This window comes from Arachis ipaensis, chromosome B3 (genome assembly GCF_059453495.1).
Source record: "Arachis ipaensis isolate K30076 ecotype BB chromosome B3, ASM5945349v1, whole genome shotgun sequence".
In the NCBI taxonomy this organism is placed as follows: domain Eukaryota; kingdom Viridiplantae; phylum Streptophyta; class Magnoliopsida; order Fabales; family Fabaceae; genus Arachis; species Arachis ipaensis.
The window spans coordinates 3,557,089-3,627,916 of NC_142438.1; the positions used below are offsets into that span (position 1 = coordinate 3,557,089).

Consider the following 70,828-nt stretch of genomic DNA (forward strand, 5'->3'; position numbering starts at 1 on the left):
TTTAAAATAAAAATAATTGCTCATTTTTTTATTCATTTAAGATTTTATCGTACCAATATGTATTAATTAACCATTATACTGAAATAAGCATCATCTTTATAACTTTATTATAATTTTATTTATTTATTTACCAATGTCACACATGAATACAAAAATACTCGTATATCTCACAACCTAACCTAATGATTATTTTATAAGAAAAAAATACAACATGTATAAAACAAAAGCCAACAAAATTGTTTATTTATTTAATTATTTTACGATAATAGAACTGACCACTCACTTTGGATCTCCTTCCATATTTTGGGGGGAAAAGTAATAAGAAAATTTATTCTCTTTTTAATCATAAATAAACAAGCCCACGTGTTGTTCACATGTGTAACTTCACCCACTTTAAGAAAAAAGTATGCTTAGCATCTAACTAAACTAATTATAAATGGGAAGAAATTAAAGATGCAAAGGTGATATAGATAGATTGAGTATTTTATATATGATAGTTAAATATAAAAAATTCTCCATAATATTCTATAAAATGAAATTCTATATTATTGTACACATTTATAATAATAAATAAAAAATAAATTAATATAACATGTCACATTTAGTAAGTACACGTAACACAAGAGAATAAATCAAAGCAGCAGGAGAATGAGAAAAGGTGAAAGAATCCAATACGTTTTATCTTTTTCTTTATTCCCATGAAGAGCCATGTGATTTGTGAATGTGCCAAAGTGAAATTAAAGTGTATATATATATATATATATATTTGATTGGGGGTAATAAAAATGCCAAGCAACACTCCAATGTGCCACTTGTCGAACTCACAAGAATTTAAACTTTTAAGAAAAAAAAAAAACACTACTATAGTGTAATTAAGAAAAATAAGTTATATAACGCTGTGGATTGTAACAGTCCAGACCACCCGCTAGCACGATATTGTCCACTTTGACACACAAGACTTCACGGTTTTATCTTTGACGATAGGGATGATAGCCGAAGCGGACAATATCGTGCTAGCGGGTGGTCTGGGCTGTTACAGATGGTATCAGAGCCAGAACTCGGATTGATGTGCCAGCGAGGGCGCTGGACTCCCTTAGGGGTGGATTGTAAGGCCTTCATCGGTTGGAGAGGGGAACGAAGCATGTCTTATAAGGGTGTGGATACCTCTCCCTAGCATGACGTGTTTTGACGAGTGAGTGTGGGGGTTTCGGCTATCATCTCTATCGTCAAAGGCAACGTAAAAAATTTAAAAAACACAAAACAAATGCGTAAAAAAATCAACTATATAAGATAGAAAAATTTTAAGTGTATCTGAAACACCGATATTCTAGTTATTTTAACTATTGATTTTATTTAATATATATTATATATATTTTTTATAATTTAAATCAATAATTGAAACAATTAGAATACTGGTGTTTTAAATATACTAAAAACTCTTCCTATAGTATTTAACTGCAAAATCACAAACTATAGAAGATAAAATAAAAACATCGAGATATAAAACTTTGATATTTATGTTTATTAGGTGCGAGTAAAGATGTTTTTTTTTGAACATGTAAAAAAAACTAATTTAATAGTTTTATCAATTCATTCGTCTGTTCAAATAAAATAATATGTAAAAAAAATTGATAAAATATCTATTTAAAAAATAAATAAAATAAAATAATAAACAAGAAAGTACATAAAAATTTAAAAATATTTAAAAAAATTATATTTAAAGCGATCAAATAAAATTTATACGTAGATAATAATCTTATTATAAATATAATATACAATAAGATTCAATAATTTTGTCTCAGTTGTCTGATTTATATAATTGATCCAACTTAATAATATAGTAAGACTTTGTTGTTGTTTTATTGTATGTCTCTCATTCAATATACAACTCTAAATTTTATCCATTTACTCTAAATTTTAGTACTTAGTAGGTTAAGTAATGTATAAACATAAAGTTTGTGTTCTTACAATTGCTGCTGTTTAACACTTATCCAACGTCTTGTTAGTACACACAATATATATGAAAGACGATTGACAATATATATATATATATATATATATATATATATATATATATTCAAGTACAATTATTTTATATGAAATTGATAATTAAAAATTATTAAATGATAATTTAGTCAAATTTATCAAATTATTTAACGATTTTTAACTATTAACTTTACATAAAATTAACTATATCTAAATTTTTTTTGGTTGCCCACGGTATCTCCCAACCCGATAGGTCAAGAACTAATTGACTAATTCGTCGCAAATCTGAACTCCATTTAAGGGTTTGCCGCTGGCCAATGGGTTGCTACATGTATAAGGCGGGATTCGAACCACCGACACTTACTTAAGCGGACGAGTAAGCTGACCACTCGACCAACCCAAGTTGGTTTTTTAAGAGTTTATATTATATATACACAGAGAGAAGAATTTAACAATTTCCATAAATAACATCTACTATACTAGGTGGTTTAGTACAATAGCATTTGTTTGACACAATAATATCATTATCATAGGTCTAGTACTCCCATGTGCCTACAAAATGCACCTCTCATTACTCACCAGGTACGGTCATATATAATCACATCTAACTTTTAATTAATAAAAAAGTTTTTAAATATATTCAAAATATAGTGTTAATAATTTTAATAGTTGATTTTAATTAATATATATTAGATATATTTTTTATAATTAAAATTAATAATTAAAATGATTAAAATATCGATATATTCAATATATTTAAAATTCTTCCTAATTAATAAACCATTCACTATTTATAAATAATAATATATAGAATAAAACACTTTAATAAAATATTTTATTTCTAACATTACATATTTGTCTTGAATTGAATTGAATTATATATATATATATATATATATATATATATATATATATATATATATATATATATATTTGTAAGTGACAACAAATTTTTTTTTTACCCACAATATTTAGTAATGAACGTGCATATTATATAAATGTACATGTTTATTACTAAATCATTGTAGATAGAAACGATTTATTACAATACTAAATCCTTATAACATAAGGATTTCTATAAAATATATATAATCGAATTCAATTAAGAACAAACATGTAATATTAAAAATAAAATATTTTGTTTAGATGTTTTATCCTAAATTATATGTTTAGGTCCTCTAAATTGTCGTCAACATCAAATGTTGTCCTTCTATATAAGAAGTGTGAAAAAAAAATTATTGAAATACATGCATGATTAATTAAAAAAATATTTAAAAATCATTGAAATTTATTATTTTTTACTATTTGATAAAATTAATGGACTAATTTAATTAGAAAATTATACTGTAAATAGAAGTATGATGTAATAATGTAGGATAAATATAATATAATAGAAACTTTACTTTCTCTCTTTGACCTTAATTTTAAAATTTTTTTATTATTTTTTTTATTATCTCTAATTTTCTCTATTTTTATACAAATTTATATCATTATCACTTTTAGTCATTAATTTAAATTTTTTAATTTAGTAATCTAATAATATACTTTTTAATTCATACTTTTAAATATTAATAATTAATTTTTAATAAAAAATAATAAATTCTACTATTCCTCTAACATGTCTTGTTAATTAATGTGTTTATTGCCATATTCTATAAATGGTCACCATTTCACTTATGAAAATATTTGGTCTCATTTTCTTTTGGTAACGTCATCACTCAGATCTAGAGCTACTAGATTCTTTCATTATTTTATTTTAAGGGTTAGAAACTAGAAAAAAAAAAAAAAAAAAAAAAAGAGCATGTGATTCAATCAAGCTTTATTCATTAGGGTGATATTTGGAAGGGGGGAGTGGTGGTGATTCATTCTTTCTTATAATTTCATTTTGTGTGTCAGAAAATCCAAGTGGCTTTTATTCATATTTCAGAGTTTGATGGCTGACACAGGCCATGCCTATTTTATGTTACTAATATATCATGTTCTTCAAAAATCACACCATCTCTTATAATGTGGTCCCTTCTTTTATTTTTCTGTACTTCACCCCCTTCTCACTATATATATATATATATGAAAATTTTCGAGTGTACCGTCGTATCGGTGTATCAGTGATTTTTAACCGTTGATCTTAATTATATATTATATATATTTTTTATAATTAAGATCAACGGTTAAAAATCACTGAAATACCGGTATGACAGTACACTTGAAAATTGTTCATATATAGTAAAAGTTTTTAAATGTACCAAAACACCTATATTTCAATAATTTTAATCATTAATTTTAATTAATATATATATTTTATAATTAGAATTAACAATTAAAATTATTAAAATATTAGTATATTTGATATATTTAAATTTTTTTCCATACATATTATCTTCATTATTGAAATATTATTTTTTTGTTGCTCACTATTGTATATGGTAAATAATAATTACATACATTCTGTAAAAAAAAAAAAAGTAATAATAGTTACATACATGATACATGCAATGCAACAATAACAAATAATAAATAGTGAACCCACCAGTCAAAGTTAACCACCCATACCCATAAATAAATTAAATCAACAACACTTGATATTCAGAATGAAAACTTCTTTGGTAAAAAAAAAATGTTACATTACACACGAATTTTTTTTATATATTATAAAAAAAAAATATTTACTCTTTATTAAAAAAGGCTCTTCATTATAACATAACTCCTACTGAATATTTGTATCTGTTCTTTTTACATTGATTGAAAGAGTATGGAAATTAAATTGCAACTATTCATGTAAGAAGGTTTTTTGGCACAAAATAAAACTCATTTTTTGGTATGCAAACCACATTGTTGTTGTAATTGTTTGCTTTACTTATATATAACTTCTCCAAATATTTTTATTTTTCCATTTCTATTTCTCCAAAATCTTGAAAAGAATGAAAGGAAGGAAGCTCCTTATTTTGCCAATGCACGTTTCCTTGCTTTTTTTTTTTTCTATTAACAACAAACTTTACTTTGAAAGCAATTTTCTTTGCCTTTTCCACAAATGGTGCAAGATCATGATGCTTGCACACCCTGGCACTGCATCAACCAAGAGTGATATACACTTGGATAATTTTCTCTATTAATTTAGGTAACCCTATTTGACCGAAAGTCGCAAGAATTGTCGCCGATATCCAAATTTTTTTGGTTTTCACGGTATCCCCCCAACCCGGCAAGACAAGGACTAATCCGCCGCGGTACTGAACTCCATTTGCCGATATCTAAATTTTATCATCAAGAATTTGCAACTTTTTGTTCCTATTTGTAGAGTTCAAACTCGAGACTTGTTGAAAAATTTACGAGTTTGTCGACCACTCGACAAATTCGGTGTTAGTAATTTTGAGAACAGAAATATGAAAACATTGGTTAGGTGGGGTGATGAATGATGATGATAGCACAACAAAAGTGTGCCACTGATTTGTCTCTTTTGGTGGATGAAGTAAACAAGGTAGGGGATAAGGCACATGCAATAAAGGACCAATGCAAGTATTTGGGGTCATGCTTCTTTCTTCCTGTTATTTTGTGAATAACAAACTTCACAGATCTATAAGAGATAACTTCATTGGCCCTACATAACCTTTTCAATAATAATAATAATACCAACAATTTAGATTACTTGATACAATGTTACTTACAATTTATCAAACTTCTTTTAAAATTTCTCCTGATATAACTAGCAAGCCAATGACTAATCTTAACTTCATTTAAGATTTGTTACTAGTCAATTAAGTGTCGTATACATACGCTAAAATTCAAACTCTCGACACTTGCTTAAACGAACGAACGAACTAAGTCAGCTAACCACTTGACCAACCAAGTTGGCTTACAATTTATCAAACTGAGTAGAGATAGATTCTAGATGTAATATAAAGATATAACATATGTATACTTACATTCATTAAACAAGTAAAAAAATTCATGATCACAACAATATCAGACTAATAAAACTAGTCAATCATTAGTAAAATATAAAGTAAAATATTCATCTTTCTGCAATCTGCTAAACTTCAGTAAAATATGTGTGGATTGCTATTTGCTAATAGAGAATATATGTGATTAAATAGTAAAATAAAATCCATAGCATTACTAATCATTCCACTCCAATACAAAATCATCAATCTACAAAGACCCATTAAATTCCTTGGGCTCCAGTTCACCACAACCCTATAACTTGTGAATTTTGATGATCAAGACCTGTGAAAAGGATGAATCTTTAAACCAAAATGCATAGAATACACATGAACATTGCCTAGAAACTTGGAACTCAAAAACTCAAACATTGTAAAGAGCCGGATACAAGATCTCATTCTCTCCTCTCCTAAGTCCCTAGACACCAAATTCTTCCACACAAAAACACAAACCAACATTCTCTTCCTTCCTTCCGTGCTTACCATCGCATCGCCTTTCTTAAATTCCAAGACAAAGATTCCTTCAAGACTACCCTGCTAAAATCATAACATGCCAGAAAAAGAGTTAAAAGGCGATTAATTCCTGGGCTATTTATGCTATACATAAACCAAACCCAAAAACCTAAGAATATTTAGTCAGTAGTATTGTTTTCGTTGCTTTCTTGACCAAAGCGCTTCCTTCTGCACCAACATAGGTACTCAGGAATTGGCCCATCATCTCCAACGACCCAGCTATGTGCCGCAACATCACTCAGAGTCATCCTAAGTTTCGGGTCTGCAGAATACAAGTTTTAATTGAGAACCACATATAATTGTGTTGGTTTACGAGGAAAACCAAAATGCTTAGTTCATATACCTTTCAAAAGTAGTCCTTGTATTAGGTTCTTTACATGTGGGTTCAGATCATTTGGGAGTATTATTGGATTATTGACTATCTGGGATCACAGAAAATGGAATAGTAACATTCATTACGCATGCTGAACAGATGTAGCATGATGTAGCCCGGGGAATAAGAAGGGGGGGGGGGGGTGATCATATATATTATATATTGCTTACTCTGTCATATGTATCTTGAAGTGTGTCCCCAAGGAAGGGGTATTCACCCAATATCATACAGTATAAAGTAACTCCTACTGCCCATGTGTCAGCTGCTTTGCCATGATAGGTAAGACCTAGAACATAGAACATATCAACAGACACAAAACAGTGGTGGGATACAGAGCTTTTCATTGCTGGAAGGGGCAAGAGAAATAAGATTGTAAAGAAAACCGACCTAGAATACATTCTGGTGCTGTAAAAACGGGAGTGCCAGGTGAACGGCGAAGCTCATCATTATCATCCTACAAAATGAGACCAATTACGGGATACCACATTAGTTACAAGGACATATCCTAATGCGCACACAATTTCACCAACATCTCTATCAAGAGGTGTGCATAGATCTTGTCAATGTACCACACACAGAAAGGAACAAGTTCCAAAGGTAATAATATATTCTTGACAACTACTTGCTTCCTTTTCTAAGGAAATAAAGAGATGCCAGAATCATATAATTAGAAATAAGACAGAACAGGAGACGAGATGGCAGGAACTCCGATTGCAAACAATCAAAGCTTTGTGTGGTACAGTAACCTAAAAAGACCCCCCCCCCCCCCAAAAACAAAAAAAAAAGAAAAAAGAAAAAAGAAAGTCTCTCTCTACCCTTAGGTCACTGAAGCAATGACCAATCACATGATCCCATGTTAACTATTTCCAGTTCAGGATAAAAGACCAAGGTATATTACAGACAATTAACACTCAAGTTATATTTGATATTTCAAGTACTTACGAAGTATATTAATCAACTTCTAATCTTTTCGGTGGTCACATTTAAGCACATTCCAAATACACTAGTCTCCCTATGTAAACTCATCAGCTTTCATAAGTTCCTAGTAATCAAATTTACATTTGAGCTAAGTAATTTACTGTACCTCAACAGCCTGGCTGACACTGAAATCCCCTATTTTTACTGTTCCATGCCGTGTAATCAGCAGATTATCAGGTTTAATATCCCCGTGTACTATGTTCTGCATTTCGAAAAACCAAAAGTAACCTTCAAATAATTGTTATAAAAAATGAAACAAACCAACCCAACACCCCCCCCCCCCAAAAAAAAAAAAAAACAGGTTGCCCAAAAACCAACAATTAGTAAGAAAAAAGTGTGGAGAGAGAGAGAGAGAGAGAAGAGGGGTGTTTTTTGGTTTTTTTTTTTTTTTTGGGGGGGGGGGGGGGGGGGGGGATCTTTAATCAACATTAACTTCAAAAAGAATGGTTGAGAATCATTACATGAGCATGGAGATATGACAATCCAGAAACTATATCTCGCAAGTATCTCCTAGCAGTCTCATCACCTAAGGCACAAGCACGGCCTGTACCCTCACAAACCCACTTGCCTTCCACATATTCAAGTACTGTATAAGAAACAAAATCCGCAATCAAGCAAAGGATTTCAAAAAAGGTTCATTAACTTAAGGCTGTCATACAAAACTTTCAGGAATCTGATTATTGGCATTCAATCGTCAAATAGCAAAAGCAAAAAGAAGCATCTAATCATAAATACCCATGTAGAAGTGATCTGACTCAGGATCATCAATCACCTCAATAAGATTGACTATATTAGGATGCCCTAGCATTTTCATAATTTGTACCTGAAATAAAAAATGTCTGCCTTTTAGCCTACCGCAGAGACGGTGGAACAACAGCTAAAACAATAAAGGAAGGAAATGTAATCCTAATGCTATGTGTGTGTGTGTGTGTATATACATAAAGGCATCAACTAGGAAGAAAAATAAGATGCAAATACTATATGTGCAGCACTGTATAAACAGGATCATAGGTGAAAAAAGATGACATAAGACATGTATGGATAAAAAAATTGAAACGTGCACATTTTACTAATCCTCCGGCAGAGTCAAAGATATACAACAGAAGAATACCTCACGTAGAACATCAGACATGGCTGTCTCAGAGGGTGCAACTCGAAGCTTCAGTAGATGAGACTTGTGAAAGGACTGCAGTCAAAGATTTTTAGCTCAATAACTGATCAACTGCACCCTATTTGCCGTGATGAAGTAGTCTTCCTACTCATACCAGAAACTATCCTTACCTTAATTGCATAATGCTTTCCATCAATGGAGTTTCGATAAAGCGCCTGCCATATATGTAAAGAAAGAAGCTCAGGAAATCCACATTCATTGGGAGACAGTATAGTACAATGAAACCCTAAGCTTACCACTTTCCCATAGCTACCAGAACCGATCTTATATTCACGAACATACTGATTAATCATCTTGGTCCCATTGTCATCCTAAGAAAAACAAAAGTTCGATAAAGCTTACGATAGAAAAGATATGCGATACAATTTTTATCCTGAATATAAATAACCATTCAGAAAGGAGCAGATACATTGATGGTACATTAGTTATAGAAAAGGCACATGGTTACAATCCTGGCAATTTATGGTTAAAATAGCTGAGAAAATATTAAAACAAACCAATTTATTTAGAAAAAAAAATCAATACCTAGCCACAACTTCACATCAAATCAGTAAAAAAGAGTATATGTCGGAAATAAAACAAACACTTCCAACTACATCTAGACTTCATTCAAGTAGAAGTTCCATTATACCGATATATAAATAGCTTAATAAATATGTATATGTATATCATGAAGGGGAAAAGGATCTCAAAGCCATCGATGATTCAAAACACAAGGGGGACAGCTAAAAGCCTAAAACCACTGCAGTACTCAAGAACATTCACAAACACTATATACCACTAATCAGCCTGGTCTTGGTTTTTCGCTATACATCAGAATTTCCCTTACAGCAAAACATACAAAGCTGGTCCTACCAAACAATTACCTCTGATCGAATAACTTTGTGAGTCTCCTTAACAGGAAACTTCCTACAAACCAAGTCATTCTCTGCTCTGAAGTTCAAAATATCCTCGGATCGCTTGGGGCGAATTTGCCCATCACTATCATCTCCACTACTGGAGTTAGCAACATTGTCACCATACATCAGCTCATCATCGTCATCCATGTCATCCATGTCATCATCCAACAACCGCTCCTGGGAGGGATTACGGTTAACATGGCGGGGCTTAGCTCTCTGTCGGCTTTGACTCCTTATGAAGCCGAAGCAATTACAGCAGCCCATTGCAGTGGCAAAAGAAAGAGTCTTACTTAGCATTTGGAGCTAGCACCTTGAAGGTAGTTGGTGTATCTCTCAACCAAAAATTGAAAACCTGAAGGAAAAAAAAAAAATCTTGGTATGCCCCAATTCAAAAGAAACATCTTAGATCTCCAATTCAACATCTGGATAGGACACTTGAATTGCAATTGTTCTTACCTGATTTGAGATTAAGGGGAGAAAAGAGGGCTTCAGGCCCCACTAAGCTTTGCTATTCCAATGGATGCCATTCAGCTAGATGGAGAAAACGGCAAGATATACTAAACCCACTACGATTCAAACCCAGCATTGTGATAACTCCAGCTTATATCCAATCTTGCAGGCTCAGCCCACAACTCCCACACGAACAACTCGTTGACCTTCCACATAAAAAAGATGAAATTTTAAACAATTATTACATAAACAATTATGAAAATAAAAATGCCCATCAATAAAAAATTTTAAATTGGTTAATGTAAGGAACAATAAAGATGAAAACTATGCATGGAACAATCACAATCCGCCATCTCAATATACGAAAACGACATATTCATTCAAATGGGCAACTTTTAACAAAATATTAAATTATAAGAAAAAAAGTGTTGAAAAAGTTACCTCCTTTTATGGGCGAGAACGACAAACTGGGAGTGCCCTATTCCCCCAGTTTCGAAAAACCTAAAAATTCCAGGACGAAATCGAGGGGCTTTTGGAAGCGGGAGAGGCTCAGAAACCCTAATTTGAGAAATTGAATTCCGCAGGAGATGAAATGAGAACGCGATAGAAAAAGCCCTAGATGGAGGAAACGATCGATTGAATGAAGCAAAGGGAAGGAATTGAGAACGGTGAGTGATGAAAAGCGGCGATTCAGTGAAATTGAAGAGAGATGATATTAAAAAAAATAGGAAAATGAATTGGATCCGCGTCCAAGGAAGTTGTGATTACCCGATTGGGAACGGGATCCCTATTTTCTGAAGAAAAGAATATGATTTTGTTCGAATAGGGTTTGTGATGGTGACAACAAGGCTAGGAGCATTAGGCCGTGTTTGGCAATCATGAAAAAAACAGTTTCTGAAATTTTGATAAAAATATGAAATTAAAAAAAAACTTTATGATTACTAAACTTTTTTTTTTAGTTAAAGGTAGGGAGACTTAAACTCCCGTATTATGACATTTGATATATAACTCATTGATTTATGATTATTAAAGTTGAAAAATGTTCTAAGGTTATCTAAAACGGAGTGGTCGATCTCGTGTGAGACCTTTTAGTCTGGTTATAACTGTTATGTTCGACTTGTAGCCACGGAGTTGCTATTACCAGTGAGTGATGATATCTGCAAGAAATTCCGATACTTAAGATTTTTTGTAGAATTGGAATGTGTGTTATACCTGGGTGCTCCAGTATATTTATAGTAGTGCTTGATGACCTTCTTTTAAAATAAATTTGTCATCTTATCTTATCTTAGCGGATAGTGGTTCCTTTTACTTTAGACCTTTTTGGGTCTCTGTGATGATTTTTCTGAGCTCTTTATGAAGAGGTCTGTATCGGACCAACCTTAAAAAAGTCGATCGATCTATTTTAATCCAACTCGAGTCTTAGAACTCGGTTCAGGATATGAACAAAAAGATTAAAAAAAAAAACGATTCACAGCCCAAAATAATATATGTTTGAACTTTTATTCATTTAATAATCACATAAATAAATTTAATTAAGATTCTTAATCATTAATCTTGTTATTTTATTATTAGTCATGTTATTGTTAAAATTATTTTCACTTAAAATATTTAAACACAAACTAATTCTCATATTCGATTATATAAAGATATAATTATTGAAAATATGCTTATATACAGGTTTGCCAAACACATTCGAGTGAGATGTCCTTTTTTTTTTTCAAAATAAAAACTAAAAGATAAATATTAGAGAAAATAATTATTATAAAAAAATATTCTAATTACGATTTTTTTAAACTGGAATTAAGCCTCAATTTAATTTTTTAAATTAAATTATAATTTTAAAATAATCCCTCAAATGTATAGTACTTATTATAATTTAGTTAAATGTATTTGTATTTTTTTCCTACTTTCTTATATATGTACTCATTATCAAAACCTCAAAGGTTCAGAACTTCAGATTGTGTTCTTCATTTTCGTTCGTTCATTTTTTTTATTTTAAAAATAAGAGGTAATGAGACAAGGATGGGTGGCTTGAGTAGCATCAACATTGGAGTTGACTTACATAAAAATATTGATAGATGGAGCTGTTCCATGTAATATAAAATGATTAAAATATCAATGCCATCAATTTAAGTTTCTTCATATCAACTATACACACGTAAAAACCATGTGCCTACAGCTAATTTAATTGCCAATGCTGTCTACTTTGAAAGGTTTTAATTCAAATAAGTTAGGTTAATTCGTAAATTAAAAATACTATTCGTACACTAAAATTAGCTACTAAAATTAACTACTAATATATTAGTGTATAAATGTATATATAATTTAATTTATTTTTAATATATATTTATATTTTAATATATTTTATATTAATAATTAATTTTAGTAGTTAATTTTTGTGTACACATAACGTAGTCGTTCACAAACTATATAGCTACTCCATTTAGGTGAACCAAAAGTTGATAAGTAGCTTCAAATTGAAGCTTAAAAATAAAAAGATAGCTACATTCCATACAACTAGATTTAAGATTCTATAATCTTCAATTTCAAGTTATCTTTCATTTCAATAGGGAAAAAAAAAAGCTATTTCTTTACATACTAAGTGTAAAATATTGCATGGCAACTTATATATCATTTACTATTAAATGAGGTATAAATCTCATTTAAAATAAGTTTTCATCCTTTTAATATTAGATAACAGTGAGTTATTATAATATCATCTTTTAGATTGAGTTTCACATAGAGAGAGAAAAACAAAAATATATTTAAATTTTTGAAATTTGAGACTAAAATTGATAAAAAAAAATAGAAAAACGTAAAATATATTTTAAGTTAGAGATTCATATGGAATTTATAGAAAAAAGTTATATTTTTTTTTATAAATAATCAATAAATACTTTTCTTTTTCTATTTTCTTAATTTTTATTCATCTACTACTTTATTGACAGATTATTGGTCAAAGAAAAATTAGTTCTCTAACAAAATTAGAAATAATATTTTTAGAAAAGAAAAGGACTTATTGCTCTTTTAGAAAGAATTTAATTTTGATGCATAAAGTAGTTTTATACGTGTATCTAATTACGTAATGTCACATCAGCAAAAATAACTATCTTTCATATTGACCGCATGAATGGTTATCCAAAAAACAGTTGTGATGGTTCATCAAAATTTTAAAAAATAGATATTAAAAGATACAAATTATCTATTTCTCTATCTCTATATTTATGTTTCAACACTCATAATACAAAATTTAATAATTAAATTAAGAATTTAATTTTGATACACTGTTAGTATAAAGTAGTTTTATTTGTGCATCTAATTACGTAACCCTATATCAATAAAAATAACTATTTTTCACATTGACCGCGTAAATGGTTATTTAAAAGAACGGATGTGATTGTACAACTGTATAAAATGTAGTGCATCAAAATTAAACTCTTAAATTAAATGTAACATTCCCTTTGAGTATGGGGGGAACAATGTTTGAGCATTAAGTTAGTGTTGTGTGTTAATAACTTGGTCAACAAATCACTTTGGAATCTTTCATTCTTGAAAAAAAAAACTAAGCAATCACAAGCTTTTTCTAAATCTTAGGGAAAGGGTTAACAAAGCTTAAGCCGAACTTCAAGTCAATTATGCAAAACCAAAGTTCTATATATATATATGCTTTCTTTGATGCTTGTTATGCTCATCCAAACACCTCTCAATACATTGAAGCATTTGAAAAACAAACCAAAAGGGGTGGAAAGAAAGCAGAAAAAGGCTCAAACTTGCATCAGCATATCCACCAAGATGGCAAGTAGAAAGTGGACCATCTTGGTGGCATTCTTCATATTGCTTATAGCCATGGAAGCTGCCATTGTGAATGCTCAAGGGAAAGGTAATGGCAATGGCAATGGTGACTATGGCAAAGGGAATAATGACAAAGGGAATGGTAAGGATAATGGAAAGCAAGATGATAAGGGCAAGAACAAGGACAAGAGCAAGGACAAGAACAAGGACAAGGGGAAGGGGGAAGAGAAGCCTCCAAAGAAGAAGTATGATGAATCTTCAGACTATGAGAAGCTTTCACCTCTGCCAACCGGACAAGAGCGAGGTTTCTGTAAGGCGAAAACTGCTTGCCAGTTCAAGACACTCGTGTGTCCGGCCGAGTGTAACCAAAGGAAGCCAAAGAAGAACAAGCAGCAGAAGGGTTGTTTCTTGGATTGTAGCAGCAAATGTGAAGCCACTTGCAAGTGTAAGTTTTCTAATTCATAGGAAGAATCTGTTATTTAGTTTAATTTTGATTATAATGAAATTTAACTTTACTAAGAAGTTTAATTTTGATTAGATAGATGTAAGCATTAATTATCACCTGGTAACTTGATCAAGAAGTAACATATGTATGTAGTTAGAACAAGAAGTGTGTTGAATTCATGTTGAGTTTGATTGTTTCTTTGGCAGATAGAAAAGCTAACTGTGATGGATATGGCTCTCTTTGTTATGATCCTCGCTTCGTTGGAGGTGATGGTGTTATGTTCTACTTCCATGGTGCCAAGGGAGGAAACTTTGCCATAGTATCCGATCATGACTTCCAAATCAATGCTCACTTCATTGGAACTCGGCCACAAGGAAGGACTCGCGACTACACATGGGTGCAGGCTCTTGCTGTGATGTTTGACTCACACACTCTTGACATTGCAGCTAGGAGAGTATCTCAATGGGATGACAAAGTTGACACTCTCATAGTGAAGTGGGATGGTAAATTAGTTAGCATTCCAACCGATGGAGAAGCCGAATGGAGGGCTAATGGTGATGACAGGGAAGTGATCATTGAGAGAACTGATGATACAAACAGTTTGAGAGTGAAAGTTTCTGGTTTGGTTGAAATGGACATAAGGGCAAGGCCAATTGGAGAAAAAGAGAACAAGGTTCACAACTATCAATTGCCATCAGATGATGCTTTTGCTCATCTTGAGACACAATTCAGGTTCAAGAACCTTTCAGATTCTGTTGAAGGTATTTTGGGACAGACTTATAGGCCAAACTATGTTAGCACTGTCAAGAAAGGGGTTGCTATGCCCATGATGGGTGGAGAGGACAAGTATGAGACTAGGACTCTCTATTCGACTACCTGCAAACTCTGCCGGTTTGAGAGGCCAACTGAGATTGCTTCAAGTGAAGGATTGATTGCTCAGTACTGATATCATATAATCAATCATGAAGACAAAAATAACATGATCTAATTGCTGTCATACTTGTTTTGTTTTGGTTTGTGCTTGTATTTTTCTATAGACAAATAAGGGCCTAAGAACAATGTTGCCCATGATCATTATTTTCATAAATTCTATGTATGCTAAAAATATGAAGAACCATTTTTCTTTTAGTTCTCTCCTTTTCATTTCAAGTTACAATATAATGTTTTAATTTGTCATTCTTTACTCTTGTTTACTACTGAGAAAACTGACATCAATATGGATTTGTTTATAAAATATTAATAACAATTTACTTCTAGTTAATCAGAATCATTTTCTTCTAAGATTCTTGGGCTATGCTCTTCAGCAAGTCCAAGTTATGAAGTAGCAAGAATCTTGAAGCATCATGTCTACATACAAGAAGCTTCAACAGCAAGACTTTTAGTCACTCCTTTACATGGATCTCCGAATGTATTAACCGATACATTGATGTTACAACTGCTTGATCCAATGCAAGCCTGTTAGAAAAAAGCTCGGCCGAGTCAGTTAAATCGAAAGAAAAACATTATGAGCTGATGCAGTGTCTTATACAATGTGAGTACACATAACTCAAACTGAAAAGAAGCTAGATGGTACCTTTTGCACAATGTATAGAGCACTATTGCTGCTGCAGCTTCCATGGTTGAAGTTTCCACAAGTTCCATAAGGTGTTCCGAAACTCGCGAATTTAATGGAAGAGATCACCTGATTAGGATAAGGGCAGTCCAGTGACAACACTGGCCCTGCTTTTCTCCCTGATTCTGTGTCTGAATTCCACAAGTCTAATGGTGGAGGGTGAGATTCAGATATATATGAACACACACTTCCTATCTGCTTTGTAGCAAAAGATATTTTTGTAGGATCACCTCCACTTTCCTCAAACAATACAAGAGTGTTGTTGTCTGATTTTAACCATGATCTTGGTACATGGTATCTGCAAGATCATTGAATCAATCAATATCTAACACTAATACTAATAGGATTACTTTCAAATCATCTTGAACTTACAATGTCTGTGATGGTTTTCCACAGTTCCTGAGACATTTGGATTGATAATAGTACCCTCTATAGTCACATGAGTTGGTACAACCAGAATTTGGAGAGACATATGTAGGCCAGTATCTTCCAATGCTCTGTCCATTCACCCAAGCCTCTCCTTTCCCCATCCCGGTGAAGTCGATTGCAACCGGATCATTGCCAGAGGGAGCAACAAAGTTTGTCTAATACCAACATGTATATGATCATTAAGTTAGAAACAGTTAGAGATACAACTATTCGTGTGCCTCCTCTTATCAGTTTAAACTTTTGGAAGAAATGGTTTCTTGACAGAAACATATCAGTATTATTATTTTGTCCAATAGTAGTTTTCCCTTTATTTTCATTGCAGCAAGGAATTGAGATATGAAGATATACATAAATATACAACAAGTTGCAGATTATTCTGATAAATTACTCTTATATTGTCAAGTGTGGACATTTAATCTTCTAAGAGATTACCTTGTACCATGTTAGTGATTGATTCTTAGGTAAGGTAGATTGTGAATTCCACTTTCCAGCATTTCCACTAGACAGACCTAAGTCTTCACCAAGAAGGCCTACCTGAATTCAGTAAAATACAGAATCTTAATATCTTAATAATTTAATATGCGTATTATATGGTTTTAGATTAGAAAATTAAAACAAAAAGGAAACCAGAAGAAGAACAATAATAGGCTTTAAGAAAAAAGGTGAGAATAACCTGATAAGTCCATTGTTGGGAGGAGAGATCAATAGTACTTCCATTCTTCAATCCTTTCAATGTTACTGGTCCAGTGATTCCAGCACCCCATGTGTCAAAAAATGCTCCAAAGTTCTTATATATATATATATATGTACAAGGTTCACATTAGATTACTATATATAGTATAGAAATGACTTCTTAACAAAGCCAATGCAAAATGCAAATCAAAATTTCATTTTTGTTTAAAATGTTGTACCTGAAGTCCTACAGTTAAACTCAAGAGGTCAATTGTGTTCTTTCCAGTTACAAGTGTGACAGGAATGTCGACGTTGACAGTGGCGTTGGTGTTGTTGCCAGTTCCACCCCCTGAAAAGTTCTCAGTAGTGTAATAGACAAGAATAGTTAGATAATCTATGAAATATTTAATTAAGAGAAGAAAAAATTGAACTGAACATTCTAGGAAGGAACAACCATGAAAAGTGGTCTAATTTTATTTCAGATCAACCTTGATTGTTGGAACTTTGCAACATTATCATTTTCTTATAACAATTTTAAAGCATTTCAAAAGAGGTTTGAGGTATACATAATGGCGAAAAATCGAAACTTATTATATATAACTTTACCTGCAAGCTTCCCATTTATGAAAGCATAAAGGGCATGACCAAGGGATTCAATGTGAAGAACAGTTTGAGAACCAGAATCATCATCATCTTCAAGATTAATGCTTCAAAAACAAAAAATATCATGAAAATATGTCATCATGGTGTAAAGCATTGAAGGTCAGAAGAAAGCTTTCTCCTATGTACCTTAATGAGTACCAAAAATAGTCACTTCTATCAGCAGTGGTGTTTATTTGCTCTAGCAATCCAAACTTTGAGAATGAATCATTCTTTGAAATTCCAATTGGTTCACTAATCCAACTCCATCCCAAGCTATCATTTTCCAAAGAACCAACCTCTTGTTTTAAAGACTCAGTTCTGAATATTGACACTGTGGATGCAGAATTAATCTGTCACAACAAAAATATCTTTAGTCTATGATAATAATTTCTTAGGATTTAAAACAGGACAAAGTATATAGACCTTAGTACACATTTTAAATATTGATTATTAACTCTGATCAATTGATGATCTAAATAATTTAAGTACACCCCATTTTAACTCTCGGCTGACAAAATAGTCCCTCAACATTGTTTAATTTTATTGAAATGTTGTATGAGGCAAACCTTTGCAGTATTAAACACAACATTCTTGCAGTCTGGTAAGATGCTCACTGACCATGCCGGCAACCGATACGAGTTGCTGCTAAAATTCACAGTCACATCAATTGTAGTATTGATGTTAGCAAGGAAAGCAGCACACACATTATCTGTTTTGTAAACTGCAACCTGAGAGCTCAAAGAGCAGAAACCATAAAGCATATAAAAATGATAAGCTTGAAGAAATTTAAGAAAATATGATATAAGTTTTAAAAAGTGCTACTCATATATACCTCTATATTTGGATCAAGAGATGTAACTGCTGGATCAGTAGCAATCAATGCTTCTTCACAAAGCTTTATGGAATCATGCAAATCTTTAAGGTGTCCCCACTTAGGCTGTCTAATGATTCCTGCATAAGATATATTGATTAAATTTGAGATTCTCTTTAGAACCAAAATAAGATAAATAAATAAATATCATACCATACTCATCAAGTGGTGCATCATAGTCATAACTAGTAGCAACAAAAGGTCCACCTGTGGTTCTACCAAAATTGGTTCCTCCATGATACTGTTTCACATCAAAACTTTGTGCTATCAATTCAATTCCTTTCTCATATACATATAATAACAAACTTAAAAGATATCATAGGTTTCAATACCATATAGTAGTTCATAAAAGTTCCACCAAGTTGATAAAATCTTGCCACAGCAAATGCAAGATCTTCCACAGGTCTGTAAGGTACAGCTCCACCATAATAAAGAAACCTGCCATTGCAAATCAAAGAATTCAAAGTCACTTAGACCCTTTATTTCGGTCTTTATCCGCACTCTATTATCAAGAATCTAAGTAACTTAGCTCGAGTAACTAACCATCCGTTATAGCCCTCGGTCCAAATCTTCGGCTTAGCATTAGAGTTTGGTGTGAACTGATCGCAGTAAAATCCATTGCATGTGTCAATCTAGCAATTAACATGTATAATAATTAAGATTAGTGAAGATAGATTTAAATTAAGGATGCTTAATAATTACATACAATTGGATTAGGAGCATCTGCTTGCATGCACATAACCCAGGGGACACCAGTATCAAGAGAAGTAGCCATTGATGCTGCCCATTTTATGTAAGGTTTTGCTGCAGGACCATAGGCCCAATCAACATCTCCATACTCATTTTCAATCTGTGATAAGATAATAGGTCCTCCTTGTGAGGCATAGAGGCTCTCTTGCTTCATCATATTGACAATCTTGGCAGTGAATCTCTTCATCTCTGCCTGAAGGAACAAATTTTTGAATTATTATTACTTATCACATGAATTAAGTATATATATATATGTAAGGACTAACCTTAAATGGTTCATTATCGGTTCGAAACTTAATCCCTGGAATAAAATGCAGCCAAATAGGGAAACCCCTGTCACAAGTAAAACAAAATTTGCATCAAACTTGCTTAGCTTATAAAAGATTATGGAAATTAGTTAAAGGATGCAACAATTTGTACCCGTAGTTCCATTCAGCACAGACATATGGACCGATTCGCAGATGAACATATAGACCTGCTGCTGCCACTTCCTTTACAAATTTGACTAAATCACCCCTTCCTTCAAAATTATACTGCAAAAAAGTTGCATACAAATTCTTAGATCATAAGAAGCAATATCAAAATAGTAACTAAGTTGGTAACAAAATAAACTGCACCTGGCCTCTAATCGGTTCGTGTAGGTTCCAGAAAACATAGGTCTCAATCACATCAACTCCTCCATCTTTGGATCTCTGGATAAGGTCTGGCCACATCTGCAACCAACACAAGCACATAAATTCCTACATATACAACACTGTTCTTGATGTTCATAGTTTCATTTCATAGACATTCAAGTGTTTGTTTAAGATATATATGATATTTGTGATTGACTATTCTTTCTTGTATCCTAAGCTAACACACACTACTTAGTTACTAATTAGATAGATTTCACTTACTCTAAGTTCATACTCCATACCTTATACTACTCACTAATTAACGAGTTGTCGACTCATATCTTATCTATTACTGAATAGGATTTAGTTTAAGATTTATTTAAATTTTCTCTACGTCTTATCCAGTAATGAATAAGGTATGAGTCGGCATAATTCGATACCTCAGGAGTGCTACGAGGATAATGAATGGAACCAGAAATCAACACCCTGCGGTTGCCATCAATGATCAATGCTCTGTGATCATATGTCACATTGGCACAAAATGTAGCTGCTGGTGCATAAATGGCAAGGAACCAAAGAAAAATGAACTGATCAACCTTCTTTACACTCATTGCTGCTACCATTTTAGTATTGTTTCCAGTAACTGAAAGAACACACCAATCCCAACAATAATGGACTACTGCTATATGCTTAGCTTATTGGTATATAAATAAACATAAAGAAAAAGATGCATACAAATATAAAAAGTTGAAGAAAATGACAAAATTGGCTTCAAGAGTGAAAATCTCAGCTTTTCTTGTTATCTTATCTTTGAATTTTCAATTAGCACATATATAAAACAAGCTTTTAAATGCTTGCTATGATTTATTCTATGGCATTGCACTTTTGTCACGTGTGTTTAGAACCTTAAAATGTCGTTGCATGCATGGTTCTTACTTCATGAAAAACAAAAGATAAGACATAACCGATGCTATTTATAAATATAATCTAATAATAATATAAACTTTAAGATAAGGTATGAACTAATGGAATTACATTCAATATACTATTTTATTTAGACTATTTCATTCACCATTTTACATTTGGCTAATCAATCATCAGTAATCATGATCTTTCAACTAAGAATCTAAGATCCTTCATGTCCAAGCTATGAAGAAGGGTAGGTACTTCATGAAGCAACAATGTCTATGTACAAGAAGCTTCAACAGCAAGACTTTTAGTTACTCTTCTACACGGATCTCCAAATGTATCAATTGATACACTAATTTTACAGCTGCTTGATCCAATGCAGGCCTGTGTATATAATCAAAGAAAACTATGAGTTGATTCGGCGTACGATACAATACAAAGTGAAATGAAAAATAACTAACAAAGGTAGCTAAGAAAATGTTATTTAAAGAAGCTGTGTGTGTATCACCTTCTTAACAATGGATAGAGCCTTGTTGCTGCTGCATCTACCATGGTTGAAGCTTCCACAAGTCCCACTAGGTGTTCCGAAACTGGCGAATTTAATGGAAGAGATGATCTGCTTAGGATTAGGACACTCTAGTGACAGAACTGGCCCTGATCTTCTTCCTGATTCTGAATCTGAATTCCACATGTCTATTGGTGGAGGGTGAGACTCATACATGTGAGCACAAGCTTCCTATCTGCTTTGTAGCAAAAGAGATTTGTGTAGGGTCACCTCCACTTTCCTCAAACAACACAAGAGTGTTGCTATCTGTTTGCAACCATGATCTTGGGACATGGTATCTGCAGGAACAATATAAGTGAGTCAATCATTATCTACTCGATTACTTTACTCCGAAGATTCGTCTAATATCACTCAATATCTCAATTAGGTCCTTAACAGCTAAACATTTCAATTGATCACGAACCATATCTATAGTTCTCTTAACATAAAAAATGTAGTACTTACAATGTTTGTGATGGCTTTCCACAGTTCTTGAGGCATTTGGATGAACTATAAGATCCTCTATAATTGCATGAAGTTGCACAACCAGAATTTGGAGAGACATATGTAGGCCAGAATCTTCCAATGCTCTGTCCATTCACCCAAGCTTCTCCTTTCCCCATTCCAGTGAAGTCGATTGCAACCGGATCATTGCCAGAGGGAGCAACAAAGTTTGTCTAATTTATACAACATTAGTTAGAACCAAATTCATATGCATTTTTCTAACAGATTATGCATTCATTGATTACCTTGTACCAAGTCAAGGGTTGATTCTTAGGTAAGTTTGATTGTGAGTTCCACTGTCCAACACTTCCACTAGATAGACCTAAGTCTTCACCTTGAAGACCAATCTGCATTCACAAAGACATAAATTTTGTAATGGAATCTAATGTTCCTTTTTATCTATTGCTGTCATTTCTTAGCTTATATCCTTCTAACAATGTATCTGGCTAGCTAGATACAACCAAGAATCAACAGTGACAGACAAAAGCGAACGGAGTGTAACCTGATATGTCCATTGCTGGGAGGAGAGGTCAATAGTAGTGCCATTCTTCAATCCCTTCAATGTCACTGGTCCAGTGATCCCAGCACCCCATGTGTCAAAGAAAGATCCATAGTTCTGATTTGTATAAGAATCAAATCAGCTTATATATATAGCATGGAAATATTATGACTTCTAGTTTCTAAATCACATAGGGAGAAAAGATAACAAGGCCAATGCTTAAAAGAAACAAAATTTCATCTATTAAAGATGCTTATATAGTATATAGTATATATATTCAAAAAAGAAGAAGAGAAAGAGGAATTACTTGAAGTCCCACAGTTAAACTCAAGAGATCAATTGTGTTCTTCCCAGCTACAAGTGTGATGGGGATATCCACATTGACTTTAGCATTGCCACTGTTTCCTTTTCCACTCCCTGAAAATATATTTTCACTAATATTATTTGAAAGAAAGGAAGCCTTGGAGAAACGGTTGAGTTGTCTCCACGTGATCAGGTTCAAGCCGTGAAATCAGTCACTGATGCAATTTACCTGCAAGCTTCCCATTTATGAAAGCATGAAGGGCATGTCCAAGGGATTCAATGTGAAGAACAGTTTGAGCACTAACATCATCTTCAAAATCAATGCTTCAAATATAAAAAAATAAAGGGTCATGCATAGATTTCAAATCAGATAGAACTCAAGAAAGCTTTTTCAACCATTGAGAGGCCTATATACCTTAGTGAGTACCACAAATAGTCACTCTTATCAGCAGTGGTATTTATTTGCTCTACTAATCCAAATTTTGAGAATGAATCATTCTTTGAAATTCCAATTGGTTCACTTATCCAACTCCATTCACTGCTAGAATCTTCTAAAGCACCACCACCATCCTCCTTCAGTTTCAAAGATTGAGTTATGAAGCTTGAAGTTGTAGATGCAGAATTAATCTACCAAACAAAACAAAAGTACTAATTACTTTAGTTTAATCACACAACCAATAATAATTTGCACTTCTGGTTTTGAAATATATATATTTATACCTTTGCAGTGTTAAGCACAACATTCTTGCAATCTGGTAAGATGCTCACAGACCATGCTGGCAACTGATATGAATTTCCATTGAAATTTGCTGTTGAATCTGATGTGCCAATGTTTGCAAGAAAAGCAGCACACACAGTTCCTGATTTGTATACTGCAGCCTAGTTTTGAATAGTGCAAAAAACAAGGCTTATATTATGTACAACTTAAGAGACTAATCCCTCATAAAACATAGTATATAGAATAAGTATTAATGCAGAACAAGTTATAATTCTAAAATTCTATACTTAATAGTGCAGTTTTTTGTACCTCTAGATTTGAACCAAGAGATGTAATTGTTGGATCAGTAGCTATAAGTGCTTCTTCACAAAGCTTAATGGCCTTGTGCAAATCTCTAAGGTGGCCCCATTTTGGTTGTCTAATAATACCTACATTATTCAGATAATATACTTGGACAAAATTACACATAAATAGTATAATATTTTTCATGTAATGAAGAGAAGTTTTCATGTGTTCATAGAGTATTAATAAAATGGTTTTCAAGATATGATTCACGAATTTAATTTTGATGCACTATCAATGTAAAAGAGTTTTCCGTGTTCATTCAATAACACAATAACACGTCAGCAAAAATAACTATTTTTTACATTAACCGCGCATGAATAGTCATCCAAAAGAACAGATGTGATTAGACAACTGTGTAAAACATTTTTAAGCTAGTGCAAAAGAATGGAAAATAATGGAAAAGAATGCATACCATACTCATCAATGGGTGCATCATAATCATAACTAGTGGAAATGAAAGGTCCACCACTAGTCCTGCCAAAGTTGGTTCCTCCATGGTACTGTTTCAAGATCAATCAACCAAAAGAGTCATTTCTGTAAGGCTGATTTCTAATTTAAGAAATCATATAATAATAAGTTTAAATTATTATTATCATCATTATTATTTATTTATTACCATATAGTAATTTTGAAAAGTTCCACCTCTTTGGTAAAAACGTGCCACAGCAAATGCAATATCTTCCACAGGTCTATAAGGCATAGCACCTCCAAATGAAAGAAACCTACCATAATTGCAAAGAACTCAAAAAGCTTCAATGAAAGTTGACACAAACGACAAATAGATTTCTAACTTTTTATCTCGAAGATAAGTAAGTCCTTGGCTAACTAAAAATACAAAAACATTCCTCATTTTCTAAAATGTGAGACATCTAAGTCTCTCCAAAAGACCTATTTGTTCTTATATATTTTAGACGGAGGGACTAAAGTCTCGCATTTTAAAAAGTGAGGGACGTTTTTGTATTTTTGAATTGAGTCACTTACCATCCACTCCAATTCTCAGTCCACATCTTTGGCTTTGCATTTGAATTTGGTGTGAATTGATCACAGTAAAATCCATTACATGTGTTAATCTATCATCATACAGTGGAAAAAACATCATATTAAGATCTTCATATTCAACTAAGCAAATCCGATAATAATGTGTTTCCATCAAGACTTTCGCTACGGTAAATTCGACAGTAATAAACGTTTTTATAATAGTGTAAGAAAGAAATAAAACAAAAAATTAACATGTTTTATTTTAGGTGAAAATTCAGGTGAAGTCGACTTCATATGAAGTTGATACTCAATATCTATGTTAAAATAAAGGTGAAAACTCAGGTACAGTTAAGTGCTTCATGTGAAGTCGACTGCACCTGAATTTTCACCTTCTGTCTTAAGATACTTGATGACGTGGACGTGGACTAAACAACGAAAAGTCAAAAACATACCATAGGATCAGGAGCATCTGGTTGCTGGCACATGACCCAAGGTACCCCTGTATTAAGGGATGTAGCCATTGATGCTGCCCATTTTATGTAGGATTTTCCAGCAGCACCATAGGGTTTATCAATGTTTCCATACTCATTCTCAATCTGCCATCAATCCATCATCATCACAGCAAGTTGTTATAATTTTATACTAAAAATACAACAAAAATTTGCAAGTTTGTGAAATCCTACAAAAATATTATTGTTTTGTAAAATTTGTAGATTGTAATAAGAGATTAAGAATAAATGATAATTTTAAGTTGGAAAAATGCTTTATATGGAGAAGATAATTATTTAAAAATTAACAAACTATTTTGATTTCACCTAATTGATCCAAGTATAAAATATTAAATAGTTATTTTAAACCACCTTTTTTAAGTAATTATTTCATAATACAAAATTAAATTTATTTTATTTTTCATTATCCAAACAAAATAATCAGTTACATAACAAAGGCCCGTTTGGATAAGTTCATAAGTGACTTTTTTTAACTTTTAACTTATGAAAAGGTGTAGTATTAATGTTAGGGAGACAAAAAATATAGTCATAACTTGCCTTATTTAGCATTCATTAATCGTCGCAACAATTAATAAATGCTAAATAAGGCAAGTTGTGGCAGTTTTTTGTTAATTTTATTTGGTTACTAAATATTTCCGAAACAAAATTATAACTTTCTAAAAAACTATTTTGGTGCTTAAGGAGAAGTTAAAAAAATAGCTTCTTTCAGGCTTAGGATTCCGTGGTCCAAGTAGAAAACATGTTTTTGGAGTTTTTTTATCAATTGCTACGTAGTCCTTGAACTAATTTTAATTACAAATCAACCCCATATATTTTATTTAATTATAAAAATAGTTTTTTTTTATAAATTATTATTTTATCAATTATCTATTATATTTATTAACAATCAAATACAAAAATAACAACCAATTATATCCTCCATTCATCCTAATAATTCCAATTGATTAAAAAATTAACTTTGATCTCATTACGTTGGTCCATGGCTTCCAAATCGTGTTTCCTTGAAATTCAATCGATTGGTTTTTCAAAACAATCGATTGAATGAATGATAACTCAATCGATTGGTTTACACTATATCACAAAATAATCGATTGAAAGTTGTAAGGTAGAATGGTAAAAAGCTTAAACCAATCGATTGTTTATACTTTCCAATCGATTAGAAAGTGATGACATTGAAGTTTTAGCCAAATTCAATCGATTGGTAATGTAATCCAATCGATTGGAAGGTGATGAATCAATTGGTAATGTTCTCATTTTTCAGAATTCTGTAGGATTTTGCACCATTTATTCTATTCTACTTTCATAGATCACAAATAGGTTGTACAAATCTTCATTAATCCATTTTTTTTTCAATCACCATGATCAGGATCTTATTATCTTCTTGCACCAATATCAATGTATTAACATAAGAACAATTTTTATCACTTAACTTAAATCATTGATCCTGTAGTTTGGTCTAGTTTGGACGAAGGAAATGTATTTCTACTAGTATTAATTAAATCCGTGATACACTGATACTACATGACGAAATTAAAGCCATGGACGACGAGATCAAAGTTAATTTTTTAATCAATTGAAATTATTAGGATGAATGGAGGATATAATTGGTTGTTATTTTTGTATTTGATTGTTAATAAATATAATAGATAATTGATAAAATAATAATTTATAAAATAAAAAATTATTTTTATAATTAAATAAAATATATGGAGTTAATTTGTAATTAAAATTAGTTCAAAGACTATGTAATAATTAATAAAAAAAACTCCAAAAACATGTTTTCTACTTGGACCACTAAGTGGTCCAAAGGTTCTGGACCACCGAATCCTATGCTTTTTACCACTTTTCTTTTAAAATAAGTACTTTTAGAAGTAAAAAACCAAACACAAAATAACTTATTTATAAACTACTTTTAATATAGTCACAAAAAAAAAACTACTTTTAATATAAACATTTATTATTTAAGTTATTTCTTCAAAAGTAACTTAAGTAAGTTGTTTACCAAACTGAGCGAAAATATAGAACTAGATAATCATTGAAATAAATTCAATATTTTAACTTTCCTAAATAATAATAACATTGATGCCATGAATGGCATGATGATGATGTTAATAAAAATTTATAAGACCGTAATGCTAGAAAAATAAAAATAAAAACAACTAAAATTTATTTTATTTAATATTTATTAATTATTATAATAATTAATAAATATTAAATAAGATAAATTTTTATTGTTTTTGGCTAATTTATTTTGCTTACTAAATATTGTCGTTTATACTTCATAAGATAAAAAGAACCTGAGATAAAATAATAGGTCCTCCCTGTGAAGCATAGAGATTTTCTTGCTTCATCATATCCACAATCTTAGCAGTGAATCTCTGCATTTCTGCCTAAAATAATAAAATAAAATCAGATAATATATTTTGAATTAGGTGCAATAAAATACTAAATGAGAAGACATAGGAAAATGGTTACCTTAAAAGGTTCATTATCAGTACGGAATTTAATTCCTGGAATAAAATGCAGCCATAGAGGGAAACCTCTGCTCCAATAAAATTTACATATATGTGAATATTAATTAATAATATTAAAGGAATAATTAATAATAATTGTTACATACCCATAGTTCCATTCAGCACAAGCATAAGGTCCAATACGTAGATGTACATATAATCCTGCTGCTGCTACTAACTTTACAAAATTTACCAAATCACCCCTTCCTTCAAAATAATACTGTCAATTACCCAAATTCAACTATTATATATATTTATACATATGAATATGGAAAATTAATTAAAACAAGAAATTAAAGTAGCACCTGCCCTCTAACTGGTTCATGAAAGTTCCAAAAAACATAAGTCTCAATAACATCAAGCCCTCCATCTTTCGACTTCTGAATCAGGTCTGGCCACATCTACATCCAACAAATTCCGACTTTTAAATATATATATACAGAGAGAAAATTATCCCATGCTTCTACCTAACAGTTTAAACTTAAAAAAAAAAAAAAGAATGACAACACCAATACCTATATATGTACATGTAGATACGTGTATATATATACGTATACATATTTATACCTGAGGAGTGCTACGAGGGTAATGAATAGAACCAGAAATGAAGACTCTACGCTTGCCATCAATGAGCAATGCTCTGTGATCATATGTTACATTGGCACAAAACATAGGAGGGACATGAATGCAGAGGAACCAAACCAAATGGAACACTAGAATCTTTGTAGCTTCTCTCATTGCACCTTTAATATTTTTTTTTAATTTCTATTTTGTTTTTCCTTGAACCAAAGGGAATATGTGTGTATAATGATGATTCCCCACTTGGGTTTTGCTTCTCTTATATAAAGGCACAAGTTCTCTGTCTTGAAGCAAATGTCATATAAAAGTAGCTACTTATATGAAAATAACGATTAATAATTAAAATATAAATATATATTTATATGGTAATAAAGAAAAGCTTGCAAGAGAATGGTTGGCTTTATGTTTTCTTTTTCTTGTGATTTTTATTTTCCCCCCACATGCGTGTGAGTGTGAACTGTTGTTGCTTAGCCGCTTTGTGAACACAGTATATAATATAATATAATTATATATGTAAACTTATAAGCATTTCAAACTTAGAATTTGAAGTTGATGATATAAACTTGGAGGGAATGATGGGATGGAATGCAATGGAAGAAGAGTATGGAGGCAACTTAAGCTAAGGTAATAATAATAAGCATGCTACTCTCTGCTCTTAATATTTTAACAAGGTGTTTGTTAAAGTGTGAGAAGTGTTGAAATTAGTCCCACATCAAAGAAAGTAAGGAAGAGTAAGAAGTTTATAAGATGAGAGATCCATTAATTTACTACTTTAATTGTTTGAGTTAGATGTGGTGTCTCATCTTATGTTATCTCATTTGATTTTTTTCTTGTAGTCTTCTCCACGGTTGACCATTCTTTAAAATTATACGAAATTAATATTTAATGACTAAAATTTTATTAATTATCAATTATTTTAATAAATTTATTAATTAACATGATTTGCAAATAAAATTTATGCATCTTATTATTTGACTTAATTAGTCAAAAATTTATTAAGGAATAAAACTAAAAACACGTCAAATATATGAATCATAATTATGTAGATTTTTATCATTGATAGGGACTAGCTAAAATTTGTTGGTTTTTGTTGAATCTCTATTAAATAAAAATCTCATTTTAATATATATTTTTAGTGATTAAATCATCTAAACTAAAAATTTTAATAATTATTATAATTTTTTTTATATTTTTGTGAATCAATAATTTTAATAATTCTAACAATTCTAATAATTATTTGAAATTAATACTTTTCAAAAAAAAAAAAAAACATGCTGACACCAAAATCTGTCACGTTAATATATTTAACGACAAAATATAACCGGGTGTAAAATAGGGTTGAGCACGTCAATTTGGTTCGGATTTATGGTAAAATTAGAACCGAATCGATCAAAATATAATTGGTTCGAATTTGCATTTTTTTTTTGTACATGTACCTAAATCAAACCAAACCGATTAAGAACATATTGATTCAGTTCGGGTAATTAGATATCCAATAACTTTAAAATTCATAAAAAAAAAAACCAAATTTTTATCTTAAAAATTCAACAAGTACAATAAACATGTAACATCAATAGAAATAATTCAAAAATGTTAAACACCAAATACATTAAAAACTAAACTCATTAAAATCCAAATATATTAATAATGAATAATCATTGTCTAATGAAAAAGTCATATATATATTTTTATTTTTTTATTTAATTAATATATGATCGGATTCACGGGTTGGTTCAGATTTCACATTCCCAAAACCGATATCCGAACTAATCACTAACAAAAGTCATCAATTTGATTTGGGTTGTACCCGATTACCCGTTAGTTTCAGAACCAATTTAATTGATTCGGTTCGGGTTCGAACGGGTAATCGCTACCCGTGCTCACCCTACCGTAAAATAATACAACGATGATATAATGATATGCTATGTATTTATTAATAATCTAAGATCGAGATTATTATTATTAAGACAAGGGTATATGCCACGTTTGGCAATATCTTAAAGGAAGATATGTTGTTCATGTCATAATAGTCGCCTTTGTTGAGATTCTTGTGGTGTTTTTTAGTTGTTTGTTTTCTTTGTAGTTACATACATATTGTGATTATGATCATGAGGATTACGTTTAATATTAAATGAAAGAGCATCTATAAGTGGCACAGTATATATATCATGAATAAAATCGGTACGTGCATATTAAAAATCAAACATATCAAATTATTTAGTTATAAACTTAAAATATATTTATACATATTGATTTATATATTTTTTTCAATAATCAATTTTATTATAATAAAATAATTATATTTGTTATAAATAAATATTTGAACTTATTTATAGTAGAATAATATTTTTTTTATAAAATATTAAATATGTATCTTTTATATGATAACTAATTGGTGCTAATCTTTAACATATGAGTAATATTTGTTTTTTGTGGTTTTTTATGGTGTCTACACTTTATTTAAGAATTTGTCGCTAGATAATAAATTGCTGCATGTGAACAAAGCGGGATTCAACTCCCAATACTTTGTTTAAACAGATTAATTAGCTATCTACTAAATTAATTCATATATATTATGATTGATCTTAAATTTGTCAATGAAATTTATATCTCAATTTTTTAATTGTATCCATGAATTATGACACTAAATTATATGGTGATGATGATCAATTTCAGAATTTTAGTATCCCGTGGAGAATAAGTAATATCAGCTTTAGTTATTTTATTTTATTTTAATTGTATACAATTTTCATATTTTACGTCTCTATCTTTTGCCCAAATAATAGGGGATAGAGAATCACGCATAAGTCATAACATAGTGACACAAAAAACACACATAGCCACCCTCATATTCAACAAATTACACAATCATTTAAACCACAATCATATCATCATCAACTTAGAATATTAAATATATTATCCTTTCTTCCTATTAAATGATTAAAAATACCTTACTTGATATAAATAAAAGATCACTACATATACGTACTTAGGACAAATTATTCCTTTTAATTTAAATAATAAAAATAACTAATATTAAATATTTGGAATAACATATATTCATATTTAGCCGAACCATGATAGTATATGACTTATACATTTGAAAAAAATTTACACATTTAAAATTAAAAAATCATATTTTAATTATATATATATTATTTGTATATGTTATATTATCATCGCTTGTTATTAGCATCAAAGGTGGTTGAGTCATTCAAAATGGTTCCATAGAAGTTGCTGCTGGCTGCTGCTAAATTGGTTTGGTGCATCATTCACACTTCATTTATTTGAGTAAATTTAGAATAACTTGCTAGTGATTATGGAAAGAGAAACAGATGAATATACATATAATATACCCTGATACAAGATTAATTAACTAAAGAAAACAAATGGAAATTTTTTTTTAATTATTTATTATATTTTATATCAATATATAACTTTGATTTAAAATTTAGAGTATAGTTTATAATTTAGGATTTAAAATTTAGATTTCAGAATTCATAATTTAAACTTTAAAATTTATAATTTATGATTTAAAATTTATAAAGTGATGAACTCCTTATTTTTTTAGAACACATTGGCATTTGTGGTATGCACCCACACATAATAAAAACAATATAATACCAAACCTAGGATTAAAATATCCTAATAATTTCTTGGACATTCCAATCAATACCAAACTAGTTATAGGAGGATGGATCATTATTATATATTCCAAGCCACTAACATGCAAATATAAATAAAGTTGTGATTGAGCATAATATCAAATTTAAATGACAACAATGCATATGTAGTGGACACTCGTACATTCCAAATCCCAAGCTAAGGTTTGGCTGCATGCCACTAAAACTGGTCCTCTATCTCCTTTCATAAGACTAGTAATGCAATTAAATTCATTAATATTCTTAGATAATATGCATTATCATCATCACCATTATCCAACTTAAAATGATTATTTCATATATGCTAGTGGTACCAAATACCAATTAGCTACCCAACCCCATGCACTCAACAATGCAAGTACCTAACAATATCTATTTGTTTTTGGGTTTTATTATTCGGAGAAAAGGCTCCACAATTGTTGTCCATGTTGCATATTTTTAAGTGTTATAAACTTAAACCAACATAGGTTAGTTTAACACTTTTTAATTTTATTATGGGAGTGAGGATGGGGTAGGACTTCGTTATGGAGTTTAAGTGTGCTTTACATGCATGTGGTGTCAGCAGAAGAGAAATCGGACGGTGCGAATGGGAGGGGCCTTGTCAGATGGTCCGATTTGCTCCAATAACACGGATTTCTAAAAAAAATTTAACTATACATAGAACACAGACACTCCAATTTGCTTTGTCGAAGATTTAAAATTTCTCTACTTACAATTTGGACCCTCCGACTTAATCATCATCTTTTTCATACACATAACTCGCATGGTCCAAGTTTTTCATACTGCAGCTCAAAAAAAAAGCTGCCCCACATATTGGTCTAGCACCCCAAGAATTCATAATCAAGCACAACACATTTATGGTTTCCATACAAAAAAAATGAACCGTTAATTTAATAGTTAATTTACTCGTTTATTTAAATAAATACTAAGTGCCACTAAACTAATAATTCAATTTGCTATCCATACATAAATAATTTTTTATATTAGTCCCCTTCTAAGAATTACTCTAGCTCCACCCTGACCACATGTTCAACAAAAACCACATCACCATCTCATATCCACTCTCAACTACACCCCTCAAACTCTCTAGGATTTCAATCTTAATTAGTTGGGCTCCTCTACCCATTTCTTTGTCTTTGGGCTTCTTTACTATACATAATATACAATACTCAGAGAATGTAGACTGGGCTTTTACCCTTTGTGTGATAACTGAGTGAGAACCTTTACTGTTACTGTTGTTGTTTCCTTTACACATTCCTCTTTTAAGAAAACAAAAGACAATAGGCCCATTTAATTGATACGGAAAACGGGAATTATGAATGTATAAGGCCCAATATTGTGACCCGAATTGAGTCCATTAAATTCGGGTCGTTAAGTTAAAGACCCGCTTCGGCTGTAAGAAGGAACAAAACCCCAGAGAGCAAAACGAGCTTCGTTAGTTAGTTGGTAGTAATGGCTTCAAACTCCAAAACGGAAAACAAGACGAAGAAGAAGAACACCAAAACCGTAACCAAACAAAATTCCAAGACCATCACCAAATCGAAGAACGAGAACAAGAACAAGAACAAGAAGAAGGAGAACGTCTCAGATAATAAGAAGAACAAGAAGAGGGAGAATGAGAATGCGAACAAAAAGACCAACAACAAGAAGAAGAAGCTCACACACAGCAATGGCAACTCGAAGCACCGCGGTGGTGAATCTCTGGTTGATCCTAGCTCCATCTCCGAGTCACAGCAAAAGCGAGAAGTAGAATCAGTTGAACAAGAAGAGGAAGATAGCACTGTAGTCTCCAATGGACGAACCGATGGCAAAAAACCTAAGAAATCGAAGCGTAATCGGGAGGAGGTGGAAGAGGAAGACGAAGGAGACGCGAAATCGCACGTGTTTCCGATGAATCGTATAAGAACAATTGTCAAGGCCGAAGATCCGGATTTGCGCGTTTCTCAGGAAGCGATTTTCGTCGTCAACAAAGCTGCGGTGCGTTTCTTCGAATTCTCAGATTTAGGTTTTCCGTTTTCTACATTTTGTGTTCTGTTTTCAACGTGCTTGAATGTTTGTGTTTTGCTTGCAGGAGAAGTTCCTTGAACAATTTGCGCAGGACGGTTATGTTCGGTGTGTCCAAGAGCGTAGGAAGTCTCTGAGCTACAAGCACCTAGGTATTCTAATCTGGTTCTCATTCTATTAATCTTCATTTGGAGTTTTTGTTTAGTATAATATGTTGTGTTAGCTAGGAACTAAGAAGCATGAACATCTTTTGCAATAGTTGTGGCCTTGTTTCTCTTGGTATTGGTGTTGTTGAACACAAATCTGTGTGAAAATGTTCTCCTGAACTCATACAGAATAAGCATTGTCTGCTGCAACTCGTTTCGACGAAAATGGATTTAATATGAGTATGTTTCATGATGGCAACCCTTGATACATGTAGTAGATCACACCTTATGGAACAAAGCTTAGGTTTTGTCTTGCTGGATAAAGTATAAGTATTGTATATCAATGTGAGAGTGTGGTATCTATATACGCTCCCTTAAGATAGGATGTGTGTAGTGTTTATCCATGTGAGAATAGTGTTGTTCTTGTCTTGTAATAAATAGTTTTCAAATAATGCATTTTATAACCTTGTCGAACACTTAATGGATACATGCTGATGTCTCTTGCAATATCAGTTTTTGCTTTTTAACATACTAATGCTGGTGGATCATGGATATGGCACAATTATTAGGATAAAGAATAATGATGAATGTGTGTTTAGGATATGTAATGTTAAAGAAGCCGACACCTGTGAACTTTTTATAAATTCATAACACTAAGTGTTTTTATGCGAAAGTAAAGTACGACCATGTTGGATAATCATTTCCATGTTATTCTATTGCCATTACAAATTTACAACTAAATGTTTTACCTTCTAGACATGGTCATGATTCAGGAAGGAGCCTGATTGTTCGAACCATTTTGTAACAATTTAATGAAATTTTGTTTTGTTTTATTTTGTGCTCAGTAGATTAACATAACACTGATTGGTATTGTTCCACAAACGTTGATGTCTTGGACAGAGCCATTCTCAGTTTTATTGCAGTTACAATCAAAAGTTTTACTTCTGTGTGTGGCCACGGAAGAGCCTGATTTGTCAAAACTATTTCGTAAAGTTTAGCTTCTTGCTAAATAGTGCTCCTCTTAGATAGCTAATATCATTATATTATATATGATATTTGATAACTTTAAAATTTTAGTTCCTTAATTTTGTTCAGGATTTATGCTATGCTAATTATTTCTGTTGTGCTATAGCTGTAACTTATAATTTGTAAGCTCTTCCTTATCACTGTGTTTATGTTGTATATCTGCTTAGTACATTGTCAATGAAGTGCTGAATGTCGTCATGTATGATATGTTTTTATCAATATGTATGTACAATGAAGTTGGAACTCTTTTCATGACGAATTCTGATGATAAATTATGCTAATATTTTCTTGATGATTTTATCTTCAAGATTGATGTGAATACGATTTCTAACTGATTATATGCCTATCATTAATATTTATATGTTTTATTTTGGGAACTCAAGGGATGCTTTTATTTATTTTGTAATGTAACTCTTATGCCTTTGTTAATTTCTTATTTCCAAAATTCACTGTTGTAAAACCCTCTTTTGGTAGTTTGGATTAAAAGATTAGTGATCATTGTGTGTGCATTGACCATGAAATATTTTCCAATTACTAATTAGATCCATGCTTTCGGTTTCAGCGCATGTTGTGAGTAAGCAGCGGAGATATGAATTTCTTTCTGGTAATGTCTTAACTGTCTAATACTATCCAAATTCCTATTGGAGCATTCATAGTTATTTCCCACTGTGTATGCCTCTTGCACTGATAACTAACCACAAGGTTATCTATTTGCTTGTTCAGATTTTGTTCCTGAGACAATGAAAGCTGAGGATGCATTATGAGAGAGAAATTCAGGAGGGAATGGAGGAAGTTAGAAACTGTAAAGCAATGCAAGTGGAGAATTCAATCTTATACCTTTATCTAATGTTGTAACAATATGTTATAGAAGTATGTATCTAGTGAGTAATTCACTGCTTTGCATTCCATAGTGTATGTTACTTTCACAACTCCCTGTAAGATGCATATTTATGCTCTGCAGATGCATCCATTGTTTAAGATGAAACCAATTTATCTGCCATCCATTTTGAAACATATAATACTTAACGGGGACTTTCTTTGGTGAAGAGTAGAATTAGGTAGAGAGTGAATATTTTACTAAATTTAGGAAAAACATGTGCATTGCATATGACAAATTGTTTTGGGTGGATTTTTTCTTTACTTAAAAATGTAATTTTTACTCTTCACCAAAACATCATCAATCTTCATCATAGCATTACCCTACTTAATGGCTGTTTAATGTATGCATGTTGGTTATATAATTTCCTTCCAATTAAAGCTACATTGATACGAGGACCATGTTTCAAGTTGAAGGTCTATAAAAATAACAATGGAGGGATTCATTTGTCGAGTAATTTTTCGATGACTTAAAAATTTAGTGGGGATCAAAATGTCTAATCTGTACATTTTTTTTAGGGATCAATATAGATATTTACTCCTTGTACATGTCAAGAGAAAGGGAGGGGGAGGGCGAAAGAGAAAATTTATGACGTTTCAAAATAAAACTTTCAAGTAACACTTTAAAAAACTATAAATCGAGAAAAAATTTTCTGCGACCTAATGCTAAGATTAGGGACATGTAATCCATATGTAAAACCATCGTTCTTCTCTAATCAACATTGAAGAAGGTAGTTAGTATAATTATAAACAACTGTCCCATTGCCATTCAACACCAAGCAAGTATCAATGCATTGTAGGTCAGAAGCTAACATCCTTGGGGTTAGGTTAATTCACGTTTCTCCTCCGACACTGTCAAACTATCGTGAAAATAATGATTGTTGTATACTAAATTCTCATAATTTATGTCGGTACATATAACTTTTGATTTCTGCCTTAAGACTGTGTTTATTGTCCATAAACGCTTAAATTTTTTTATGTACAAATATCACTCTTTAACTCTTATTAAACCGAGTTTCAAAAGCAAATTAGGGACTAGTTTCCTTAAGACAAAGGCAAACTCATTTTTTATTCTCCTGAAAATTCAGAAGAATTTACAAATTGCAAGTAAATGCTACCTACGCAACCACACCCAGATCTCACTGTTTTTTCTTCCTTCCAAAGCAATGAAATCCAAGTGGCTCAAATAGTAATGTCACACCACCTTCCAATGATATGCTAACTACTGAGGTTTCTAGACATGTTAATAACATTCCACCTAACACTCTATTCTCTAATAACACCAATAATCTCTCTCCATATATTCATTCATTCCAAGTTCCAACATCACAACAAGGACCACCCTAAACATTTCACAAAAAACACAACAAAAGATGGTTGCTATGATGAATCATTCATTATTCATATTCATCACTTTGCAACTTTTACTAATAATAACTTTCCCTTATAACACTTCAGGTCAATCCCCTGCATCTTCCCCTGCTGCCCCAGTTGCCATATCTGCCCCAGCACCATCACCATCATCACCCCCAACAGACATCATTAGAATCCTCAAAAAAGCAGGAGGTTTCACAACCTTGATCCGTCTTCTTCAGACCACCCAAGTGTCCACACAGATCAACTCACAGCTCCTAAACTCCAACGGCGGCATAACGCTATTCGCGCCCAATGATAATGCCTTCCAAGGCCTCAAACCAGGATTCCTCAACTCCCTCAATGATCAACAGAAGAATGAACTCATCCAGTTCCACATGTTACCCTCTTTTGTATCAGTCTCGAATTTCGACACGTTAAGCAATCCAGTTAGGACTCAAGCCGGTGCAGACCCTGATAGGTTTGAACCTACCATGCACAAATACTTTATTTTTACTCATTCATGGATGCACATGCATGCATGCATGTGTGCAATTTCGTATGAGAATTTAATAATTTAACATATTTGACTAAATTGTTTGACATAACATATGTCCGTATCTTCGTGTAAGTAACCACCAATTAGGGGTGAGCATGGGTCGGTATGGTTCGGGTTTATGGTAAAATTAGAACCGAACCGATTAAAATGTAATTGGTTTGATTTGATTCGGATTTACATTTTTTTGTATATGTATCCGAACCAAATCAAATCGATTAAGAACAGATTGGTTCGGTTTGGATAATTGGGTATCCAATGACTTTGAAATTCATAAAAAAAACCAAATTTTTATCTTAAAAATTCAACAAGTACAATAAACATGTAACATCAATAGAAATAATTCAAACATGTTAAATACCAAATACATTAAAAACTAAACTCATTAAAATCAAAACATATTAATAATGAATAAGCATTGTCAAATGAAAAAGTCATATATATTTTTTTATTTTTGTAATATATGATCGGGTTCGCGGGTTGGTTCGGGTTCCGCATCCCAAAACCAATACCCAAACCAATCACTAACAAAAGTCATTGGTTTAGTTTGGGTTGGACCCGATTACCCGTTGATTTCAGAACCAATTTAATTGGTTCGGTTCGATTCGGACGGGGAATCGGGTACCCACTACCCGTGCTCACCCCTACCACTAATACTGCTATCTTAGATGGTTAGAATAATGTCAATATAAAGATATTAGCTGAAACATGGTTATATAATTTGATATATTTGACTGAATCGCTTGATATAACATATCTTCACATCTCATATATTATCTTCACATGAAGATTATTGAAAACTCGTAATCATATTTGTGCAAGGTAGGTTGGCATTGAATGTAACAAGCACAGGGAACCAAGTGAACATGACAACAGGGATTGTAAATGCAACAGTTGGAGGAACAGTGTACACTGATCGCCAGCTAGCGGTTTATCAAGTGGACAAGGTGCTTCTTCCTAGGGACTTCTTCGAGGCGAAGCCGCCGGCGCCAGCTCCGGCGCCTTTGAAGGCTAAGGGATCAAAGAAGAAGTCTGCTGAAGGGCCTGCAGATGGAGCTGCAGATGATGATAAGTCTTCTGCTGTGATGATCATGAATAATGGGGTTTGGGGGGTTGGTATTTCCATTATTGCAGTTGTAGCATTTGCATTGTGACAATCACAATTTGTTTGAAGATCAGAAGATGAAGATAACAAAAATTGAGATCAGTGGATTCATTATTGAAGGGGGAGAATCATCATCAACATTTTGCAGAATTAATATAAAAATATATTGAACTATTTTCAAGTGCTTCTTGCTACTGTCTACATTTTTTTTTATGAAACAGTTTGTGGTGAAAATTTAATTCGATTTTGTTATTCTTACTCCTCCTTGTTCCCCTCATAAGAGATAAGTTCATATCTTGTGTATTATATATGAGAATTTTTCCATTAAAGAACTTTGAATAGAGAATTATTGTTTGATCATTCATCATACTAACATAATGATTATGGGCACGTTGTTATATTTGGATGTCATGAGAAGAAAAAACTATATATATAATATGCCAAAGTTTCAAGTGACCAAAAAATGCCAAAAAACTAATCATAAAGTAAAATTCTTTAGCAATTTTTTTTAAATAAACAAATTACTAATGTTTTTCAACATAAAATATTATTTTTCATTCTAGCAATGTAGGTTTGGTTCTAATAATAAGCACATTATATTCCTTAAATAATAGTATGAGTTTAAGGCATTGATCTTATTTTCGTTACAAAGACTGACTTATCATAACCAGATGCGTGGTCTAACTGGATTTAAGTTAGTAGCAGGGGCAACAAAGATCGGTGAAAATTCAGGTGAAATTGTAAAGTTGATAGTTGAGAATCATTAAATGATTTAACAAATTTGACTAAATTGTTATCTAACAGCACACGAGATTAACTCGATATGAATTTCTACCGCAAAGATTTTTACTTATTTGTTTCTTGGTATTACTAAAGAAAAAAGTAAACGATGGAAAAAATTAGAATATTGCTTATAGCATGACCATGCTTTAAGAAGATTTGAGACTCACTTACAGCAATAAAAGCAGAGTTGCATAATGCATGGAATGGATTTCACTGCTTCTCTTGCATCTTTCATGAATCCATGGTCCAAATGGTAAATATTTCATGAACTCTACTATGACTGAGTTTATAAACCTATATGGCTCTTCACAGTAGATGTACCTAAATTAGGTAACATATATAAAATAATCTATAATTTAATTTTAGTTTTATGGTCAATTTTTTTTGTATAAAATGTGTCTAGGTTATGAATTTACATTTTTATCTAATGTTACTATCAAACTCTACTGATTTTCTTACTCAAGTTGCCATGTAAATCTAAATGTGAAACAACCGCATACCTAGTAAACAAGTTTCTCCGATGAGGAATGCTAGGGGCAGCAACTTTTGTGAGTTGTAGTCATCAAATAGCCATCAATAATGGTTTTAATGGTGTGAGATTGATATGAGATTTCATCCAATGGCTCATTTTTCTTTGCTGGTTACATGCTGGCCAGAATTTAACAAAGTTGCTGGTCCCTAGATTTTTCCATTTAAATATTACATTCTATTTCGATTAAACTTTATTTATATTTTAGTGTGATTCCTATTCAAAATTTAAAGTATATGTGTTAGACAAAAAAAATATTATTTAAGAAAAAAATTTGATTTAATAAGCAATTAGATTAAGTTAATTCTTTAATGATATTTGGAATGTACCTATTATTGGGTATATTTGGTCAAAAATATAATTGATCGGAATAATAATAGAGCATTAAAGTAAAAAGTGCGAAAACTATTGTCAACAGATTTAAAAAATTTTATTAGTATGGACAAAATATATAATATATCAATAATTTTTATAGTTATATTTTATTATTGTAAAATATTATTACTTTTAATTGTCATGTTTTTTGAATTATTTTTTATTATTAAAAAAGAGTAAACTACCATTTGTACCCACGAAAATTGAAAACGTTGACATATCTATCCATAAAAAAAGGAAATTATCATTTGTATCCATGAAAAATAGTTTTTGTAAGCAAAATTATCCAAACCCTAAAAAATTACCTAAAATCCCTAAATTACCCTTCTCTCCACCACTATCATCTCCTCCCTCCTTTCTCTCTTTCTCTCTCTTATTTTTCTCAGCCACCCAATTCCAACATCAACCACATACCACCGTATCACCCTCCTCATCACTGTTCACCCCCTTCTCCGCCAGCAACGTCGCAGACCTACGCCGAGCCCAGGAGCACCGCGCCAGCTTCTCCTCGCCACCATCACCATAGGCCTCGAACCAGAGCCTACTGCGTCAGAGACCCTCCTCTTCACGCTACCTTATCGCCGCCATAGCCAACCCTCTTCACCTCTTTCCGCGTCGTAGAACCACCACCGTCGTTGCCTGATCCCTGCCGTTGTTATATCTACCTCTCCCCTGATTTCCTTTTGCTTTGTTCTTCATTACAGGTTCATGAACCAACCCATTTTTTGCAGGCTCCGATGGTGTCTTCCCGCAGATGGAGCATCAGGCCTTCACCCCCGAAGAGGACGACACCATAATCAGAACTCACGCTCGGTTCGCGGATGAGACATTTTTCGGCGGGTCGCGGCAGCGGAGAGTGATTAATAGCGCGATTGCGCCACCGAGGGATTCAGAGTAGAGGAAGGAAGGAAGAGAAGGATCGAAGCGAGAGCGGAATTCGTCGAAGAAGGCGATGCAGTCGTCGACGACGGGGTTGATGTCAGAGATGTGGGCGATGAGGCCGTCGGAGAAGCCGTAACCCTGATGGTCAATGGCGCAGGTGACGAATCCGGTCTTGGAGAAGTAGATGGCGGTGAGCTGGAGGAACCAGCTGGATTCGCCGGTAAATCTGTGAACGAGGACGAGGGTTCCGGTGACGGTTGTGGGAGCCACCATTGAGTGAAGAGCTTGAGGGGTGGTGGTGGGATTTGAGATTAGAAAGGGAAAGGAGTGGTGGCAGAGTGAAGAGGGTTAGGGTTAGAAAGGTGATTGGGTGAAAGAGGCGGTATGGTGGTGAAAATAAGGGTAATTTAGGGATTTTAGATAATTTTTTAGTGTTTGGATAATTTTACTTGCAAAAACTATATTTCATGGGTACAAATGGTAATTTCTTTTTTCTATAGGTAAATATGTTAGCGTTTTCAACTTTCGTGAATACAAATGGTAGTTTACTCTTAAAAAAGTTATAAACCTAAATAATTAATTAACAAATATAATATTGTTACAAAAATACAATTCACAATTTCATAAAAATCTGAACGTACAATATGAATACAAAATACACCGCAAATTAATCGCGGAAAAAATATTAATAAAATTTTATTGTAAATAACCATGAATCAAACAATAAAAAAAATACATAATAATATAATTATTAAACAAAATGCAGAACAATTGAATAAATTAAAAAATACGAATGGTAAAAAGGTAGAGAAAGATAATAACAACAGAGGATCGGATTTGGATCTATGGGGTAATTAAGATTAGAGTTACTTATTTATTTTGATTTTTTTTATTAAATAATCAATATAGTATTAATAGTTATATTAGTCATTTTAAATATAATACTAAAATAAAAGTAATGCTACCACTAATAAAATATATTATTTTCAGCCAACATTCTAAATTTTAAATTTTAAATTCTAATAATATAAAAATAAAATATTTATTTAAAATATTGACTAATATTAATAAAAATATTATTTTTCTAATATTTTATTTAAAACAATTTTAATAAAATAATTTTATTTAGTTTAAAATTAATTTAACACAACAATTTTATATATTTGTAAAATTAAATCTAACAAAACAATTCAATAACATAATGGGTCAAATTTAAATAATAGTAAAAGTAAATAAATGTTATTATTATATACTACATAAAAATATTTTAAAATATAATGAAAACACTTGCTCCAACACTCCTCCAACTAAATATAAAATTGTGGGAATAGTTACTAATTAAAGTTTAAAAACTGATGAAAATATTTTAAGAGTAACTATAAATTGACATTAAATTAGTCTATAAATAAAATTTTTGTCAAAATATTGTAATTAGTTCGATTCTTTTTTAGAAATACTAAGAAACTCAAAAACACTCTTAGTCTCACTAGCATCACAGAATAAAAGTGAAAATCAAAATTCTTCTAAAATCTAAACTTAAATTTATATTTTATTTTATATTTTTAGTTAAAGTTCTTTATTCTTATTTATTCTTTTTTATCTTCTTCCTTTTTTCTTTTTTAATTTTTACATTTTAATTTGTTTCCAATACCTTGCATATTTTTTTTATCTTTAAATTTTACTTCTAAAATTATAATTGAGACACCTAGACACTCATAAAAGAGTTGTTTTTGCTCCTTAAATTAAGATTATAAAACAAAATTAAAAAATTATTAATTTATTTATTATTAATAATGAAAAAAAATCGAGTAAAACATTTTTTTTTAGTGAAAGTTAAATTTTGTTAAGTGTTATATAGATATTAACCTTTAGATGTTCAAATACCATTGCTGTTATATAGCAACATCTTACCTATATTTTGTGTTATGTGAGAGGAGTGTCATGTAAATTAAGGTGGTGCATCCAATTGAATAAGATATATATTAAACTACTCTTCCACGTTAGCCCATGACAATAATAAAGAAGTCTCGTGGCCCACAGCCCAACAAAATACATAAATTCAGTTACAATTTACCTTATCTTATCTTTAGTTGTTTTTATCTTATCTTTATTTGCTTTTATTGTAATAATTCTTTTCAGTCGTCCGTCATTCATCAATTCATCAGCTGAAATCTTTTTGCTCTTAAAACACAAGAAAGAAAAGAACAGTCCAGCAGATCGTGTTCTTGTTGCTCCATCGGGTTAGGCCACCATGGAGCGGAAGACTATTGATTTGGAACAAGGTTGGGACTATATGCAGAAGGGGATTACTAAGTTGAAGAAAATTCTAAGGGAGACGCATGATGAATTTATGCTGAGGGAGCTTGAACAAAGGTGGATAACTCACAAGGTGATGGTGAGGTGGCTTTCACGCTTCTTTCATTACCTGCCACCACTAAATGGTGTTGGCCTTACCTGCTTCCGTGATCTGGTTTATATGGAGGTACGAGCTAATGCAAGGAAAGGTGTGATCACTCTTATTGACAAAGAGCGTGAGGGCGAACAGATTGATAGATCATTGCTGAAAAATGTTGTTGATATGTTTGTTGAGATGGATAAATATGAGGAGGATTTTGAAGTTCAGATGCTTGAGGATACTGCTAATTACTACAAAAGTAAGGCTACAAAGTGGATTGAGGTTGACTCTTGTCCAGATTATATGCTAAAGGCTGAGGAGTGCTTGAGAAGGGAGAGAGAAAGAGTGACTCATTACTTGCACTCCAGCACTGAGCAGAAATTGGTAGAGAAAGTGCAACATGAGTTGTTGGTGACCCATGCTAATCAATTACTTGATGGTGTCCGGGCCTTGCTTAGAGATGATAAGGTGGAAGATCTCTCTCGGATGTATAGACTTTACCAAAAAATACCTAAAGGCTTGGATCCTGTTGAGAATGTATTCAAGCAGCATATTACAGCCGAGGGTACAGCATTGGTCCAGCAGGCTGAAGAAGCTTCTAGCCTTGTCAGAAAATTCATAGAGCTCCATGACAAGTACATGACATATGTTAATGACTGCTTTATAAATCACACACTGTTCCACAAGGCTTTAAAGGAGGCATTTGAGGTTTTCTGCAATAAAAATGTTGCTGGTAGTTCCAGTGCAGAACTATTAGCTACATTCTGCGACAATATCCTTAAAAAGGGTGGAAGTGATGAAGCAATTGAAGAAACTCTTGAGAAGGTAGTCAAGCTGCTTGCATATATCAGTGATAAGGATCTCTATGCAGAATTTTACAGGAAAAAACTAGCCCGCAGATTACTTTTTGATAGGAGTGCCAATGAGGATCATGAAAAGTGTATTTTGACAAAGCTAAAGCAGCAGTGTGGTGGCCAGTTCACATCTAAGATGGAGGGAATGGTTATGGACTTGACTTTGGCGCGTGATAACCAGATGAAATTTGAGGAATATCTTCAGGACAACACACATGTAATTGATCTGAGTGTTACTGTTCTTACCACAGGATTCTGGCCAAGTTACAAGTCTTCTGATCTCAACCTCCCGGTGGAGATGGTCAAGTGTGTGGAAGTTTTTAAAGAATTTTATGAAACAAAGACAAAACACAGAAAACTTACATGGATTTACTCACTTGGAACTTGCCACATCATTGGCAAGTTTGAACCAAAGACTATTGAACTAGTTGTGTCAACCTATCAGGCTGCTGCCTTGCTGCTATTCAACAGTGCTGATAAGTTGAGCTATTCAGAGATTATGATGCAGCTGAACTTAACCCATGAAGATGTTGTTAGATTACTCCATTCCCTGTCACGTGCAAAATATAAGATTCTTAGCAAGGAGCCTAACACCACAACTATATGGCCAAATGATACTTTTGAGTTCAACTACAAATTCACTGACAAAATGAGAAGGATCAAGATCCCACTACCACCGGTTGATGAAAGGAAGAAGGTGATTGAAGATGTTGACAAGGACCGACGATACGCCATAGATGCCGCAATTGTGCGCATCATGAAGAGCAGCAAAGTTTTAGGCCATCAACAACTGGTTTTGGAGTGTGTTCAACAACTGGGCCGCATGTTCAAGCCTGACATCAAAGCAATTAAGAAGCGGATTGAAGATCTCATAACTCGTGACTATCTGGAAAGAGACCAAGAAAACCCCAATACTTTCAAGTATCTGGCTTAATGGAAGCTACTAGAGTATGAAAGTGGCCATTTTTACTTAATGCTGTAAATGATAGTAGTTAGTTAATTCAGCTATTGGAGAAGAGGAATACTAGGGGACCAGCAATTTTGGTGTTTTGTAACTATCAATTGGCCATCAATAGTGTTTTTAATGGTGTGAGATTACATCTAATGGTGGGAGATTACTCACTTTTGTTTTGATGGTTAAATGCTGGCCAAAAAACACAAAAATTGCTGGTCCCCTAGACTTTTCCTTCCTCTAAAATAATTAAAAATCATTTTTCAATATCATAATGAAACTTTTTACTTATATAAATCCTAAAACCAATCACTAAACTATCACTTTACAAGATTAGCAATCCTTGAAAACCATCAAAACAAAATCTTCAACTTTCAATTGCCTTCAAGGAAATGAAGCAACCTTTGTTCTCCACCACACTTCTCATCCTCTTCACCTCCTTCTACTCAACCACCACATTAGCACAACCAATTGCATTATCACCCTCAAAATCATCAGATTCCTCTGACTCTTCTTCCACTGATGACATGATCAAGATTCTAAGGAAGGCGAAATCATTTAATGTCCTAATCCGGTTACTCAAAACCACACAACTCATCAACCAAATCAATTCACAGCTCATCGCCACAAACAATGGTTATGGTGGCCTAACAATCTTTGCACCAGATGATGCTAGCTTCTCACAACTCAAACCAGGCCTCCTCAACTCTCTTGGTGATAACCAGAAGATGGAACTCCTACAGTTCCATCTTCTTCCGGTTTACATCTCAAGCTCAAACTTCGATTCTCTAACCAATCCTGTGAGGACACTAGCCGGTGAAAGCTCCGAAAGGCTGCAACTAAATGTGACTGCATTTGGAAACAGTGTGAACATTTCAACTGGTGTGGTTAATGCAACAGTGAATGGAATTGTGTACTAGGATAAGCAGCTTGCAATATATCATGTAGACAAGGTACTTCTTCCATTGAATTTTTTCAAGCCTAAGCCACCGGCTCCTGCTCCTTCTCCTGCAATTGCGCCAAAAACTAATAACTCAACCATAGACGATGAAAATGATCTTGGAACTTCTAAGCACAGCTCTGGAGCAATCCATTTGGTGATAAGCACTCAAGGAACAAAATTGGTGTCATTTGGAGTTGCTTTAGTTGTTGCATTTGTAACCATTTCAAAATGAAGGAGAGAGGATCCATTTGCCAGCAGCTAAATATGTTGGTTTTTTGTTCTTTTTATATTATTTAATGTATTTATTGTTGTAGCATGATTGCATGAGCGTTGTTTGAGAGAGATGTATGTGAAGGTTGTATACATGTTTTTCCTTTGATATGATGAAAATTATTGTTTTGCTTGATTCTCATTTGAAAGCTCATTGTTACATTGGTTCAGTCTTGCATAGAATTTAAAGTGAAATTACTCAATAGATGATTATTAAAAGTATTAGTAATTGAAAATAAAAAATTCTCTGAGTACACCAAAAATCAGGTACAATATGTTTATGTATATTTAATGTGTTAATTGTATACATTTTCAATGTGTATTTCGTATTTTAACATATATTTTATATTTTAATAGATTAGCAGTTGATCTTTTGTAAATACATAGGGTTGAGTTTGGAAAATTGAAATGATGAACAAACATTATTAAAATATAATTTAAGAAATTATTAAAATATTGTTAAGTATTTAAATTGCTTTCAATAGTTTGTTTGATGTTTTTGTTAGTGTACAGAAAGAAAAATTAATTTTTTATAGAGCCAATCAATACAAGTCCAATTTAATCATTCAGCCTTGTGCAAAATTAATTAAATAAAGTGGCTGAATGTTAAAGAAAGAAAGAAATCCAAAGAGGTCCAAATCCGTCAAAATCCATCATAAATTAAAGAAAGAAACAAGTGGCCCAAAAGTCTTAAAGGAAGTCATTCGATGATCACAAAGCAATCTCTTCAAGTGATCAAAAGTTTCATACGTTACTCCATGTCTTGGTTATTGGAACCAAAATCTCAACTCAATTAAATTCATTCTTTAGTAACCAAAAGTCTTACACGTTACTTTAAGTCTTGGGTAATGGAAGTGAAAATTCAATTTGATTTACTTCTATTTAATGCTTCCACTAAAAGCTTTATTTCTTTCTCTTTTCTCTGTCCCCTCTCCTTCGATCACATCTATCCATAAAGAGAAGAAGATAGAAGAAAAGTGAAGCCTCTGAAGAAAAGCCTATGAAAAAAGGTTAAGAAAGATTGTTACTACAGAATGAAGGATTTGGAGAAAGACTTTAAGATTTTGTTACCAAGAAAGAAAGAGATTGGCTTCGGGTAGGAAGCAAATCTATCTTGGTAAAAAGTTCATTTCCATTTTTGTGTATCAAAGAAGAAAATAGCCTATGAGTCTCAAGTAGAAAGAAGCAAAAATGGAAATAAAAAAGCTGTCCTGGGTGAGATGGTCATCAATGCTCAGAATTAATTCTTGGGGTCAAAGTTAATATCAATGGCAAAGATTGAAGAAGATGGATGAAAAAGGATGAGAGAGATGCATGAAACAGATTCGGACGATCTCTATCTCTTTCCTTTGGTGAAGCCACCACTACTCTGATGTTGGAGAAGAAGACAGTGCTAGGGTTGAACGTGATTCAACTTTGAAAGCTTCACTCTTCTATATTAAGGGTGAACGGCCAAGGGTTGAAGGCAAGGAGTGAGAGCACACGTTTGGGTTCCCATAGCTCTTTGAGCTGTTTATTCTTCTCCTTCATGGTTTTCATTGAATACTTTTTTTCTCAGTTTAGTCTGTCTGTGTTTCATTGGTAAAAGGCAAAATGTGAGATTCTGTAAGAAAAAGTCAACGAGTGAAAAAAGACAGGGAGTTAAAGAAAAAGCCATAGTTATCTTAGAAATTCTTTGTAAGTATTTCTGTTTTGTTGTCATGATCCTGAGAGAATTCCCTTACAAGTTGGGTTAGCACTTTGCGATTGAAAGTTAGGTTTGAGTCCTAGTCAAGTTCAGGTTGGATTAGAATCTGGAATTGTCCTCTTACAAGTTAGGTGAGCACTTTGCTGTTGAAAGTTAGGGTGAGTCCTAGTCAAGTTCAGGTTGGGTTAGAATCTGGACTTGTCCCAGATAGGATTGGGTAGATCCTAGAGAGAATTGGTGAATGTAATTCTGTTGAAAGATAGTGAAATTTTGTCACTGTTGTGATGGAGACTGAATGTAGGCTGCATTGCACTTAGCAGCTGAACCAAGATACATTTTGGTGTGATTCTCTCTTCTCTGCTTTGTTTCTGCTTCTGGCACTCAGGAGACAAAATGAAAAATGTCTCTCAATCTATTACGAGACAAAATGAAAATGTCTCTTAACTTCTTACGAGACAAAAGTAATATTCTGCAAAAAGAATAGCTAAGATTCAACCCTCTTTCTCTTAGCTATTGATTACCATCACATAGCATATGATTTTTTTAAAATAACTACTGATTCAAGAAGAAAGAAAAGCTTTTTATGGTTTTATCTATGACTTTTGAGGCAACATATATGCGTTTTGGCTCCCTTGAAGCATGATATGAATAAGTCATGTAATAGAAAAATTAAAATCAACTAAAGTGCAAAAAGGAGGATGATGGCATGATAGATAACTTTCATAACATATTTTCTAGAATCTATTATTTTGGACTTCCTCTCTTCAACCTAAATCTTTCTACTGCAAAAATTAAACATGCTAAATTGAATAGCTTCCATGGTAAAAAAAGATTATCATTTTCAAAACAACATGGTTATAAATAATCTTTTGTCAGGATCATCATGCGAGAGAAATAAGGAATAGGTTCCATTTTGAATAATAAAATGCTTGAAAGACCTTTGAAATTCTGTTTGCGCTTTTCTAATCTTTTAAGTTCAAATTGAGTTCAGAAAAGTTTCAATCTTATAAAAATAAGAGAAAAGGACAAATATGTTCTTGATCTTTTGTCTTGCTAATATTTTTGTGTTTGACCATTTGAAAATACTTTTAAATATCTGACCTTCACAAAACTTAGACAGATGAGTCCCTCCGTCCAAATGTCTCCATCAGACCCAACAAAAAAATCTGATGTGGCTCCTGTTCTGATAACCTGGCGTGACGGATTGACACGTGGACTAATGACTAGATTGGTACCTTCGAAAATTGGACAAATAAATCCCTGAAGGTACCCTTCCAGTCATCAATTTTCGAAGGTACCCTTCCAGTCATCAAATGCAAAACGACGAAGTTTTTAGGTTCAGGGCCCTATTTGTCCAATTTTCGAAGGTACCCTTTTCAGTCATCAGTCCACCTGTCAACCCGTCACGTCAGGTCATCAGAACGGGAGCCACGTGCCCACGTCTGATTTTTTCGTTGGGTCTGACGGAGGCATTTGGATGAAGGGACTTATCCGTCCAAGTTTTGTGAAGGTCAGGGATTTAAAAGTATTTTCAAATGGTCAGAGACAAAAATATCCGCGGGACAAAAAGTCAGGACCTATTTGTCCTTTTCCCTAAAAATAAAAATCATTTGTCAATTGTCCCTCTTGTGACATCTTTGAAGGAAGATCATAAGATACTATGTGTACTACACTTGTAGTAGTAATTCCTTGCTAACTTTAAGGTTTCCTCTGTAATCTGTATCCTCTGCAATCTATCACTTAGCTTCCTCAACTACATTCTATGCACAAAGATGTTAAGAAACAAGAACCATGCACCTTGCATCTCATATCATATGTCCATTATGTATTATTAACTCACCATATCCCAACCTTATAATCATCATAACCTATTCTCACCTAAAAGTTGATTGGGCAAAGTTGCCAATAACAATCCATAATTAGATAAAAGATCCTTTCTCTCTCCATCACTTATAGATGTGATATACCCTCACAAATCACAATCAAGTAATCAACACAACAACAAATCTAATCTCACAAAACCATAATAAACATTTCACCAACCAATCATAATCCTATATGCCTGAAAGCAATAATATAACCCTTATATATACACACACTTCTCCACCAATCCAACACACTCATTCCAATCATCACACAACACAATTCTTCAAAGAGTGTATCTATCGCTAAACACTAAAGGCTAATAAGTGAATAAGCAACTGAATATAAAAAGATGAAGAAGCAGCAGGTAACAGGATTGTACCTTGTCTTGCTAGTGTTGTGCTGCACCATCATTCAGGCATTTTCACAAACACCTGCAGCGTCCCCAAAACCAGCACCAAAAGCAGCAGCATCACCACCAAAGGCAACCACAAAAAAAGCACCGTCACCAAAGCCATTAGTGCCAACACTGCCGCAGTCACCAGACTCATCAGATGCAGCACCAGACGACATCACAAAGATTCTGAAGAAGGCGAAGATCTTCAACGTCCTAATCCGTCTGATGAAAACAACAGAGATAATGAACAACATCAACTCGCAGCTCATAACCGCCAAGACCGGAGGCATAACGATCCTGGCGCCGGACGACGACGCCTTCTCGAACCTCAAGGCAGGATTCCTGAACTCATTGGACGAAAAACAGAAGATAGAGCTGGTGCAGTTCCACATACTGCCGGAGTTTGTGGCCAGCAACAACTTCGACTCTTTGGCGAATCCGGTGCAGACGGTGGCGGGGAAAGATCCGGAGAGGCTGCCGCTGAACGTGAATGCGTTGGGGAACAGTGTGAACATATCAACGGGAGTGGTGAATGCGTCGGTGGTGGGAGTTGTGTACTCCGATAACAAACTCGCCATATACAAAGTGGATAAGGTGCTTCTTCCTTTGGATTTCTTTCAGAAAGCTAAGCCTCCTGCTTTGGCTCCCACCGCTCTCGCAAAGGCACCTAAGGCCGCTAAAGAGAACACCGCCGCGGACGATCAAGACGGTGACGCCACTCCCGCCGATCAGCAAAAATCTGCGGCTGCGATTTTTGGAAAACCATTGGTGTCAGTTGCTGTAGCTTTTCTTGTAGCAGTGATGTGGAACTGAAGAAGAATAAGAAGAAGAAGATGAGATCATCGATTTGACCATTTGGAATCTGCTCCTTCCAGTTTCCTTTTCATTTATTTTTTTATAAGATCGTCAATTTCTTTCATTGTATCTTTTGATTTAAATTCTTCAATATGTTTCCTTGGGTACGTAACGGTGGTTTTGTGAAGTTACATGAGTTTTTTTGCATGAGTGTTTAATGTGAAGTTCCAAGAAATCTTAACCGAGAAGTATAGATAACCACAATATTTTTTAACAATGCACGAATAATTGTGAATTAATAGCGTTAAAAAAGTAAATTAATTTTAAATAGAGAGTGTTAGGGAACAATAAAAATTTTGAATAATATGAATAACTATTAATCAAATAAAAATATACTACACTCTAATTTAATGCTACTAATTAAATTTACTCATTTAATTCTATTAATTCACATTGTTTATACATTGTTCAAAAATCTTATTGGTTACTTATACTTTTTCATCTTAAATTTAAGGAGAGTGCTAGGTAAATAATGACCATCTTAAATAACATAAACAACCACTAATCAAATAAAAATATACTGAAAGGTATCAGATCTTGAAACTGATATAAATCTTCAGCAAGAGAGAAGGGAAGAATCAGAGAGAAAGAGAGAGAAGAGTGTGAAATGTTATTGAATCAAGCCAATGTGTGCAGTTACAATTAGAGTATATATACAGTAGCTAAACCTAACCAATAGTTGTTAAATTGGGCCTAACTGCCTAACAACTCTTCTTCTAATTTGTATAGTCTACATACTTATTTATGTTGGTTATTGTGGACTCACATACACTATCATATACTACATTATAATTTAATGTTATTAATTAAATTTAAGATTAATTTACTCTTTTAATCCTATTAATTCATATTATTCACACATTGTTAAAAAATGTTGTTGGTTACCTATACTTTTCCTAAATTTAATTAGTAGTATTAAATTATAATGTTCTATATTTTTATTTGATTGGTGATTGTTCATATTGTTCAAGATGGTCATTATTTACCTAACACTTCCCAATCTTAATTTAATAGGTTCTTTTAAGTAGATAATTATTTTTGTAAACAATGTGAATAATATACTTTAAAATTGACCCAACAAAGTAAAAAATTACTCCACCTCTCATATTACCTCATTAAACCTTAACATTATGATACCATCTCCACATTTAGTGAATTGAACATTATTTTACCTCATAAATTTTAATATTAGGATAACCATCACGCCTAATGAATTGAACATCCAGTCATTGTTAACTGTGTATATGAGTAAATCGAATCAAAATAAATAACCATCCAATTAAAAATAATGAACATAATTATCTGCATACCTATTGAATTGAACATCCAATATATCTATTGTTCACATTATTTAGTATTCTTATTCCTTACCTACACTTTTCTTAATTTAATTTCTAAAATTTTAATATTTTTATTTAATTTTTAAATTTTGTGACTTATATTCGTTTTTAAAAATAATTTTCAATATCTAGATGTTAACAAAGTGAATCACTCTCGATGTATGTTATGCTAAATTTTATAAAATGACTTCGTTTTTATTTTTTTAGTGTTTATTAATTTTTTTTTTCAAAATAATTAATATAATGTTTGAATTATTTGAACACTAAAATTAAAACTTCATCATTTTATAAATTTTAGTATAATATTTAATTGTCTAAGTCAGCGTTGTATTAATATTTATGCATTAAAAATTATTTTAGACACTATTATAAATTATATTTATAAAATTTAGAGATTAAATAAAAGTAACTATAACTTTTAAAATTAAACTAAAATTTACAAATTTAAGAAAGAAATTGAATATTAAATTAAAATAGTATATGTTTTTTAGGAAATTTGGTGCTCGAAAAATTGTATGCATTATTAGATGCAAATCAACTAAAGCAAAACAAAAAAAAATAATGTTTCTTTAATAGCAAAAATTAGTTAGACAATGAAAATACTAAACAATATGAACAATAAATATGTCAGATATTTAATTCAATAGATATATCGTATGTAGATGATTATGTTCATTATTTTTAATTAGATGGTTATTTCTTTTGATTCGATTTACTCATGCACAATTAATAATGACTGGATGTTCAATTCACTAGGTAGCGTTTGTTTTGAGATACTGAAACATATATTGGGAAACTGAAATTCAGTATCATGTTTATTGGTTCAGAGACTGGTACTAAAATTTTTGTCTCTGTCCCCAAAATTTCAGTATTTCAGTACCTCCAAAAAGTGGGGACACAGGAGACTAAAACTTTTAGAGATGGAAACTGAAACTTTAATAACATTTTATACCTAAAATATCTTCATTTCAATTAATTAATTTTAATTTTACGCTTTGTACAAATTAAATTAGAATTTTATTCTTGTTTCATTTTTTGTCTTTCACTTTGTACCAAACAGAATACTGAGATTTATTTAAATTTCTGTCTCTCAGTCTCAGTCTTTCTATTCTCTGTCTCTCCACCAAACGCTACCTAGGTGTGCAAATGGTTATCCTAATATTAAAGTTTAGGAGATAATTTGGGATATAATATTTTTTTTTACTTTAGTGGGTCAATTTTAGAATCTATTTTTCACATTATTTACAAAAGTCATTATCTACTTAGCCAAACCCTTCTTTAATTAACATTCTCTACTCTCTCGAAGGATGTCGTCGCCTCAGTCTAGGTTACGATGATCCTCTTTTGTTCTTTTTTTTGTTAGAAATATAATTATTAATATTGTCCTTTTTTTTCTATTCATTTAAACTTTTAAGATAAATAGTTTTATAATATGATAAAAGAGTTTTATGTCCAAAAAATTTAAAATTCGATTTTTAATGAATTCCAAAAGTAAAACAATAGCATAAGATAAATAAAGGAAAAAAATATATACGCAAAAATCAAGCAAACTCAAAAGAGACTCTTGAAAAAAATGTTAAAAATAAAATTATTAATATATCAGTTTAAACTTTAAGATGAGTAATTTTATGACACTTTTAACCTCTCCTCCTTTCCCTTCTTCTTTCTTCTACCACACCACTCCGCCGCATCTTTCTTTCTTTTATTTTTTCTCTATTTGTTTGCTTTTCGTTCTTAGTTTTTTTTCTATTTATAATTTATTCGTGGTATTTTTTTTCCTTCTTTTGTGGTAGTATTTTTGGTTTTTTTATGGTTGTTGGTATTATTTTGATGTTACAGATCTTTTTAAAATTAGAAAAAAATTTCAAAAAAAATACTTTTGTTTATAAAAAAATTTTTAGAATCAAGAAATATTCATATTTATACAAAGAAAAAGAAAATGTATCCTATTGTATTGCAGTACGTGTATATAGATCTTGAAATAAAAATGACTTTGATTTGTTTTTATTTTTACTTTTTAACAATTTTAGTAATCGAATATCGTATTTATTATTAGATTATAGTTTAATATATAGAATATTTATTTTTTTATTATCAATGTAGAATTGATATTTTTATGATATTTGTAAGTGCTGTTTGACTTTTTTATAAATAAAAAATAGAAGAGTGTTGACGTAAGATTATTCATTTTTTTTTACTGGCTAAATGCTCACCGAATTTTAATATATTTAATTTATTATTTATTTTTTATTTTATTGATATATTATTATCTAATAAATATTTTATAAAATTAAATTTTATTTATTTATTTATTTTAAATAATTTATAATTTTATTTTTATTGTTATATTAGTGTTGATTTTCTAAAATAATATTACAATTTATTGTGCCATTGTTAAAGACTTAAAGATTTAATATTAAAATCTTGTTATATATAGTTATTTTTTTTAATTTATAAAACTGTAAATCCTATACAATTTAAAGTTTTAAACTACTTGAAATTAAATAAAATTGAATCGAATTGCTTTGGCGTCAACATGTTCCGGAAAAGCACAAATTTTTGGCTTGGCTATGTCTTCGGGAGGCTCTTCCTACTGCTGCATTTCGTTTTAGAAGGGGCATTTCGCACACGGATAGCTGTCCACGATGTTTCTCAAGTCAGGAGTCGGTTTTACATTGTATTCGGGATTGTCCAAAAGCCCAACTTGTTTGGCAAGCTTTAGGGATCTCCGATCAACCAGTGGATTTGATGAGTTGGTTCTTACATAATAGCAAACAGCGCCCCTTTAGATTCTTTTCTGGTCTCTGGTGGATTTGGTGTTCGAGAAACAACGAGATCTTTCATCCTCACGAGCATTGGACCACAGACAAGGTGATTGGTATGGCTTTGTCCTTAGAAAAGGAGCTCCGAAATATTTTTGAGTTGCAACGACTATCTATCCCCTCAACCATTAGTGGCTCTTGGATTCCCCCCTCAGTGGGCACCTTTAAGATTAATTGTGATGCTAGCTATCCTGGCAGTGGTGCTCGAGTTGGTTTTGCTTGTGTTAGCAGAGATTGGAAGGGAAGGTGGCAACGAGGCTGTCTGGGAACAATTGAGAGTCGTAGCATTTTGCAAGGAGAGTTGTTTGCTATTTGGAGAGGCTTTCTTTTAGCATGGGACTCGGGACAAAGAGACATTATATGTGAGACAGACTGTGTGGAGGCTTTTACTATTGTCAATAATTTACAAGATTGCTCTGGGTTTACTGATCCTTTGGTGTTAAAAATCCGAGATATCATGTCTTGGAAATGGCGTGCTGATCTTCGGTTCATGGCAAAGACTGCAATGAGGACTATTTCTCCCCAAGTGGAGCTTCCATTGCCTTGGAAGGAGTTTGAGAGTAGTATTCAGCGGGACTGCCTTTTTTAAGCAGTTTCTTATTTTTTTTTTTTTTTTCTTTCTTAGTTTTTGTTTATTTTTCTTTTAAGTCACCAAAAAAAAAAGAATTGAATTTTCTAAAGAAAAAAAAAATTGGTACTAAATGCAAATAAAATTATTCAGATATGATGAATTTCAAACCACACCCGAACACCCATGTCAATTTCATCGCAGATCTCACCCTAAACTTAACTACTTTTCCAATCAACACCACACAGAACAACAAAATCTTAGTTATATATTAAAAGAAAATCGCATATGCATGGTTGATGACATACGAAAAAAAAAAGAAAGAAAGAAACTGGAAGAAGTTAACAGATTCCAAATGGAAATATCATGTTCTTCTTCTTCAGCTCCACATCATCATTGGCACTACTACGAGAGAAGCTATCGCAACTGACACCAATGGTTTTCCATTAATCACAGCCGCAGATTTTTGCTGATCGGCGGGAGTGGCGTCACCGTCTTGATCGTCGGCGGCGGTGTTCTCTTTGGCGGCCTTAGGTGCCTTTGCGAGAGCGGTGGGAGCCAAAGCAGGAGGCTTAGCTTTCTGAAAGAAATCCAAAGGAAGAAGCACCTTATCCACTTTGTATATGGCGAGTTTGTTATCGGAGTACACAACTCCCACCACCGACGCATTCACCACTCCCGTTGATATGTTCACACTGTTCCCCAACGCATTCACGTTCAGCGGCAGCCTCTCCGGATCTTTTCCTGCCACCGTCTGCACCGGATTCGCCAAAGAGTCGAAGTTGTTGCTGGCCACAAACTCCGGCAGTATGTGGAACTGCACCAGCTCTATCTTCTGTTTTTCGTCCAATGAGTTCAGGAATCCTGCCTTCAGATTCGAGAAGGCGTCGTCGTCCGGCGCCAGGATCGTTATGCCTCCCGTCTTTGCGGTTATGAGCTGCGAGTTGATGTTGTTCATTATCTCTGTTGTTTTCATCAGACGGATTAGGACGTTGAATATCTTCGCCTTCTTCAGAATCTTTGTGATGTCGTCTGGTGCTGCATCTGATGAGTCTGGTGACTGTGGCAGTGTTGGCACTAATGGCTTTGGTGACGGTGCTTTTTTTGTTGTTGCCTTTGGTGGTGATGCTGCTGCTTTTGGTGCTGGTTTTGGAGACGCTGCAGGTGTTTGTGAAAATGCCTGAATGATGGTGCAGCACAACACTAGCAAGACAAGGTACAATCCTGTTACCTGCTGCTTCTTCATCTTTTTATATTCAGTTGCTTATACAATTATTAGCCTTTAGTGTTTAGAGATAGATACACTATTTGAAGAATTGTGTCGTGTGATGATTGGAATGAGTGTGTTGGATTGGTGGAGAAGTGTGTGTATATATATAGGGGTTATATTATTGCTTTCAGGCATATAGTATTATGATTGGTTGGTGAAATGTTTATTATGGTTTTGTGAGATTAGATTTGTTGTTGTGTTGATTGTGATTTGTCAGGGTATATCACATCTTTATGTGATGGAGAGAGAAAGGATCTTTTATCTAATTATGGATTATTATTGGCAACTTTGCCCAATTAACCTTTAGGTGAGAAAAGGTTATGATGATTATGAGGTTGGGATATGGTGAGTTGATAATACATAATGGACATGTGATATGAGATGCAAGATGCATGGTTCTTAACATCTTTGTGCATAGAATGTAGGTTGGAAAGGGAAATGGCAATGCACAGAGGAAACCTTAGTATTAAGTATTAACCTGTTAATTGAAAAAGAATATCAAATAGGAACAGCTACCCTCATTAAAAAAATTAAAATAAAAAACCACCAGTTTTAAAGGTGCCTAAGCAAATATATCATCAATGAAAGGTGTCCACTTATGATTTTCGTAAAGGGAGTGCTAGGTAAACAATGACCATTTTGAACAATATGAACAACCACCAATCAAATAAAAATATACTACACCCTAATTTAATACTATTAATTAAATTTTAGATTAATTTACTCTTTTAATCCTCTTAATTCACATTGTTCATACATTGTTAAAAAATATTGTTAATTACCTATACTTTTACTTTAGTATAATATTCCTCCGAAAGTTAACTAGTGATGTTATCGATAGATGGCAGAGTAACCAATTTTGTGAATATCAAATTCTCAAGAAAATTTTATAGCGAGCTAGATTATTACACTGATTTAGTATTTCAACTTCGGAAAATAACAGCTCATCCTTTTAGGGAAAGAAAAATTGGCAGAAGACCAATAGAAAACCAATTTTTTCATGTACACAAACAAAATTATTGCTAACTGTTGATGCAAATCCACTTGAAAATGAGACGTATTTAGCAATAAATTAAGGAATTTTGATTTGACATTGATCCTTACCAAAAGCAACACCTTCACCCAAAACATTCAATAATATTAAACCCTCTGTTTGTCCAACTATGTTTCTCATGTATATGTCACTTTCAAGCAAGAATTCATAGATCCATCATCCTAGGCCCTAGCTAATATCTCTCATTCCATATCTACATCTTCATTGATGCTATAACCTAATTTCCTTATCAGATAGCGACAAATACCCATATGATTCTTCCCAATCCTCTATAAAAACCCATCTCCTAAACCTCATCAAATCATCAAGTGCTCATTGCAAAGAAAGCACAAACAAGTCCAATACCAATAATAGAACAATAGCACTTGAACAAACAAACCCTAATTAGACTAGCCTTCAATTCACTTATCAGTTATCACCAAAAACCAAAAATGATGATCAAAAACCAATCTCTATTGTTCTTCACAATAACACTAATAATTTCCACAACCACTATAGCACAATTATCACCAGCTATATCCCCAGTAGTTCAACCAAACCCTAAACCAACAACAACACCAGCAGCATCACCAAAACCATTGGTACCTTCATTACCAAGCAACTCACCAAGTGAGAACATTCCAGACACACCCACTGTTGATGTCATCGCCATTCTGAGGCAAGCAAAGTCATTCAACACACTCATCAGACTCATGAAGATCACCCAATTGATCAACCAACTCAACTCTCAGCTCATCACTTCCAAGTCCGGCGGCCTCACCATCCTCGCCCCCGACGACGCCGCCTTCTCCCAGCTCAAACCCGGCTTCCTCAACTCTCTTTCCGATGGACAGAAGCTTGAACTCGTGCAGTTCCACGTCATCTCCGACTACGTCTCGAGTTCCAACTTTGACACACTCACAAACCCAGTCAGGACACTGGCCGGAGCTAAACCGGGAAAGGTGGAACTGAATGTCATAAGCTATGGCGGCAGTGTTAACATCTCAACCGGAGCGGTTAACACTACAATTAATGGAATCATTTACACTGATAAGCATCTTGCTATCTATAAGGTTGGTAAGGTGCTCCTTCCTTTAGATTTCTTTGCGGTTGCTAAGACTCCTGCAAAGGCTCCATCTTTGGCCCCAGAACCTTCTGGTTCCGCAAAGGCTCCTAAAGCTGATAAGTCATTGTCCCCAGATTCCTCTACGGAATCATCATCTCAGGTTAATCCCACTGATCAAAACTCTGGGACAATGAAAATCAGTGGATGTGGACTTGTTCTTGGTGCAGTTCTCGTGACTATATTTTCATCATAAACCAGAAGAGGATCTAAGTTTTTATAAGCTACCTACCATGATGTTTAATGTTCAATAATATTAGTGTTGTGTTGTGTTGCGATGTGGTATGTGATTGTGATAAATGTATGTGTTGCTTGGTGGTGAGTTTTTCGGAGGGGATTGGATTAGGGTATTTGAGTCTTTAGAGATATATATTTGTATGTTTCTTTGAGTTTATTCTAATGAGTATCATGCTATGATGGCTTTTTTTTCTTCATGAGTACTATTTACAGAATGCATATTCTGAATAATTAACAGAAAATTCTATCTCGGTAAGAAAATAGGGAAAGAGAAATTCTAAGTTATAACTCAAATCGTTTAATCAGAAACTTATATATATATATATATATATGGAAACTTCAATAATTATGGTATATATGGCTCCTATATGAAAAATATAATGTTAGGGCTCAAATTATTATTGGTAATCTATGACATATACTAATCCATGTAAGGAGATAAATATTGTTTTGCATTATGAAATTTTGAAGTTCCTGATATTTTGGTTGGATATAAGTTTAACATCTTATATTTAGATACATTATTTTTCTTTCTGGAAAATTAGATATATTCATGTTAAAAGTGGATTTTACTAACTTTTTTAAAGTAAATTCATTTATTCTTAAATTTCATTAATTAATTCTTTGTGAGTATATCTAATAAATATGAATTGTTAAACATATATATCCAAAAATAATACTCTTATTAATATTGTTTATAATAGTAAAGTTGCAACATATATAAGGTTTCTTAAGTTACAAGTAACTTCGACAAATAAAGTTTTGAGGGAGTTGTGATAAAGTATATATGTACACATAAAGGTCAAACATAATTATATTATTGTGATTAAGTTTTGAGGGACAAATAAATATTTTTTTTATTTAATGTGCACATCAAAAACATTAATCAGCCAATCTTATATAATACATATTAAATACAAAATATATATTAAAAATATATAAAATGTTACACATAAATATACATCAATAATTAATTTTTAATATGTATGTAATACTTAATTCAATTCATTTTCACTAAATTATGATAAAAAGTTATCATAAACTAATGGGCATAAAATGCAAAACATATTCACTTTTTTATTTATTACAACACTGATATTTTAATTTCTAAATGAGGCTATCATTCTATCAATTGTAGATGCGCTTTAATATCAGGAAAAGTAGAGTGAATCAATTAGCTTGTACATCATGTATACAGAGACACGCACCTTTCAAATGGCAAGTTCACATATGCATGCATCCAACTGATCTATGATGCATGATAATGAATTGATGTGAAAGCAAATATATAGTTACTCCATTTACAATTATGCTGCTGATACAAAAAAAAAAAAAAAAAAAAAAAAAACAGCTACTAAATTAATTATTTATATAAAATACATATTAAAATATAAATAATATATATTTATACACAAAAATATAATAATTGAATTTTAGTGTGTACACTATTTTTTTTTACAAATATGAATCTACCATCCAATTCAAATGTTCACTTCATATCAGCTAGGTGAACTCTCATAAGAGCTGTATGTCCAAATTAAATCATATTTTGCAACTCGAAACCTAAGCCTTACTGCTTAGCTAATAGCCTAATACATATATAGAGCTTCAAGTAATTAATTAGGCGCTTTTTAGCAGTGATATCATTTTTCTTAGGTTGCAACCTTTTATATATGAAAAAGTATAGGTACCAACATATTATCTGCCAACTTATTGTTAACAATGATTAATTATTATATTTTAAACATATATATAAAGAGATATATCCAAAAAATATATCTATAAAGACACTTCTATTGAACACAACAATAAAAAATATATTTTTATTAGACACATCCACAAAGACACTTCTATTAAATACATTTATAAATAAGAATTGACAGAAATTGACAGAAATACTATTGATAACGTAGCAGAATTGTTTATATATACTTGCTTAATTAGTTATCTAGTGTGGGATAGAGTTTTATTTTCCTCTAATTGACATATATATACTAATTGCTGGAGATATAATTGTTTATATATGTATCAATTTAAATTTTAAAAAAAAATTATAACATATTATTAGAATTTATATTAAAGGTTTAGAGTTTGTTGGTTGTTAAAAAAAATAAACATAAGACAAATAACAATATATAAAAAAACAAAAATGTTATTTGTACATTAAAATTAGTCACTAAAATTAACTACTAATATATTTATGTATAAATACACGTGTGTTTTAATTTATTTTTAATGTGTATTTATATTTCAATATGTATTTTATATTGATAATTGACTTCGATGACTGATTTTAGTATACACGTACAATTACTCGTAAAAAAAATGTCTCATTCCAAAATTAATGACTTAATTGCAAACATATTAAATAACATATCTTATGAAAAGAAATCTATAAATTTACATACCAAGTTCAAAACAACATAAGAGATAATTAAAAACAACATATCATCAATGTAAATAAGTATGTAAATATATATTATTTTAAATAAAGAAATTTGTTCATGCGTGCGTCATCTCCATTATCAAGCGTGCATGGTTGCAGCAGCAGCCACCATGAATGCAAGACCAAGTGCAACCACATTTATCTTCACAGCACCGCCAGAGCTCTGTTCAGTGGGATTAACCTGCGACGAAGATGAATCCGATGATGTTCCTGTGTCATCCTTGTCAGCTTTAGGAGCCTTTGATGATGAAGGTTCTGGAGCCAGAGACGGTGCCTTTGCAGGAGTCTTAGCAACCGCAAAGAAATCCAAAGGAAGAAGCACCTTCCCAACCTTATAGATAGCAAGATGCTTATCAGTGTAAATGATTCCATTAATTGTAGTGTTAACCGCTCCGGTTGAGATGTTAACACTGCCGCCATAGCTTATGACATTCAGTTCCACCTTTCCCGGTTTAGCTCCGGCCAGTGTCCTGACCGGGTTTGTGAGTGTGTCAAAGTTGGAACTCGAGACGTAGTCGGAGATGACGTGGAACTGCACGAGTTCAAGCTTCTGTCCATCGGAAAGAGAGTTGAGGAAGCCGGGTTTGAGCTGGGAGAAGGCGGCGTCGTCGGGGGCGAGGACGGTGAGGCCGCCGGACTTGGAAGTGATGAGCTGAGAGTTGAGTTGGTTGATCAATTGGGTGATCTTCATGAGTCTGATGAGTGTGTTGAATGACTTTGCTTGCCTCAGAAGGGCGATGACGTCAACAGTGGGTGTGTCTGGAATGTTCTCACTTGGTGAGTTGCTTGGTAATGAAGGTACCAATGGTTTTGGTGATGCTGCTGGTGTTGTTGTTGGTTTAGGGTTTGGTTGAACTACTGGGGATATAGCTGGTGATAATTGTGCTATAGTGGTTGTGGAAATTATTAGTGTTATTGTGAAGAACAATAGAGATTGGTTTTTGATCATCATTTTTGGTGAATTGAAGACTAATCTTATTAGGGTTTGTGTTATTTTGCAATGAAGACTTGATGAAGAGGTTGATGATGCATGGGGTTTTATATATAGATTGTGGGAGACATGTCAAATTAAAGATGGTGTTGTGATGATATATGTGAAGGTTTATTGATATCTTGTTGCTATCTACACCTGGCAAGGATATTAAGGTGTAGCGTCAGCAATCACAATAGATAGATAGAAATGGTGGGTGCCACACAGTTCACTCATGATGGATCAGTAAGTTTTTTCTTACTGATTAAGAATGTATACAAGGGTCGAGTTGAAAAGTTGTAAATTCAGGTACAATTAATTTTACATAAAATTAATAATGGAGAGTTATTAGATATAAATTTATTTAAATTAATTAAATTATTTAATTATTTTTAACTATTAACTTCATATAAAACCGATTGTATTTGAATTTTCATCCGCCGAAAATTATTGCAAAATTCTTGTCCACCTCTTAAAAGACAGCTATTCATGAAGCCCCGTATAATTGTAGACTGTTGCAAAAAAATAAAAAAAAAACTGCTGCAATTTTTTTATTTTGCTATAAGGAACGAATGAATCCAAAATCATTAATATACTATGGAGATTACTAATATAAAAGTATCTTTATGCAAACATAGTAATTAATATTGAGAAATATTTAAAAAATTAATAAAATTTATTATTTTTTATTAATAATTTATTAAATTATGAAATTAAAAAAATAGATTAATAATTAAAAAATTGATAAAAAATAATAAATTTTTTGTTGAATGATTTTTGAGCATTTTTTATTTTCATTAATAACTATTTGACGGTTTAAAATATTTGTTTGATTAAATTATTTAGCATAATTATTTTTAGTGATAAATTTATCTGTTATTATTTATATGACTAACACTAATATCTATATCCGTTGCTAAATTAAAAAATTATATCGCTAAAATCTATCAATAATCTAGAAGATTCTAATAGTGTTAATTTTTATTCTAAAATTAGAAGTCGGACTTGAACTGCAGACTTTTAAAGAGACTATCATTTGAGTTAGTCGTTCATCTTCTTATAAAAACGTAGTGTGTGTGTGCCCACTCTACTATATACATTACATTATTTACCCGCTGGCACTAGGGGTGCTAATGGGTAGGGTAGGATGGGGTTTGAAACCAACCCTAACCCTACCTGCGGGTTGAGATTTTTATATAAACTCAACCCTACCCTATTCGCAGGTTGAGAATATCTCAACCCTAACCCTACTCGTTCTCAACCCGTGGGTTCCCGACCCTATCCGCGAGTTACAAAAAAAATGCAAAATTATTATATAACTTCATGATAATTTAAAATAAAATTGACTTTTATATAAAAAAAAAGTATTAAATTACCAATTAATGATTTTTTTCTAGTGGCTAAGGATCTTTTACATTTAGTGAGAGGTCTTTGATTCAACATTTACTTAAAATATATTTTTATATAAATATATAATATATACATATATAGAGTGCGGGTTGGTCGGGTAGAGTTGAAACTCAACCCACACTCTATCTAACCCACACGAGAACCCAACCCGCACCCTACCCTACCCATTGCAGATCGGGTTGATAATCCTACCCGATCGAATGGGGTCGGATTAAATACCTGCGGATAAGATACATATTGGTACATGTTGCCACCCTTAGCTGGCACCCTTTAGATGTTTGGTACTTTAATTTATAGTTGATCAATCAAACTAAATTGAAGCTGTAATTAATTAATGCCATGACATATACTTTTTCATAATAAACTAAACGTATCTAATTAGGAGTGATGTGCCATCGTGAACCCTGAACTTGGATATAATATATCACTCTTCTATTCTCTCACACGAACCATAGATATCAATAGATGCGGCACTTTAATTTGTCTTTCGTTCAAAGGTGAGGAGGATTATTCTCAGAACTAACGTAACTACATCTTCCGCCTCTTATTATTAATTAGGGTACTAAAAACCTTATTAATTATTAGCTGCCTAGCTTTCTACTATATACTTTTAATTTAGGAAATGACAAAGTAAACTAAATATTAATTATAAAAAAAAAACTAATTTCTAAACTTTCTCTTTGAAAATTATATAGCATTGTAAAAAATTTATCGCCGTATATATATTATATATCTTAAGGGCACCCTAATAACTCGATTACTACTACTACTAAACCAATCAAATATATATAAAAAAATAAACCACAAAAAATATATTCGAATTATTTTAGCACGGATAAAAACACATCTGAATTTTATTATTGATAAAATATTTTTCAAATAATTTAAAAATATAATAAAAATGTCTAGTCATAAACAAATACCTATTCTGTAACAGAAAATTATAATGTAACTCATTTACTAATGTCAGAATCTCACTTATCAAATAAAAAATTTTGTTTGACACATCACTATTTTCTATTAATATATAATATTTTCGTACATCAGTATGAATTTTGTCGCATTTTTAAATAATTTATTAATATTTTTGTTGGTAATAAAATTTGAAGACATTTTTGTGAACGACAAAATAATTTGACTATATTTTTTTGGTAGTTTGAAAAAAAATGTTAATGCATTTTTTATAGTAAACATTTCTTGCAAGATAATGTGAGCTTGTAAATGTGAGATTGCGACATGTTTTATGCTAAAGGAATATTATTTTGCGTATAAAAATCGTTTTCATCATCGAGTAGTATGGCAGTATATATGGCATGCCTCCCACTATCCGCCACCACCGTTTCCCCTTTTCTATGCAAAACATTCCTAAAAAAAATTAATCTACTTATGAATTTGCTCTCAGAAAAAAACGTGTTTCATACATATATACATAGTAATCCAACAAATATCTTTCCAAAATAAATAAATAAATAAATAATCAATTTGTATCTTTAAAAGTGAAGCGTTAGTTGTACATAAGTATATATATAATGATTCCAACTAGAAAATTAATTTTTAGTAGTCACTTCAACTATAATTATTTTTAAAAAAAAATTATCTTTTAATTCATATATTCTCTCTTCTCACATTTTTCTATTTTTTTTTCTTTCTAACGTCTCTCTTAGTATTACCATAATTTCACCTCTAATCGCTACGAGTCATCCAATGTTACCATCTAATGTTACCATCTAAATATTAATATTTATAATTAAATTTTAAATTTTTGAAAACAAAAATAAAAAATTATTTTAACACTAAAAAAATTAGTTAATATTACTGGATAATATAAAAATTGCTTCTATACATTTTCATGTTAATATATATATGTTGACTCACCTATATGTATAGTAATAATATATATGTATAGTATATAGTAATAATTACATGTATATAAAGAAAGAAATATCAAGAGGCACATCTTAATATAAAGAGAAACCTTCCAAAAATATTTATTGATGTGTATAGTACTATTATATCATATAAAAAATATGAAGATTTTATTACTATATAGTATAATATATATTATTGTTTGTACGATGGACATGCATGGAGGGAGGGACCATATGTGTAAAGAGAATCTCACAGGCTTGTGAGTTCAATTTGGACTTATTCTAAATTGTTTTGTCCCTTCCAACATGCAAAAAATGCAATGGCCCCCACATCACGAGTCATTTCTATGATTATATACGTCACGTGAATTTCTCAAATTTGCACAGTTGCACCATTCTCTTCCTCGCTCACCCTCTGCCCGAGTCAACTCACCATTTATTTTGTCCACTCTATCATTCATCTATTTCTTCATCATTTACCTGTAAGTCTGTAACATCATTCATGGTAAAATTATTAGATTCTGACATTCTGTTATTGTTGTTCAAAATATCTACGCAATCAATTCTTTTCAACTAGAATTTTAATTTATTCATGTAAGAAAATCAGTAGTAGCTTGTGTAATTTGTGTTGTCGTTGGGATAAATAACTATTAACTAACTACATGAAGAATGTGAAAACGCATTCTTTATTTTCTTTATATATGACAAATGTAGTGTAGATATCATTTTTTTTTATCAAAGATAGGAGATTCGAACCCGCAATTTCTTAATTGAGTACAGGGAGACTATATCATTTGAGTTATAACTCTTTGGCGTAATGTAGATATCATTATTATAAGGAAAACTGTTAAACGAATATTAGTACATACAACTAAAAAAATTACTATGTACTTATAATCAGTTAATAGAATCAATTATTATGTATTCAATATGATTTACTTTGTAGATATATACTTGTAGGTATATATATTCAATTAGTATCACTCTACGTTGTAAGAGTTGAGTAATCCGTGCAGTTATTCTTAATTATATAGATAACTGCATGTAAGTTCTACTAATTATATAGATAACTACACGTGAAGTTGATACTGAGAGTCGTTAGATGATTTGACTGAATTTTTATCTAACGACTTTCAAGTATTAACTTCATGTGAAGTCGACTGCACCTGAGTTTCCACCTTTAATTATTTGATGCATATATGAAAATAAGAAGAATAATAATGTCATTGATGATATATATATATATATATGATACAAGTTGGAAGTTAAAGTGCTAACAGTAATGTCCACTACTACTACTGTAGTGGGTTTGATGATGCATATCCATGGCTGTGAAGTCAGCTAGGTGTTGCTGTAACATCAATGGCCTAGTGTTGCTCATTGTTGATTCATCTTCTCCAACTCCAAGAAAATCCCTTGTTAAACCCAGTTCATCATCTTCATCTTTATTATCATTCTTTGATGGCCTCCTTGGATTCAATATTAATGGAGGAATAATCATGTTACTACTACTGATGCTACCTTCCAAATTCACCAACTCATCACCTCCTCCAATTTGTGATGCTTTTTGTAACATTATGTGGTGATGATGATGGTAATTACTAGCACCAAAATAGAACATGTCATCTTGTTCTTGCTTTAATCCTGCATGTGGTGGTGGCATCATCATAGCCACGTTGGCATTGTTGTTATTGTTTGTGAGTGATGATGATGATGCTTCTGGATTCTGCTGCCATTGTTGTGATCCAAACATAGAGTTGTTCACTACATCATGATGAGGCATAATAATAGTGTTGCCATTGGTGCATGCACTACTAGTGTTTGATGAAATGCCACTAACATGATTATGATTGTTATTGCTATTGCCCTGGTCTAGCCATAGTGGAATCTGAATATTATTGTTGTTGTTGATATTATTGTTCCTCATCATCATCAGCTTCTGATCTGAATAATAACCACCACCACCACCACCAAATTCCGAGTGAAATCCAGCACTTGGAAGAATGTGATGACGAGGGATGATTCTACTTGTTGCTAATTGATGATGATGATGATGATGATGATGATTATGATCTCTTCTACCCATCAAGTTGCTCAAAGTTGTTGGAACTGAGCTTATTCTTGCACCTTCTTCAGCCAATGCATCACAAAATGCTCTGTGTGTTATGAAGCTGTCCTTCCTAATCATCATTAATTAGTAATTAACACGTCATTAACAATAATGAACAACCCTAAATACAATCATATTCAACATTATTCAACAGTCACTCCTCCCAAAAACTTAAGCTGATAAGAGACGTACCGGGAGAAAATGGTGCCACAGTCGCACTTGTACTCCCGAGTCCCGCAGATCTTGGCATGGGCCTTCCAATCGGAATGAACGGCGTATTTCTTGGAACACTTGTCACACTTCCATTTCTTCTCGCCATGCTTCCTGCTGTAGTGTTTCTTGATACCTGTGAGGTCCCCCAGTGCTCTACAGGGGTCATGGTGCACGCAAGACTTCTCCGGGCACACGTACACCTTCTTCCTCACTTGTTCTTCTTTGTTTCTCTGCTTTAGCTTCCATGGAAGGTTGTGTCCTCTCCTATGCAGCTGCAAGTTCTGGTCCCTCTGGAAACCCTTGTTGCAGATTTCGCATACGAAACGGTTCGTTGCCATCAACGATTTTGGTGACATAGCTATCACTTCTGCATCCGGATCTGTATCAAAACATATGTAATAACTAACACTCAAATTTGAATCTGCAGTTAACTTCATATAAAGTTGATATCTGAGAATCGACGACAATTTAGTCAAATCTGTCAAATCATTTAACAACTCTCAGCTATAAACTTTTACGTTCTCACCTTAGTATATATATATATATATATATCAATTAATCATTGAAGTTGATTGATTACTTGCCTGGTGTTCCAGGAAGATTTCTCCTCTTCTTGGTGGGTTGATTTGAATTAGGTTTTGAGTTATTGCTACTAGGGTTTGAGGTTGGGTCTTGGAGATGAACCAAGGTGCTTGTGATGGTGGTGTTGGGAGGAAGAACAGAAGAAAAGGGTTCTTCAGACATCATCTTTGGAAGGCAAAGAAAAATTGTATCTCCTAAAATGGCAAATTATATTATTAAACCTACCAATTTCTAAAAACCATGTAAATAGTTTTTGAAGTAGATGAAGAAAGAGGAACTACATAAAAGAAAAAATAAACTAAGCCCAAAAAATAATATATAAAATAAGAATAATAGGTATAGGAAAACCAATTTATGCTTGTGTACTATTAGGTTCTGCCGGTGATTGTGCTGTGAAAGATAGATAAATATCTGAAGAAGCATGTGTTGTTATTAGGAATAAAACTTGAGACAGGTGTTGATGAGTTTCATTCCATTGATGATTTTTCTCATCATTTTGATATTAAAATAATAAAATAATAATGAATAATAAAAAGTATTTATATGTGTATTGGAACTAAGGAAATTGATGGAATTGGATTTTTACATGTGAGCTGCCCGGAAAGCACACTAGTCATAGTTTAGAGAATCTTATAAGAAATTATTATCAAGAATTAATAATTAAATGAAGAAGAAAAAGAAAGGGATTGGAATAATAATAAATATATAAACATTGAATATTTATTTTATTTTCTCTCCTTATCTAACACGGCTGCTGTGAGAGGTAGTCAGCCATTGAATCAACTATATATGG

General features: G+C 32.3%; 9 protein-coding genes and 4 pseudogenes across 12 annotated transcripts; 7 read left to right on the forward strand and 6 right to left on the reverse strand.

Annotated features, from left to right (window-relative positions):
• Window positions 1-6,066: 6,066 nt before the first annotated feature.
• On the reverse strand, window positions 6,067-11,173 carry LOC107629205 (serine/threonine-protein kinase GRIK1). Its single transcript, XM_016331922.3, has 13 exons — window positions 10,744-11,173; window positions 10,309-10,508; window positions 9,820-10,204; window positions 9,190-9,264; window positions 9,064-9,108; window positions 8,894-8,968; window positions 8,518-8,605; window positions 8,244-8,368; window positions 7,889-7,984; window positions 7,192-7,258; window positions 6,975-7,090; window positions 6,775-6,853; window positions 6,067-6,693 (listed from the first exon to the last, which is right to left on the reverse strand). Exons 3-13 carry the CDS (start codon window positions 10,147-10,149, stop codon window positions 6,551-6,553), a joined length of 1,239 nt encoding a protein of 412 aa, XP_016187408.1. The 5' UTR covers window positions 10,150-10,204; window positions 10,309-10,508; window positions 10,744-11,173; the 3' UTR covers window positions 6,067-6,550.
• Window positions 11,174-13,977: 2,804 nt separating this feature from the next.
• Window positions 13,978-15,715, forward strand: LOC107629203 (uncharacterized). The gene is made up of 2 exons (XM_016331921.3): window positions 13,978-14,539; window positions 14,746-15,715. Exons 1-2 carry the CDS (start codon window positions 13,978-13,980, stop codon window positions 15,483-15,485), a joined length of 1,302 nt encoding a protein of 433 aa, XP_016187407.2. The 3' UTR covers window positions 15,486-15,715.
• Window positions 15,645-20,766, reverse strand: LOC107632362 (beta-galactosidase 8-like). Its single transcript, XM_016336050.3, has 18 exons — window positions 20,570-20,766; window positions 20,133-20,228; window positions 19,936-20,048; window positions 19,782-19,848; window positions 19,472-19,708; window positions 19,309-19,397; window positions 19,098-19,203; window positions 18,919-19,006; window positions 18,727-18,845; window positions 18,461-18,622; window positions 18,042-18,244; window positions 17,859-17,959; window positions 17,492-17,601; window positions 17,254-17,367; window positions 17,013-17,114; window positions 16,524-16,735; window positions 16,113-16,449; window positions 15,645-15,994 (listed from the first exon to the last, which is right to left on the reverse strand). The coding sequence occupies exons 1-18, from the start codon at window positions 20,750-20,752 to the stop codon at window positions 15,887-15,889; spliced, it is 2,547 nt and encodes an 848-aa protein (XP_016191536.1). The 5' UTR covers window positions 20,753-20,766; the 3' UTR covers window positions 15,645-15,886.
• A 317-nt stretch (window positions 20,767-21,083) lies between these two features.
• On the reverse strand, window positions 21,084-28,775 carry LOC107629199 (beta-galactosidase 8-like; annotated as a pseudogene). The gene is made up of 19 exons (XR_015907026.1): window positions 28,519-28,775; window positions 28,257-28,352; window positions 28,059-28,171; window positions 27,914-27,980; window positions 27,736-27,828; window positions 25,382-25,525; window positions 24,933-25,021; window positions 24,568-24,673; window positions 24,364-24,451; window positions 23,916-24,034; window positions 23,609-23,767; window positions 23,304-23,515; window positions 23,118-23,212; window positions 22,893-23,002; window positions 22,589-22,702; window positions 22,332-22,433; window positions 22,048-22,259; window positions 21,547-21,881; window positions 21,084-21,422 (listed from the first exon to the last, which is right to left on the reverse strand). The product of XR_015907026.1 is annotated as a beta-galactosidase 8-like (transcript).
• Window positions 28,776-33,588: 4,813 nt separating this feature from the next.
• NF-YC10 (nuclear factor Y, subunit C10) lies at window positions 33,589-36,368 on the forward strand. The gene is made up of 4 exons (XM_016331920.3): window positions 33,589-34,169; window positions 34,264-34,348; window positions 35,931-35,972; window positions 36,092-36,368. Exons 1-4 carry the CDS (start codon window positions 33,645-33,647, stop codon window positions 36,130-36,132), a joined length of 693 nt encoding a protein of 230 aa, XP_016187406.1. The 5' UTR covers window positions 33,589-33,644; the 3' UTR covers window positions 36,133-36,368.
• A 1,172-nt stretch (window positions 36,369-37,540) lies between these two features.
• Window positions 37,541-39,618, forward strand: LOC107629201 (fasciclin-like arabinogalactan protein 12). Its single transcript, XM_016331919.3, has 2 exons — window positions 37,541-38,078; window positions 38,980-39,618. Exons 1-2 carry the CDS (start codon window positions 37,618-37,620, stop codon window positions 39,305-39,307), a joined length of 789 nt encoding a protein of 262 aa, XP_016187405.1. The 5' UTR covers window positions 37,541-37,617; the 3' UTR covers window positions 39,308-39,618.
• Window positions 39,619-43,748: 4,130 nt separating this feature from the next.
• Window positions 43,749-46,086, forward strand: LOC107629200 (cullin-1 pseudogene; annotated as a pseudogene). The gene has a single exon (XR_015907623.1). The product of XR_015907623.1 is annotated as a cullin-1 pseudogene (transcript).
• Window positions 46,087-46,260: 174 nt separating this feature from the next.
• Window positions 46,261-47,293, forward strand: LOC107632361 (fasciclin-like arabinogalactan protein 12 pseudogene; annotated as a pseudogene).
• Window positions 47,294-51,047: 3,754 nt separating this feature from the next.
• Window positions 51,048-52,190, forward strand: LOC107629198 (fasciclin-like arabinogalactan protein 11). The gene has a single exon (XM_016331917.3). The coding sequence runs from the start codon at window positions 51,144-51,146 to the stop codon at window positions 51,999-52,001; it is 858 nt and encodes a 285-aa protein (XP_016187403.1). The 5' UTR covers window positions 51,048-51,143; the 3' UTR covers window positions 52,002-52,190.
• A 4,686-nt stretch (window positions 52,191-56,876) lies between these two features.
• LOC107629197 (fasciclin-like arabinogalactan protein 11 pseudogene) lies at window positions 56,877-58,019 on the reverse strand (annotated as a pseudogene). The gene has a single exon (XR_015907241.1). The product of XR_015907241.1 is annotated as a fasciclin-like arabinogalactan protein 11 pseudogene (transcript).
• Window positions 57,086-60,633, forward strand: LOC107629196 (fasciclin-like arabinogalactan protein 11). Its single transcript, XM_016331914.3, has 2 exons — window positions 57,086-58,650; window positions 58,843-60,633. Exon 2 carries the CDS (start codon window positions 59,529-59,531, stop codon window positions 60,393-60,395), a length of 867 nt encoding a protein of 288 aa, XP_016187400.1. The 5' UTR covers window positions 57,086-58,650; window positions 58,843-59,528; the 3' UTR covers window positions 60,396-60,633.
• A 2,152-nt stretch (window positions 60,634-62,785) lies between these two features.
• On the reverse strand, window positions 62,786-63,938 carry LOC107629195 (fasciclin-like arabinogalactan protein 11). The gene has a single exon (XM_016331913.3). The coding sequence runs from the start codon at window positions 63,832-63,834 to the stop codon at window positions 62,962-62,964; it is 873 nt and encodes a 290-aa protein (XP_016187399.1). The 5' UTR covers window positions 63,835-63,938; the 3' UTR covers window positions 62,786-62,961.
• A 4,369-nt stretch (window positions 63,939-68,307) lies between these two features.
• On the reverse strand, window positions 68,308-70,539 carry LOC107629194 (uncharacterized). Its single transcript, XM_016331912.3, has 3 exons — window positions 70,038-70,539; window positions 69,433-69,832; window positions 68,308-69,310 (listed from the first exon to the last, which is right to left on the reverse strand). The coding sequence occupies exons 1-3, from the start codon at window positions 70,198-70,200 to the stop codon at window positions 68,404-68,406; spliced, it is 1,470 nt and encodes a 489-aa protein (XP_016187398.3). The 5' UTR covers window positions 70,201-70,539; the 3' UTR covers window positions 68,308-68,403.
• Window positions 70,540-70,828: the final 289 nt, after the last annotated feature.

Coding starts and splice junctions, on each gene's coding strand:
- LOC107629205 (XM_016331922.3), bottom strand. CDS start 10,149: ATGCTAAGTAAGACTCTTTCTTTTGCCACTGCAATGGGCTGCTGTAAT. Junction 9,265..9,819: donor ACAAAGTTATTCGATCAGAG/GTAATTGTTTGG, acceptor TGTTTTTCTTAG/GATGACAATGGGACCAAGAT. Junction 7,259..7,888: donor GTGTCAGCCAGGCTGTTGAG/GTACAGTAAATT, acceptor CTCATTTTGTAG/GATGATAATGATGAGCTTCG.
- LOC107629203 (XM_016331921.3), top strand. CDS start 13,978: ATGCTTGTTATGCTCATCCAAACACCTCTCAATACATTGAAGCATTTG. Junction 14,540..14,745: donor ATGTGAAGCCACTTGCAAGT/GTAAGTTTTCTA, acceptor TTTCTTTGGCAG/ATAGAAAAGCTAACTGTGAT.
- LOC107632362 (XM_016336050.3), bottom strand. CDS start 20,752: ATGGTAGCAGCAATGAGTGTAAAGAAGGTTGATCAGTTCATTTTTCTT. Junction 19,849..19,935: donor TGTGCTGAATGGAACTACGG/GTACAAATTGTT, acceptor TACTTGTGACAG/GGGTTTCCCTATTTGGCTGC. Junction 19,709..19,781: donor CCGATAATGAACCATTTAAG/GTTAGTCCTTAC, acceptor TTGTTCCTTCAG/GCAGAGATGAAGAGATTCAC.
- NF-YC10 (XM_016331920.3), top strand. CDS start 33,645: ATGGCTTCAAACTCCAAAACGGAAAACAAGACGAAGAAGAAGAACACC. Junction 34,349..35,930: donor TCTGAGCTACAAGCACCTAG/GTATTCTAATCT, acceptor TTTCGGTTTCAG/CGCATGTTGTGAGTAAGCAG. Junction 35,973..36,091: donor GAGATATGAATTTCTTTCTG/GTAATGTCTTAA, acceptor TTGCTTGTTCAG/ATTTTGTTCCTGAGACAATG.
- LOC107629201 (XM_016331919.3), top strand. CDS start 37,618: ATGGTTGCTATGATGAATCATTCATTATTCATATTCATCACTTTGCAA. Junction 38,079..38,979: donor GCCGGTGCAGACCCTGATAG/GTTTGAACCTAC, acceptor TGTGCAAGGTAG/GTTGGCATTGAATGTAACAA.
- LOC107629198 (XM_016331917.3), top strand. CDS start 51,144: ATGAAGAAGCAGCAGGTAACAGGATTGTACCTTGTCTTGCTAGTGTTG.
- LOC107629196 (XM_016331914.3), top strand. CDS start 59,529: ATGATGATCAAAAACCAATCTCTATTGTTCTTCACAATAACACTAATA.
- LOC107629195 (XM_016331913.3), bottom strand. CDS start 63,834: ATGATGATCAAAAACCAATCTCTATTGTTCTTCACAATAACACTAATA.
- LOC107629194 (XM_016331912.3), bottom strand. CDS start 70,200: ATGATGTCTGAAGAACCCTTTTCTTCTGTTCTTCCTCCCAACACCACC. Junction 69,833..70,037: donor AAATCTTCCTGGAACACCAG/GCAAGTAATCAA, acceptor GTTTTGATACAG/ATCCGGATGCAGAAGTGATA. Junction 69,311..69,432: donor TGTGGCACCATTTTCTCCCG/GTACGTCTCTTA, acceptor AATGATGATTAG/GAAGGACAGCTTCATAACAC.